Below are 72,089 nucleotides of genomic sequence, written 5' to 3' on the forward strand. Positions count from 1 at the left end.
ATGTTCGTGCTCAAGGGCACAACTCCCTGCCGCCGGAACCAGTGTGTCGTCGGCTCCAGTTCGTCGCAGAACCACTGGAGTTCGACGCGGCGACCTTGCGGTTACAGACTTCGTCTCCGCAGGTGACGGCGCCGCAACCACGTCGTCTTCGCCACTGAAAGGTGCCGACGGGGCATCAACGACGGCCCAGGCGACTACCCCGACGACCTGAACTGTAGGCCGGACGTTCTGTTTATTTCTCTAGTTTAGTCCGCGTGCTTTTTGTTAGCAATGTCTTAATGTATGTTTGTTGTCCATGCGTGGGTGTATTAGAAGTGGGACGTGTGTTTGTGCACTGGCGTACTGTTTGGTTCTTTCTGGAGCGGTCCTGCCCCAAATAACATCACAAGGAGGCCACATGAGGCTTATACAGTGCTGAAGAACGGACACGTCCTATGCTATCGTGGCTTAGCTGACAGAAGAGAACTAGGGTTGAGGTTCCTTATTCATAAAAATATAGCTGGCAATAAGAGGAATACTGTAGCAATAGTGAGAGGGTGATATGTATCGTAATTAAGTTTAATAAGAGGCACAACATGAAGGTGGTACAGCCCTATGCGCCTACATTCAGCCATGATGATGAACTGGTTGAACGCCTCTACGAAGACATAGAATCAGCAATCAGTAAGATAAAGACACAGTATACTGTACTGATGCGCGACTTTAATGCAAAGGTAGGCAAGAAGCAGGCTGGGGATCATGCAGTTGGGGAATATGGCATCGGCATCGGGAGTTACTTGTAGAGTCCGCAGAACGCAATGATTTACGGATCGTGAATACCTTCTACAGAAAACGGGCTACTCGTCAGTGGACGTGGAGAAGTCCTAATGGCGAAACTAAAAATGGAATAGACTTCATAATGTGTCCACCCGGGCATTGTACAGGATGTGGAAAAAGTTAACAAGATCCGATGCAGTGACCATAGAATGGTAAGATCTAGAATTCAGCTAGACTTGAGGAAGGGACGGCAGAGACTGATAAGCAAGAAGCCGATTAATGAACTAGCTTTGAGAGGGAAAGTACAGGAATTCAGAGTTTCACTTCAGAATAGGTACGCGGCTTTAACCGAGACAACCGACCTTAGCGTTGACGCAGTGCATGATAATCTGACTGGTATCATTACGTAGTGTGCCGTGGAAGACTGGGGTACAGTCGTTAGACAGGACACTGGTAAGCTATCCCAGGAGACGAAAAACGGCATTATGAAACGTCAAGTCATGAAAGCATCAAATGCAATAGACAACATAGAGCTGGCGGAGCTTTCGAAGTTAATCAATAGGCGTAATGTAGCCGACATAAGAAAGTATAATACGGAGAGAATTGAGCATACTCTAAAGAACAGAAGAAACTTCAAAGCTATGAAGACAAAACTGTGCATAGGCAGAAATCAGATGTATGCATTAAGGGACAAGGAAGCCAAGGTCACAACCAATAGGGATAGAATAGATGAGGTAGCGGAAGAGTTCTACAGAGATCTGTACAGCAGCTGAGGGAGGATGATAACGTAAGAAGCAGTAATGCCCAGAGGAATATGACATCCACCAGTATTGAGAGGAGAAGTAAAAAAAGCCCTAAAGGGAATGCAAAGAGGCAAAGCCACTGGTGAGGATCAGGCAACATCAGACCTGTTGAAAGACGGTGGAGATTATGTTAGAAAAACTGGCCACCCTGTATACGAAGTGTCTCTCGACGGGGAGGATACCAGAATCTTAGAAGAATGCCAACATCATCTTGATTCATAAGAAAGGGGACATCAAGGACCTGAAAAATTACAGGCCCATCAGCCAACTGTCCGTTGTCTACAAGCTATTTACAAAAGTATTTGCTAACAGAAATAATACGACATTACAGCTCAATCAACCAAAGGACCAGGCAGGATTTCGTACAGGCTTCTCAACAAGAGACAATATTCATACTATCAATCAGGTGATAGAGAAATGCGCGGAATACAACCAACATCTATACATTGCCTTCATAGATTACGAGAAGGCATTTCACTCGGTGGAGATATCAGCAGTCATGCAGGCACGACGCAGCGAGCGATGGAAAGGAAAATGATATGTGTAACCTTAAGATACATGAAGAGTTCAGAGTGGGTCAGGGAACAAAGGGGGGTTAACGATATCATAGTTGAAATGAAGCAGAAGAAATGGATATGGGCCGCGCACGTAGCACGTCGGCAGGATCACCGGTGGTCATTAAGGGTAACTGACAGGATTCAAAGAGATCGCAAACGCGTGAGGGGGGCCAGAAAATTAGGTGGGTACATTAGATAAGAAGTTTGTAGGTATAACGTGGAAGCAGAAAGCACAGGACCGGGTTGATTGGCGGGACATGGGAGAGGCCTTTGCCCTGCAACGGCCGTGAACAGGCTGCTGCTGATGATGATATATATTGCGCAGTGCTTATAGTAGCCAGTTAATATGTCATCTGTTGAAACACTGCGCGCATCTCGCTCAGCGCAGCACCGTACGATATCGCGCTCACCCCATGCTGTATATATATATATATATATATATATTGTGAGCATTGTTTATGCCCTTCATGTTCTCATATGTACATACTCATCATCACCAACTGTGTTTGTGTTGTGGGGCTCATACTCGGGACAATAAAGAAGAGTCTTGACAGTCCTAAACGTTGCCTCACAAGTGGTGGAGAGTGCTGTCCGGTCCCTGAATCCTCTCTCGTTAACAGATCCTCTCCCGCTTGACCGCGAATACATCCCTGGAGCTCCGTTCGGGACGCCGCTTACACCCCCTGCGTTCGGTGATGTCGCAAGACGAGCAGCCCAGCTTGGCAGCAACCCCAATGCTTGCCCCTGCGGCCACCCCTTCTTGGATGGTCACCAGCCCTCAGAAGGACCCACCGATGTTCGCTGGGCTTCGCGGCGAGGACGTTGAAGACTGGCTGGAGGAGTATGACCGCGTGAGTGCCATCAACCACTGGGATGAGCCCGCGAAACTCACCCATGTTGCGTTTTACCTCACAGGCGTCGCAAAGACATGGTTCTTCAACCATGCTACAGATTTCCCGAATTGGACCTCTTTTACTATTCAACTACGCCAGATTTTTGCCAACCCATCTGTGCGTTCAGATATCGCGAAGAAGAGGCTTGCTGGGCGTGTTCACACACGGGCGAGTCATACACATCTTACATCGAAGACGTGCTCGCCCTCTGCCGCCGCGTCGACACCTCCATGGCGGAGAATGACCGTGTGCGCCACCTGCTGAAAGGTATTGGGACCGTCGCTTTTAATGCGCTTGTAGTGCAGAACCCCACGACCGTAGCCGATATCGTCGCTACATGTCAGCGCCTCGACGAACTTCAGACCACACGCCTGCAACCTGACATGTCTGACCAGAGGCCAACCAACGGACATCGAGCTGCGTGCATTGATCCGCTCGATTATCCGAGAGGAACTCCACGCACAAGCTCCGCCCGTGCCATCTTGAGGTTCGTACGACGCTACCTGGTGCCAATCTACGCGACGTCGTGAGGGAGGAATTGGCTTCCATGACCGGCACGCAAGTTCCGAGCCCGCATCCCATGCCAACCCCGCATCCCTTGCCAACCCCAACTTATGCCCAGATTGCTGCCATAACACCACAGCCCCAGCAGACACCACTACAGGCGCCTGGAGTGCACGGCTCGCTCAACTCTCTCACACCCCGAGCGCCGGTCCAGCCTTACAACACCTGGCGCACCCCTCGGCCGATTTGTTTCTATTGCGGCATCCGTGGCCATATTTCGAGATTTTGCCGACGCCGTCAGCAAGACGAAAGACGAGGCTACGACGACTTTGAACGGGACGAATTTTACACCAATGGATCGCCATATCGTCGCCCATACCAGAACAGCCCACGTCGATCGCAGTCTCCGCAGAACTTCGGCGCAGTTGGCAGTTCCCGATTTCCGCGTCGTCGCTCGCCTTCACCGCTGCGGCGCTCTTCTTCCCCACTCCGCCCAGCTACCTTGACTCCTGATCACCGACTGAAAAACTAAATAGTGCAGCTTCGGGAGGGAAAGCTGCATATTTCGGACTGTATCAAACTCCTCCGGATCGCCCGTCAAATATATTGTTGGTGTATGTTGAAGGTATACGGACTGAGGCATTGGTGGACACAGGTGCATCGCTTTCCGTAATTAGTGCAGACTTCTGTTCCCGCTTGAAGAAAGTGAAGACTCCATACGATGGCCCTCCCCTTCGCTGTGCTGAGGAAGTTCTTATTCGGCCCTCCAGTGTTTGTACAGTGCGCGTTTCCATTGATGGCATCCTTCATCATATTCAGTTTCTTGTGCTGCCCTCGTGTACTCACGCACTCATCTTGGGATGGGACTTTCTTTCGTCAGCGTCAGCTTTCATATCTTGTCGTCAGCGAGTCATCCATATGACAGACACTGAGTTTCCATCCGATGTCGCTCCTCGCAGCTTCCGTTTAGTCACAGCCTCTGACTGTTGCATTTCGCCGGGAGATGAGAATATTATTACACTGGCTTCTGACACGGTCGTTAATGGTGACGTGTTCATTGCTCCATCTCGTCGCTGCATACCCACGGGGCTTACCATCGCGCCTGGCCTTGTGCGCTTTAACGATGGTAGAGCTTTGGTCGCCGCACTTAATCCAACTTCTTCGCCAGTGATGCTGCCCCAGGGCACTGCAGTGAGTTGTTTCGCCGACACCGAGCCTCTTTCTCTGGTTTCCCTTCGCGCAGAATCGCCACCTTTGTCTGCCTCAACTGATCATAAGGCTGCGACAGCTGCTTTAAATGCGACCATAAATCCCCATCTCACTGCTGAGCAAAAGAGAGACCTTTTAGACCTTCTTCAAAAGCATAGCGTTTCGTTTGACGTACACTCCAAGGTTCTGGGCCGCACTTCCGTCGCAGTGCATCGCATCGAGACCGATGGCAGCTCCATTGTGCGCCGCCGCCCATATCGCGTGTCTTCGGCGGAACGCAAAATCATCGAGGACAACGTCAACGACATGCTGAAACGCGACATCATCCGACCTTCATCCAGCTCTTGGTCATCTCCTGTGGTGTTGGTCCGGAAAAAGGACGGCTCTGTACGATTTTGTGTCGATTACAGAGCCCTTAACAATATCACCAGAAAAGACGTATATCCGTTACCAAGAATCGACGATGCCCTCGACTCCCTTCAAGGCGCAGAGTATTTCTCTAGTCTCGACCTCCGGTCCGGGTATTGGCAAATACCTATGCACGAAGCGGACAAGGACAAAACAGCTTTTGCAACTCCGGACGGCCTTTATGAGTTCAACGTAATGCCCTTCGGATTATGCAACGCTCCTGCAACATTCGAGCGCATGATAGACACTGTTTTACGTGGCCTCAAGTGGAAAACCTGTTTATGTTATCTAGACGATATCGTTATTTTTTCTTCCACTTTTTCGCAGCACCTTGAGCGTTTGGACGAAGTTTTAACATGCATTTCGAATGCTGGACTTCAGCTCAATACAAAGAAATGCCACTTCGCCAGCAAAAGTATCAAAGTGCTGGGCCACCTTGTCAGTAAAGATGGCGTTCGACCAGACCCGGACAAGATTGCTGCCGTGATTCGTTTCCCTCGCCCCGAAAATCAAAAACAGTTGCGAAGTTTTCTTGGCCTGGCTTCTTACTTCCGCCGCTTCATCAGTCACTTTGCTGCCATTGCGTCACCATTACACAAGCTTCTCACGTCGGGAACGGCCTTCGCTTGGACTGATGACTGCGAGTGTGCTTTCCAAGCTCTTAAACGCGCGTTGACATCAGATCCCGTCCTCCGTCACTTCGACGAGAGTGCCCCCACTTTTCTGCACACAGATGCAAGCGGCCATGGGATCGGTGCTGTCCTCCTACAACGCGACGACACTTCACGAGAGAGAGTTGTTGCATATGCCAGTCGCGCCCTAACACCTGCGGAGCAGAACTACTCCATAACAGAGCAGGAATGTCTTGCTGTAGTTTGGGCCATACAAAAATTTCGACCGTATCTTTATAGACGCCACTTCACTGTGATTACCGACCATCACGCTCTATGCTGGTTGTCCTCACTTAAAAATTTGTCTGGACGCCTCGGTCGTTGGATACTTCGTTTGCAAGAATACACTTTTGACGTTGTGTACAAGTCTGGCAAACAGCATCAAGATGCCGACGCTCTCTCTCGCTGCCCTCTGCCACTTTCTTCTCCGACCACGCACCCTCGTTGCTCATCAGGTGATCCTGAGCCTTCATCTTCACTGACGTTATCGCCCTTGGCAGTTCCTGAGTCGCTGTCTTCCATCCGCTGCACTCAGTTCGCCTCGTATCAACGTGATGACCCCTATTGTAACCGCATCATCGGATACCTCAGTGGAACGTCTTCACCTCCTAATGCCAGACTACGTCGTCAGCTAAGGCAATTCAAGCTGGAAAACAATGTGCTGCATCGCTATACTTACAATAGCGATGGGCATAGGTGGGTGCCAGTACTTCCCCGTTCGCTGCGAACACAAGTTCTCGAAGCACTGCACGACGACCCGTCCGCTGGCCACTTGGGGTTTCACAAGACGTACAACCGTGTTAGGAGCCGCTTCTTCTGGCCTGGCCTTTCTACCTTTGTGGCCAAGTATGTCGCTTCTTGCGCACTTTGTCAACGCCGGAAACGACCAACTTCACCTCCTGCTGGCCTGTTACAACCCATCCTATGTCCCGAAACACCCTTTGCCGTAGTCGGAATAGACCTGGTCGGGCCACTTCCCATAACGCCAGCAGGTCATCGGTGGATTGTGACAGCGGTCGATCACCTCACACGGTATGCGGAGACCGCGCCTCTACGCACTAGTTCTGCGTCCGACGTGGCCGCCTTCTTTTTGGAAGCCATAGTTTTGCGCCATGGTGCACCTCGCGTGCTGTTGAGTGACCGCGGCAAGACCTTTTTGTCGACAATTCTTGAAGAAGTGCTGAAGATGTGTGGCACAGTTCATAAGAGGACATCAGCCTACCACCCTCAAACAAATCGCCTAACGGAGCGATTCCATCGTACGCTAACCGACATGATATCAATGTACATCGGACCACACCACGATAACTGGGACACAATCTTACCGTTCGTGACGTTTGCACACAACACCGCTGTCCAACGAACTACCGGATATTCACCTTTCTACCTGCTCTATGGTCGTGCGCCGACATTCGCCATCGACGCCTCTTTCTTCAGTGCAACAACAAAAATCTCAACAACAACACCAGAACGCTTCGTCTCTAGGCTTGAGGAATGTCGGCAGCGTGCTCGCCTCAACACAGAGGCCAGTCAGCAAGACCGTAAGCAGCGTTATGACAGCTTTCATCGCGACGTCACCTTCCATCCTGGCGATGAAGTACTACTTTGGACGCCTGTTGTACTACTTTGGACCTTACGTTGTTCGTGAACAAACATCCCCAGTGAACTATCTTGTCACCCCCGTCGAGGTCTCTTCGGACCGTCGTTATCGTGCTTCTGAGATAGTGCACGTATCGCGTCTCAAGCCATTCGTTCGGCGTACCTTTCCCGCCTAAATCGCGGCCGGGCCGGCCGCTCGCGCGCGCGGGGAGATTAGTGTGAGCATTGTTTATGCCCTTCATGTTCTCATATGTACATACTCATCATCACCAACTGTGTTTGTGTTGTGGGGCTCATACTCGGGACAATAAAGAAGAGTCTTGACAGTCCTAATCGTTGCCTCACAATATGTATAATTTTTCAGAAATGCGCACACAGACAGGACGCAGTACATGTAAACTATCGCATAGTGCTATCAAGATTAAGCATTCACTCTTCTAAAGAAATGTCGAAGGAACACTGATGCATCCATCCTCTTCTCTATGTGATACGCGTCAAGCACTTCACATGCTAAGCTTTCCCTGCTTCTTCCTATCCCATGCATATCTCTAAACAGCGGTGCGCAGTGACACAAAGCACAATGGAAGACAGGTGTGAACCCACACCATTCTTAATCGATAATACATGGTCCCTTAGGTGATTAATAGTGGCACATAGGCCGGTATAGCCTATGTGCCACTTGCCACAGCTCAATGGCATCTCGTAAAAGACACCCACCATTGCAACGCAGAACAGGCCTTGTGGGCTTCATTTTGCACGAAATCTTGACTTTTTGTGAAAAGATAAGGCCACAAAGCTTCGGCAGCTTGCTGGGTGCTGAGAAAACAACTGGTGCATCATGCCTGTTTGCAATTTTTTTTCGGAATTGTGGGCAATATTGTGCATGTAAAGGAGAACCAGTGGTCCGTTTCTGCAAGGCCTCGGGCTGCCTGCTTCATCTTTTCAACTTGCGTAGCAATGATTCGAACACACTGGTCAAGACCACCAAAGGAAGCCGGCTGCAACCAGCCTTGAAATCTGTAACTTGAAACTGTCGTCCCTAGTGTGCTCGCACGACTTGAATAACGCTGACTGGCGACACAGTTTCGCATAGTTCTGTTCACAGTTTTTGAGGGAGCAGATTCATAAGGCAGAAGGTCCTTATGGGCACAGGAGCTGTGCATTAGCACGAATCTATAGCATTTAGTAAGAGGTTCATGCCTAAAAACTGCAAATGATTGCTGACCAGTTCTGTGTTGCAGGGTGGACGTTGTTTACGAAATTCCATTGAGCTGTGCTAAGTCATATATTGGCCGAATCGGCTGCTGCAATATTGATTGCCTAAGGGAGCATGTATTGTCGATTAAGAATGGTGTGCGTTCACACCTGCCGTCCCATTGTGCTTCGTGTAGTGTTCCTACTAAAAATAACGGAACAGCATTAAAGCTTCAGTATGGAACTGGCGTCCATCTTAATCCGCTTTATTTTTAACTTCATCCTCCTTTTCTTTCCTGCCCCGGCTCTCGTGCTTCTTCATCTTCTGTCCAAAGGCTCATACCGCTTCACCCTTCCCGCTTTCTTTTAATTACCCCTCCTGGGGTAATACTTGAAGACATTCCCAATTGAAGCACATTCAACTGATCCACGTTCACCAGTGTACCAGACAGTCTTCAAAATTCCGTTCTGGGTGGCTGTCTTGGTCACAGAGTAAGGCCCGTAAAATTTGGCACTGGAATCTCTTATTCCTTTTCTCACTAGTACGAGGTCGGTGACTTGAATGTCTGGCATGTCTGCTCGATGCCTCTTGTCGAAATTCTTTTTCATTCGTTTTTGGTACCTCTCCTCCTGTGATTTTTGTTGCCTCTCCTCGACAATCTTGAGGTTTTCCTAGAGTCCCAACGCACGGTCTGCCTGCAGAATAGGGGTTTCTCCTGTAGAAGCGTACTGTGGACTGCACCCCAAGCCACTTGTGTAGGATCGGTTATGATGTTTTATGGCTGCTTCTAAAGAACATTTCCATCCACCAGGAAAACTATCGTACATCTTGATGTACTGTTTCACGTCCCGTATGGCACGTTCTGCAAGCCCATTCGCCGCAGGATGGTATGGCGCACAGAACTTGATCGATACATTGTGATCTCGAGCCCATCTTGCTAGCTTTTCACTCTTGAACGCGGGGCCGTTATCGCATACGATTGTCCGCGTAGTTCTAAACATGTCTCTTTCGAGCAGGGTTATGACGCTATTTGCATCTTCTTTTCCTGCTCGTGCCGCGACCATCCTGGTGCATTCATCTATGGCCAGCAGAAAAGCTTGCGTTTTTCTGACTCCTTCCCGTTTCTTGTTAAGTTCGGCGAAATCCAGGTGAACTACTTCAAAAGGCACGTTCGAGTGGCAAGGTAGTATCATGGTGTCCGTAGGCTGTTTATACTTGACTTTGTGTACTTGACACACATGGCATGAACGAACGTACTGACTGACGTCTTTCTTCATGTGAGGCCACGTAAACCTCTTGACCAACTTGTTGTAGGTACGCCAAAATCCGTCGTGTCCTCCAGATTCTGGGCTATCGTGGTACAAGTAAAGCACTTTGGAAACAAGAGTTGGTGGGACTTGATACCGACCTTCAGTAAAAACCAGTTGTTCTGAGCCTTCCCACAGCTTCACCTCATTGATTTCTTCAGATTGTTCTGTGTTGTTTTGTACCATCAATCTTGATAGAGCATCTGCATCGGTTAAAAGCGGTCCTGGTCGGTGCGAGATGGTGAAGTCAAATTGCTGCAAGTAATTCACCCATCTGGCGATACGCCCTTTAGTTTGGGTCATATTCAAGAGATGAGTGAGTGCCTGGTGATCGGTGAACAAAGTGAACTTCGTCCCTTCCAGGTACGTGCGGAAGTAGTCAACGGCCTTTCCTTTTCCGTAGTAGTGTAGTTTGTTTCAGACGGCTTGAAAGTGTAACTGTAGTAACCTACTACGTGTCGCTTTTCTCGGCCAGATGCTTCAATACATTTTTGATACAACACTGCACCAGTCCCATAATATGAGGCGTCAGTGTTCAATTCAAAGGGTAAAGTGAAGTCTGGTATGCGCAGAACTGGGTCAGAAGAAATTCTGTGCACCAAGTCACGGTACACTCTCTCACATTCGTCACTCCATTCAAAGGGAACTTCTTTCTGCGTTAAGCGCGTGAGGCATCTAGTTTTGACAGCAAAGTCCTTTATGAAAGATCGGAAATGTCCTGCCAATCCCAAAAACACACGCAGTGAATGGACGTCATATGGTTTCTTCAACTGGGAGATCTTCTCGACGGACTCTTGTTTTGTGCTTTTGGTGTTCCCATCGAAGACTCTTCCAAGAAACACAACTTTTTGTTGAAAGAATGCACTCTTCTTAAAATTAACCTTGAGATGTGCCAAGCTCAAGGCGTTTAACACCTGAGACAGATGGTCCTGATGCTCAGCCTCTGTTTTGGAGAAGACTATAATGTCGTCTATGTACACATTACAAAAAACACCAAGGAAAGGCTTTAGGACGTAGTTCATGATCTTCTGGAACCACGCTGGCGAGTTTTTCCAACCGAAAGGAAGCCGGTTATATTCGTAGAGATCGAATGGCGTGATAAAAGCGGTGTACATTTTTGTTTCTTCGGTTAGTGGGATCTGCCAGAAACCTTTGCATAAATCGATGCGGGAAAAATGTCGGCAACCCCCGGTCTCATCTATAATTGTGTCGATCTTCGGCATAGGAAATGGTATGAGGTCTGTCTGACGATTGAGAACCCTGTAGTCGGTGCATAATCTGAAGGTTCCGTCTTCTTTCGGTGCGATCGTTATGGGAGAAGCGAAGGGTGATACCGAAGGTCGTATGATATCAGCATCTAGCATCTCCTGCAACTCTTTCTTGAGCCACATCTTTCGCTCCCTTGACATATTGTAAGGTGCTTTTCGGATGACGGTCTTGTCAGCGAGTTCGAAAGGAACCTTGTGCGACTTCATCGCCTGAGGATAGCTTCCTATGCATACAAGTTCAGGGTAGGTCGTTGCGATATCCTCCGCGCACTTGACAACTCGTAGATTATCTTGTCTACCCTGATATATCTCGTTCCTTGCTACTCCTTCGACTAGAACCACATCGTCCCAGTACACATTGATCTTTAGCTTCTTTATATCTGGTCTTGATAGCAAAAAGTCGTACGTCACCCCCTCTATCACCAACACTTCGCTCTCTATTTTCTGACCTTGGAACTCGATGTTTACAAAGGCCCACTGATCATGCAACGTTACTTTTCCATCATAGCCTTGTACTCGTAGGATTCTTCCACTATGCAAGCGACTTGTATCCACCAGCTTGGCATTTATAATGGACACAGAAGCACCGCTGTCTACCAGAGCCATCATATGTTTGTTTCCTACTTTGACGGGAATGTGAAGTAGGCTAGAGCAACTTAAATAAACAGTCTCATTTGGAGTCATCGGGTGGGACTGATCACCCTCGTTTGTTAGTTTTTTTCTGTCGAATACTCCTGAGCTTCAGTGTCGATATTATTCACTCGACCTCTTGGAACGCGCCAGGGCAAGTTATCTGTGCTACTTGCGAGGTGGCTCGGTTCTCGCTGAGCGCGGCTTGACCAGTCCGCTTTACTCCGACTGAAACAGCTGCTTGACTCGGCGGTTATGCTTGTTTCCGAAGCTGATGGTATGTTCTGAAGACACGCGAGGAGGTCATCTAGAGTTTTTGGCGACAGTATTTGCACTTGCTTCAACACGTTTGTGTGCAATCCATGCATTATTAAGGCAACTACGGCCGTAGACGGAAGCAAAGGCTCAGCCAGCTTTAAAAGACGGCGTTTCTCAAAGAAGTACTCGACAAGGCAGCTTTGCTCAGACTTGAAATTAAGCGCTGTGTTCCATTTTTCTACTGGATTGCTTCGGAATGCAGTCAAAACCTTTTTCCTCCATTGGCTCCAAGAGTCGTCACTATCTTCCAGAATCCATGTTTCATACCACTTTCGCGCAACACCTCTCAAGTAAACGCGCATGTTGGTGATTTTAGCCTCATCAGAGAGCCACTTGTTTTTTCCAGCGGCATATTCGTAGAAATCAAGCCAACTTTCTGGACTTGAAGACACACCGTCGAAGGCATCAGGTTCTACGAATTTAGGCATCGGTTTCTCAGCAGTCAGAGAGCTTATAAGAGATGTCATTATTTCGTTTTGTTGAACCATCTGTTCCTGTTGCAGCTGAAGAGCTTTCAAAACGAGGCTCACCTCTTCTGTCGAAGGTCGTGATCCCGAGTCTTTTCGACGCGCTGGTTCAAGAACTAGGTCGTTGAAGGTCGCCACACGTAAGTTCACTTTCACAGCACCTTTCCGTCGTAGTTCAGTAGTGTCCACGGCTGCCTTTTCCACAACCAGGTTCACGAGTTCTTCCGAGCTGAGCTCACGAGGTAGGTCTACCGCTGCTTCGTCTTGAACTTGGTACTTCGAAAAGATGATCTTCTCCTCGGAGGTCTCGTCAATGAAGAACGTCACCCACATGATGGCTTCGATGGCCGGCTGCGCCAAAATAATGTAGTGTTCCTACTTAAAATAACGGAACAGCATTAAAGCTTCAGTATGGAACTGGCGTCCATCTTAATCCGCTTTATTTTTAACTTCATCCTCCTTTTCTTTCCTGCCCCGGCTCTCGTGCTTCTTCATCTTCTGTCCAAAGGCTCATACCGCTTCACTTCGTGTGGATGCGCACTGCTGTTTGGAGAAAGGCATGGGTAGAAAGAAGCACGGAAACATTGACATGTGAAGAGCTTGAAGCTTATGACGTACAGAAGGGGATGGATGCATCAGTGGTTCTTCAGTCTTTCTGTACATGAGTGAATGCTTATTTTTTTATAGTGATGTGCTATAGCTTCTTTCGATAGTGCTGTGTGATAGTTTGCATGCGCTGCGCCCTGCCTGCGTGCACATTTCTGAAAATGTGTATATTTTGATGATGTGCGCAAAATGAAACAGTTGGAAGCGTTCCCTTGGACTTACTAAGGTTTCCTGGCATGGTTTGTATGTGCTGCGATTCTAACTAAAGCCTATTCAGGGTCATTCCACAACAGGTGGAACAGGCATGTCCGGTTGATATTTTCGTTTTGTCTGGGTTTTTATATGCTATGTGGGCACTTTCAAAGTGCAATGAACCAAAAAATTTATTTCCAAGAAACACTCCTAGAGCGACAAAAATTACAGCGTATCCACAGGTGAATGATGAGCTTGGGCGAAGCTCCTGACGCAATCATGGTCTCGGGATCCGCTTCTCGTTGAGCCCGTTTCGCAACGGCGTCCTTGGCGAGCACCGTCTTGGGATCCGCCTGGCTGCCGCCAAGCGAGCGCCCGCCGCTGCGCATCGTCCATGCTGCACCAACGATCCGACACGTACGGCGACGATCCAGGAGAATGAGAGAGGCGCTCGTTCACCGCGCATCCCCGCGCAGCAGCCAATCGGAGAGCAGCGGCACTTCCAGCGCCATCTAGTGTCGATTCACACAAGCGCCATATTGCACACAATTCTATTGGACCAACGCCATCTAGGAAATGAGACGAGAAATGGTGATGACGACACATATTGTGTACAGCGCCATCTCCCGCTAAAGGGGACCATCAGGCGATGCGAAGCCGGAGCACTTGCACGATCGCGTTCCGTTGGCGTTCGTTGGGCATGCTAGCGACCTCGCGTCGTGGAACGCGAAGAGGGACGCTACGCGCGTCGTATCTTCCATATAGCCAGGCCGTTAATTCTCACAGGGCGAGCGGGGAACGCGGTCGACAGGCGGGCGAGAGGGGGGCAGCGTAGGAGAGGAGCTCATCGCGGCGTTGCGCAGGAGAGAATTTCGGCATGTCTAGCCCGCGTTTCAGAGGAAGAGTGGAAAGGGGGAGGGAGAGGGGTATGGTAGAGGAGGAGGGGGAGGGTAAGGGGAGATAGGGAGTGGAGAGGGGAAGGGGAGAGGGGAAGGGGAGAGGGGAAGGGGAGAGGGTGAGTGGAGAGGGAAAGGGGACAGGAGTAGAGGACATGGGGAATGGTGTGGGGGAGTGGAGAGGAGGTGTGTGGAGAGGGTATGCGCATGCGCAGTAAGGGTGGTCACGCCGCAGTTTGCTGCCGGCTGCCGGGAGATACGCCGGACAATGGAGACGTGACAAGGTTAGACTAAGAGGAGCTACGCCCCTAAAATACTTGAAGATGGCGGCGCGGGCGTCCTGTTTTTGCTCACCACAGTATTTTCGGACTTCATGGCCGAATTTAACGCGAACTATAAACGTATTCAAATATTTTTCTGCAGGTTTTAATACGCATTGCTGTGAATTACATCCACGCTTTCTTTATGGTGTGCTCAAAAAGGAAGAAATGCGAAACACGGTCCAAACTAAAAAAGTTTCCTAAGTTTGATGCGCCTTGGCGCGTTTCCTGTTTCACGCAGAAACTTCAAAACAGTGCCAAATATAGAAAAGTTTTGCAACATTTCTGCGAAATATTCTTTTGCTACAGGCAGCACAAAAAATAAGAAATAACTAAAGAAGCGAGTTTTTTCAAAACAGCTCAAAACAGCTGAAACAGCTTTTTCGAAACAGCTCAAAAAGACTCCCGTCTCAATTTTGATGAAAATTGTGATCGAAGAGGGCTTATGTCAGTCAAAGCACGCTTTCAATACCGTATGTCGTCATTTGCTTTGTTCACGAGATAACACGGGCCAAAATGACCCTTGCATTTCAGTGCCATTGATGGTTGTTATCAGCTAGCTCTGTGTGCAGAAAAACTTCACTCTGACGGCCTGTCTTCAGGAGAAAAGTATTCTCAGATTTCATTTGTCGAGCCTTTGCGAAGGCGAGCTGCTTCTGCTCTGTAAAGGGCTAACGCATACGCAGTTTGCAGCCTACAACCTCAACTTATCGCGCCATTATTCGCTAATCAAGAGCACGCGAGACAGCGCGAGCACGTGGTTTAGGTGAGTTTGCCAAAGCTCTCCTTGCTCACCACATAAATCATCTGTATGCAGCGACAGGCCAGCGTGCTGTTATGGAGGTGCTTTCTCGCTGCCTGCTTGCTTCCCTTCCATTGCGTGCATTGAACGCTTTAACCATGTTCCCCATTCGACGCACCCTATGCTAAATACCATTTGTAAAAAGTTATCTCAGCTATTTCCGAACCGTTTATTTCACTTCCCCTATCGCATGCTTTTGGCGTCGCAAATAACGTCTTCCTGTATCATCTCAACCTTTACGTCAGTGTTTCAGCCTCCAGAAAACGTGCAGTGTGGCATGATTAAGCCATACGTCGCCGAATATGCCCATTTTATGATGTTTTGTCGGCACTTCTACTTTCGCACGTCAAAAACAGCAGAGGTCACTGGAGGCGCCAGGCAGACATAATCCTTAATATCAACAAGTGTGGCGCACACATTGATTATCACCGTACAGCCTTTAGAAATCTTTGGTCATACAACGTGAAAGCATGAGTAGTTCTGGAAACTCATTCATGACAGCAGCGCAGAAGTGGGAGAATGTGTGAGACGCTGTTCAGTATAAGTGTTTCGACTTGGTCTAGCTGTTCACTACGCTCGATGCGCCACCCCCCGGGTATTCTGTGCCGATTATTTACGCACTCACAGAAAGGAGATTGCTGAGAAAAACATTTTCGCTGCATAAGTTTCTTTGTTGCTATTTTTGTTGTTACCTACCTGCCACAGGCCGAGAATATTCGCGATACCTACTAGGTATGCTCGCATTGCTTTACGCGTCCGCAGGAAAACCTGTCTACGTCTATGAGAACCGCGATGAGGTAGACCAGGCATTTGTTCAGGAAGAAGAAGCCATTGATATCCTGAACAGCTGCGTCCACCTTTCTTCTGGTGCTTGTAGGCGAGGTTGTAGGCTGCAAGCTGTGTACGCGTTAGCACTTTAAAGGACGCTAGCAGCCCACCTTCACACACGCTAAAGACAAAGTCAGAGAATACATTTTCCTCAAAGACAAGCCACCAGAGCAAAGTTATGCTGCTGCAGAATAATTAAAACTGTAGATTCACGCACAATGCAAGCTGATAACAACCATCAATGGCACTGAAGTGAGCACACACAGCAAGGGTCATCTTGGCCCGTTATATCTCGGGAACAAAGCAAATGAGGACATATGATATTGAATCCGTGTTTTGACTGACATAAGTGGTCTTCAATAATTTTTTTTCTTCAAGATTGAGACCAGAGTTTTTTTTTGAAATTGAACAATTCACAGTAATGCATATTAAAACTAGCAGAAAAAAATTCTGAAAACTTTTATAGTTCGCGTTAAATTCGGCCATGGAATCCGAAAATATTGCAGTGAGCAAAAACAGTATGTCCGCGCCGCCACCTTCAAATATTATTTTCGTTTCCGTGCACTTTGAGTGATCCCGCGTAACATATAAAAAAACCCAGGCAAAACAACAATATCGACTGGATATGCATGTTTGATCTCTCGTGCAATCACCCTTAGTGAGATTAGCTTAAGTGTCAGTCACACAGGCATTGTTAAAGTTGATGCAGTGGCCATGTTTTCTATCAATGTTCTGCGAGAGCATTGCTCTCTGCATTGGCACTCATTTCTTTGTTTTCTTTGTTCGAGTGTAGAGTAGATGATGCTTACTCTATTTCAATGTACATCGAGTGGCATTTTCTGGTAAGCTCAGTGAAGAGACACCAGAGCAGTGCTTGTTGATTGATTTGGTGGCTTAATCTGATGGACATGATGGCTCACTGAAACTTCAGGAGATTTAACTATGTAAGCCCACATAACTTTCTTGGCAAATACTAGCAAAATAAAATACAGAAAATAGCATAATCTCACAACAGCAACTTCAAATGTCTATTCTTGTGCGACACACAGTGCTTACTGCATTTTGTGGTCGTAGATACCAGGCCACAATATGCCACTGTTACACCAGTGTTACCCACGTTTTGGACATGTATTTACTTTGCATAACGATCGCAGTACTGAATTCTTTTTGTAATTTTTGTCGATGTACTGATCACACCCAAATCTTCCCGTTGCACGACGGAAGTTGTAATGCCACAGGTCTGTTTTGTGAAAGAGCCATTGCACGAATCAGTGTAGTAGCACCTCGCTTTGTGGCGTTTTACTATGAATACTGTAGGTTAATTCCAAATTTGCAATTAGCGGTTATTGAGTATGGGCTCGAGCATCACGCTGTCTCCTGTTATTCCTCTAACATTCAGATTAAATGCATAGTATCTCAAAACGACAAGAAAACTGGCCGCACGGTGAAGTGCGCGAAGGAGCGCAGGTGCATCGCCGCTGCTCTCGCCTGCGCAACATTTCTGTTGCCGCGTATAGTGCATGAATCAACAACTCATTGTTTTGTGTTGCCCTCGCTTAATTTCTGATTGGGTGAGCGATTGCTTGACGCATTTAACATTTATGGTTCGGCACTCTGGTGAGCTCACCTGAGTCTTGAAACAAGTGCCTCCTCTTTATCACTGCACATTATCAAATAAAGGTTATGCTTGGCTCTTTCTATGCTCGTGTGGGTTCTAGTTTTGAACTTTTTAGAGTGAGTGTCAGTTCGCCGCTGTTTACGGTCTGAAATTTATCCGTCTATGAGACAGCGGATCAGCGATGTCATCAGAACCGTTTTACGGGTGACCTCGCAATCTGTGGCACCGGTTGCCACCAAAGCATCGGTTGCATATTGCTGTAGCATCCACTAATCAGAAGTCTGCGAACACTATGAAATTCGGGAGACCTGCTTTTTTTCTTGCATTTTAAAGCAACCATTGTATGTGAGGAGGGGGGGTGATATAAAGGCAAAACTGTGAGCTTTGGAACACAATAAATGGCAGCAGAAAAGAGTAAGCTCCTTCGTGGGTTTTGGTTTTTGCGCGTTTTGAGCTCCTTTCTCATCGTTTAAACGAAACTACGTTTGCAGACAAAGTGCGTTTTCAGCTAAGTTGTTTGATGAAGCATATACAAAATTTCGCGTATCTAGTGGCTTTGAACTTGTTGAAAAAGGCCGTTTCATTTTTTCCTTGCAATGTCTTTCCGACTAACTTTCCCGTTGGTAATACGTTTCAGTCTTTGTACTCAGTGTGAAAATTTCTGCTCACACAGGATTAACTTCTGGCCTATTACAGATGCTTTCCACCAGAGGAGCGGGTGGTAAAGGAGTTCTACCAAGGGAGCGTGTACCGATACATGGCGGGCAAGCTGAAAGTCTTCAGACGGCCGAATGAATAAATCTATGGTGGTTCATCTGCATGTACAACCATAAACTGTTGTGTGCACCTTTTTGCAGCTCCATATTTAGTACATATCAGTAACTGGCTGAGGCTTCTTTTATGATGTCTGAAAGTAAGGCTTTCTGCATCCAATTAATTATTTTATCAACATGGTTTCATCTGGTTCTAAAGACTATATTTCAAGAATACATGCAACAACACCAAACAAAATTCTAATTCAGTGATATGTCAAAATATGTATCACGAATTTTATTGTGGTAAATAATTAGCTGAGCAAGTCTACTATAGCCATGAATCAAGGCACATTGTCAGCGACTCTACCACCAATATCCACACTACACTGCTGCGTGTAAATACCTACATTTCAGTTATTAGGATATCCACCGATGTTTCTGCAGGACCAGATATTTCAGTACCGCATCTCCGCAGGACACGGCTATCCGCATATTATGGATTTCCGTATGATACGAATATCCGTATCTTACGGATTTCCGCATGATACGGATATCCGTATATTACAGCTTTCCGTATGATACGGTGATACGGCATCCCATATTCCAATAAGTCCGTATCTGCGGACTCCGTACATATGAACTTTTTCATAGGGTAGCCTTTCGATTCGATGTGTATGTTCGCACTCAGTGTTAGGAGCTGGCTCGCCAGGTTCTTAAGCTGGGGCAATGTCCCGCGCCGTAAGCGTAACCTTACAGTAAGGTAGAGAGGTGGGCGAGTTGGAAGGACACAGTACGAGCGCTCGGACGGTGTCCTTCCTTTATTGTGTTCCGTCTTGTTAGCGTTGACTTTTTTACAATATCCGTAACCTTAATTCTAGAGGCGGCCGCTACAGGCGCAGCTCGGGCGAAAGAGAAGTCTTCTTTTACTTGTTCTTCGAGCGCGATAATGATGATATTAACGCAGGCAAAACTACATTTCCTCGATTTCCTCGACCACACGTTCTGCCACAGCTGCAAGATCTGCGACCGCTTGTGGTTCGACAAAAACGTGACCACAATCGCTAATATAACAGCGCGTGACGTCTTACCATGACAGTAGAGGAATTGTACAGAGCATTCACGGTTTACCCGATTATCCACGAGCCAGCTCCACAATCATCATTCACTTCATGGATATGGCGTGATTTTTCTTCGTGTTTTTTTATCGAGACTGTGATTCACCTGTGGCACAAACCCGCATACAATGGTATGTGCCACACGCGTATGAGGGAAAGGGTTTCATGACGACACCGGCATTACGTCTGCATAGGATGCTTTTCCAACACAGTTCATAGACCTGGCGTGGCGCTGTCGTAGAATACCTGATAGCTGCGCAGAATGATTGGTTTCGATTCCTGCTGGGATCCTAATATCTATTCTTTCCTTTCCTAGGGTCAACGCTGCCACTGTTGGTTTTTCGTAACGCTCGGACATTTAAATTGCGAATGTCTGCTCTCGCCGTTTCTGTGCACATATAAACATATACCCGTATACCGCGGCCCGTGGCATACGGGTATGTGCCCCGCGTGTGCGGAGGAAAGGGTTTTACGACGTACGTGACAAAATTTTCACGTTATTGATGTCATGACCAGACAGTCATATTCTTCAAATCCTCTTACGTTCACATGCCGATTTTCGTCGACACAGAGTTAAGGAGGCACGAGAGGACCCACACTTAGGCGGATCTATCTATCTATCTATCTATCTATCTATCTATCTATCTATCTATCTATCTATCTATCTATCTATCTATCTATCTATCTATCTATCTACCTATCTATCTATCTATCTATCTATCTAGATATCTATCTATAGATAGATAGATATATCTATCTATCTATCTATCTATCTATCTATAGATAGATAGATAGACCTATCTATCTATCTATCTATCTATCTATCTATCTATCTATCATCTATCTATCTATAATCAAGATCGATCTATCTATCTATAAGCAAGATCTATCTATCTATCTATCTATAGATAGATAGATATATCTACCTATCTATCTATCTATAGATAGATAGATAGATCTATCTATCTATAGATAGATAGATAGATAGATAGATAGATAGGTAGATAGATAGATAGGTAGATAGATAGATAGATAGATAGATAGATAGATAGATAGATAGATAGATAGATAGATAGATAGATAGATAGATAGATAGATAGATAGATAGATAGATAGATAGATAGATACGCTTAAGGTGTCAAAGGTTCGCCAAGAAATGCTTCACATTTAATAATATAAATCAGGAGATCAGGACGCAAGATAAATCAGGAGATCATTTTATTGGTAGTGTGTTTGCGAATAGTTGCACTGGAGTTTCTCGACTGTCACGTTAAAGCGATTAACAGATGTAGTGGCGTGCGATTGATAGAGCTCATTATATTTAGTAGAACAGCCCGAACCTGTACTGTTAGAATCTGTGGTGCGTAGCTCAAAGCCTAGAAAAAATGTGGTGAGAGATTCATTGAGCTTCACATACAAGGATTTGAAAGTGTGTTTTTTTGCAAAGAGCAGCGACACCTAAAGAATTGTGTGCTGTATGTTCAGTCATATAAGAGAACACGAAACCGCATTTGCTTTTTTGCTCGAGGCACAATGTCCACATGTGTTGGCGTAATTTGTTTTCGCCATATCTTTTAAGGAATGTCCAAGGCAGAACAAGATATATTGCGGATTTCATGAATTAAAAGTTCTGCATACTTCATATGTCTTTAGTTATGACTAATATGACTTTACTTATGATTTATGACTTTACATATGTCTAAAGCTGATCAATTTGGTGATTGGGCTACGACGTTCAACGGTTCGTTCCACGTGTGCTTTCCAGACCAACATCAAGGGAGTTCTTTTTATTGTTCAATATAAATGCAACCTACAAAACGTTGCGCCTGATTTTAGAGCCTGTGATGTTATTTTTTACATAACAATACAATATTACTGACGACAGAAATAATAAGTATTGCAGTGTGGGCTACTTACAAATATTATTTCAACTCGCAAGCACAAGAGATTCTTTTTATTTCAAGGAATGTATTACCGAGTGTGTCAGAATAATGTGAGAATGAGACACACACACACAGAGTCCATCATAATATCAAGGGTCTATAGATTCATTCGACTGCCCCTCTCTTCACATCACCTAAATCTCTAGTATGCAGCGTCACGCGCGATATATGTGAAGAAAATTATTAAACCTGGGCGATCTAGGACTGCGAGAGAAGAGGAAGAAGTTATGAACGCTATGGGCAGGATTGGACGGACCAGCTATTGATCTTACCCCTACATGAGATTTTATATTACCTGCTAGATTTCGGAGGCAAATTATGATGCCAGAATTCAGTATACCATCTCTAAGAAATTCCCCAGATTTTATTCATGTATTTACACCCTCGAAAAGTTCATCATGGATATGAAAGTTGTCATTACGAAGTTGCGCTGTCGTATTCCATTATTACATTTTTATTTAAATGTAAGGTGGTTGTGACGTCGACGAAGACAGCAGCCAGCACGTCAGAGATGAAAACCTCTATTTCGCCGAACCTGTGGTCGGGGAACTGAAAGTCAATCTACAGCAGCACACTAATAGCAGCGAACAGAGCGTCGATCGTCGATCAACTGACAAGCGGTGAAGCGCGTCGGCATTTATACATGTGACGTCGAATATACCAGCGTTATCGCTGGTTGTCGCGCAAGCTCTAGAATAAGCTCGAGTGATCGCGTCTTGCGCGAAATCTTAACAAAACGATCTATAATAATCGCGAAGCTTCTTGAACAATGATATGCGGTTTTCGCTGAGCGTTGCTGACAGTCTTTGCTGGTCAAACCCGAATACATCAAAATAAAGAATGAAGCGGGCGTGGCAATATAGAGCCGGCTTGTCACCATATCTGCTCTGTTCTTATTGTAGGAAAGAGGGAACAATAAAAACTTTCTGACCTCTTGCAAATGCTTTCTGCATTAAGAAAGAAACCTCTAGAAAGGCCGTTCCGCAATATTGGATTAGAAGTGACAACCTGCCGCTCTTGAAGAGCTCATTCCCGATGACGAGCTTGAAGCAGAATATGGCGCTGCAGCTGAGTATAACGATCACGCCATAGGCATGCTGGCTGAATTACGCTGCCAAATCGCTACTTTAGAACGTGCTGGAGGCGAGCCACAAGCAGCAGTTTCTGCTCAGACTAACGCTCAACTACCGACTGTTCAGCCAGGAACTAACGCGGCAACCCATTCCGGATTACGACTGCCGATGCTCAGCATTCCCACTTTTAGCGGAGCCGTTCACAAGTGCACAGGATTTTGGGAACAGTTTGAAAAGACAGTTCATCGCAACGAGACTCTGTCCCCGGCAACAAGTTCTACTACTTGCAGAATTTCGTCGCGGGGTTACCAACCACAGAATAATGTTATACGCACACCACCGCCATTCTTAAGGAACGGTTCGGTGACCGAAAGAAGTCACTCTTAAGGAACCTTCCCCATATCGTGTCAGGAAACGATCTAAGAGGTCCCAGGAAGGTGTACGATGGCGCGCAGCTCCATATTCGCTGACTGAAAGCCTTGAACGTACCGACACTTCGTTTTTCCGTAATGCTGGTCGTCATCCTGCAAAACACATTGCCGGACGACATCGTCCTGGCGTTTGTTTGCGAAAAACGAAGAGAGACATTAAAAAGTCTTCCAATTGCAAACCCTGTAGGTAATCTGTCGGAACAGGCACTCGTGACTGCATCTTCGGAAGGCGAGCTGAATGACTTGCTCAACTTCAATACGGTGGAGTTAGAAAGCCGAGAGCAGTGTTTTTTAACGACGGCCAACAGAGCAAAAAGTGAGCGTTGAAAAGTCAATAGATCGCGGTACTGCTTCTGTGCTGCATAATACTACTGTGACAAAACACGAATGCTGCTTCTGCAGATCGGATAAGCGTGGCAGTTGGAACAAGCACTCGTGACTGCATCTTCGGAAGGCGAGCTGAATGACTTGCTCAACTTCGGTAGGGTGGAGTTAGAAAGCCGAGAGCAGTGTTTTTTAACGACGGCCAAGAGAGCAAAAAGTGAACGTTGAAAAGTCAATAGGTCGCAGTAGCGCTTCTGTGCTGCATAATACTACTGTGACAAAACACGAATGCTGCTTCTGCAGATCGGATAAGCATGGCAGCCTACCTGTGACTGCAAGATTTCTCTGGGCTCGAAGCAGCAGCAGGTACTGAAGGACAGAAGAGTGGTAAGTTGGGCTAGTTGGTAATGATCCATGATTATTGCAACTGCGCAAAAAACGGACGGAAACACGAAGGGCGAGAAAAGGACAAACAAGCGCAGTTCTTGTAATAAAACTTCAGTTGGTAGTCTGCGCTTGTTTGTCCTTTTCTCGCCCTTCGTGTTTCCGTCCGTTTTTTGCGCAGTTGCAATAATCATGGTACTGAAGGAGAATCGCTGCTTCAGATGTACGTCGCGAGGGCATCAGGCAAGGTTTCGTCAAATAAAGCTGACTTGTTCGCTTTGCCATGAAAGTCATGCCTCCAGCATGTGCGACCCGACTTACAAGAAGCCGGAGCTCCAAAGGCAAGATGGGAGCCCACAGATGGATACAGAGAAATACCAAGCACAGCTTACATAACCACACAAGTTGAGCAGTCCAAGGTTTTAGACATTTCAGGATCATTAGGTCCCGAGGAAACAATGGTCCATAGCAAGGTCCCAAACTTTTGTCCAACCAACAACACAGTAAATGGATTCGAACTACACAGAGACCTCACATAATTTTCATGAAGAATGCGCAATAGACATTTTTTGCAGATACCGATGGAACAGAAAGAGGTACTACAATGCTTAGCGCTCATTTACTTGGACTCCTGAACCAGAATAGGCTAATTAACTTGACCTATATCTTAAAGCTACCACTACAGAAATCATTATTCAATCTAAATCACCTAAGAAGTCTAAGAACATGACATATTCGGAGAGCCGCATCATTTCAAACCTCAAGGTCACGCAAAGACATTATCATCAGAGAAGCCGATAAGGGGGGAAGCATAGTCATTTGGCCAATTACAGACAATTCAATAACCCAGAACACTTCCGTAAACTAGACAACGATCAAACCGAACAATACACACTCACAATCACCAACACACTTAGATCTCTCATTGCTGATGAATTCATATCTCCATTAGAATTTAAGTTTCTGAAACCAAATAACAAAACAGCAGGGTGGTTTTAGCTCCCCCCAGAAATTCACAGAGTAGCATACAGCGAATTATACACTGTCAGTGTTCCAGGGCGCCCAATAGTATCGAACAACACCACCCCAACCGAGAGTCTCCGAATTCCTTAACCACTGTCTCGGTGACAATCCGAAGACGTTTTCGTCATTTGTACAAGATATCCCACGCCTACTGCTAATTATAGAAATAAATAGCAAATAAACACTAGCACAAAACGCTATTCTCGGAACACTGGTTGTTACCGCTTTATACATGAATCTGCGATCCCGGAGGGTCTAACTTCAATAAAGCAAACCTTATCCCAACAAAATGTACAACATTCAACTGAAGTATATTTATCATTGCTCGAACTAGTACTATGATACAACTATCATGCATTTGAAGAAAATTAATAGCTTCAAATACAGGTAACAAGCATGTGTACCCCATTCGCACCCACTTATGAAAACATATTCATGAGAATTCTGGAAACAGAGTTCCTGTCTCGGTGCGCAGACAAACGCCACACATATATTCGGTAAATTGATCACATACTTATAATATGGGGTCATGGCAAGGATAGTCTGGCTAAATTTACATCATTCCTAAAATCCTTTATCCAACAATAAAGTTCACGTCTGAGACCTCAGCTGAGCGCATCAACTTTCTTCACACAACGATATATTTTGAGAATGGCGTATTTTTACGACAACGCTGTATAAAAAACCATTTGAGAAGCAACAATACCGAGCTTTTACAAGCCACCCCGCGAAACATTGTAAACAGGCCATTTTCAAGAGCCAAGCAAGAAGGTTACGTCGCATATTCGTTGAAAATGAGGATTACGTAAACATACTTACTACCGTAAAAGAAGCACTAACAAAGAGAAGCCATCCCAACGCGTTCCTTCATAAGGCTTACACGGACCCAGTAGAACTAGACCGCACTGAGACACTCAAACCTCGCCATAAGACAAGAACAACAACAACGCCTCTTCTCACTAAAAATTTCCAAACGCACTTCCGAACATTAACAACATTCTCCCAAAATACTACCACTTCCAACAACCAACCATAAACTTAAAAAAATCTTCCCCGAACGGCCTAAGGTCGCCTACAGATGCAACGCCAATTTTAAAAACATGCTCGTTCATGCAAAACTCGTGACAAGAACTACACCAACATCTGGTCCCTGTGGGCGCTCCAGATGCTCTACACGCAAACATAGACAGCCAGCCACCAACGTAAAAGCACAGCATCTGATTACATTCACAAGCTAACATCGAACTTCACGTGTACCTCAAACAACCTGATCTACTGCATTGAATCTACCACCTGTAAAAAAACATTCAGAGGCGAAACTGCACAACCAATTCATGTAAGACTGAACGGCCACCGCGCAGCCACAGAGTCCAATTTACGAAAAGCCGTAGCCAGCCACTTCAATCGACAAAAGCACAATTCCCACCGAGCCATACTTTAGATTCTACAAGCAAATTTCCCGTCACCACGTGAGAAGAAGTACATGGAATTGTATTTGATGCACAAATTTCAATCCCTGCACCCATTAGGAATAAATCCAGCACATGGTAGTTTGGAATCACTAAGTGCCATAGCACTATTTCTATAATATTAGGAGATATAAAGTACGCTCAGCCTGCAAATAACATTGACCAATATTCTATTCGCAACATAAAATCCCCACTAACCTCCATAATACATTATCAATTTTCTTTTTTTTTAATATTTCCATCTTACATATACATTTGTGTATGTATATATATGTGTTTATATATTGTATATAATATAATACTCTTAAGTAGTTTTCATTTTCTAGAACCTTCGAACCACGGTTCCCTTTCCCTTTTCCGCGCTTCAAACACCGCTTCTGCCCCGCATTGTCACACTCCTTGCCTCCCCTTGAAGATCTCCGCGTCTTATTGCAATATTTCGGCCCAGTCCCCTTCTTTTCTTTTTTTGTTTAGTATATGGCCGCTCAACTTTAGAGGCCACCCCCCTGGGCGGGCCACCTACGATGACATTTGATGCATCTCTCTGCCAATGACTTAACCCATTAAACACGTGTTTTTCAGACAACCGTCTCAATATCACTTAAAGTCGAGATCTGGACTTTTAAAAGTACGCCGCCGCTTTCCCCGTCTGTAGTTACCTTACCCTGGTTATTCCCATTCAGAGGCGGTTGTTTGGAAATAGAGAGACGCCACTTTTTTATGCAGCCCTTTGAGATAGCTAGACTCGCCGCCCATCTGCCGCCTTTCCAAGTCGCTTTCATGCTCCGCTCTTGTCTTCGTTGTGCCTTCGCCGGCTCTCGCTTTGTTGTACCACCCCCTCCCTTTTTTTCCCATTTTTCGCAGCTCTCCTTACCTCCGATATGCGAGGCCTGAGCGCCGTTGCAAACTTCCTTGAAATGTGGCAAGGGTAACACTCTTCTAATTTCTAATTTCCTCTTTCCAGGCAGCAATTACTAACAGAGACACGCGCCACCGCTGGATATGGCGTCAACACTAACCCCTTAAAACTAACACGCCAAGGATGACAAGGCGCCTTTGACAAAGATAGGTTCTCTTATCCAAACCTCGGACAGCCTGCCTGAGGCACTTTCTCCTCTTCGTTCAACCTATCCCAAGAAGCCGGAGAGGAACCGCATCTGACAGTACGACTGCATTTGTATCTGTAACGTAATAATGCGAAGTAACCAGTCACCATGTCTTATATCTAAGATGGACACTGGTGTTTTCCTTCAGGCTTTCTATGCTTAGGTCGCTCACGACACTAACCGTACGAGGTATCTTGGACGGGGGCAGCCAGCGATCATTCACCAATGAAGGCATCGCAAGGAAACTACGACTGAAGATCGTCAGCAACATAAGCATTGCACTGAAGTGGAAGTTCTGAAGTGGAAGTGTGGAAGTTCTGTTGCGCAGCCAGCACAATTATCAGGTCTGCGTCGTACAAGCCATCATGGTACCACTTATCTACCACGATGTTTCTACACTATCCGACGACAACAAATTTGTGAGACGGCTCTGACTTGAAGGAAAATTCATCGCTGATAAACGACGCTTCCTTGGAGCGGATGCAGAACCCGGACTGTCCTTACTAATCGGGTCAGATCACCTCTGGCAGATACTGGCGGGCGAATTAGTGTGAAGCACAGACACAGAAGGACTGGTCGCTATGAATTCATTCTTCGGATGGACCCTTCAAGGAACAACCCGGTATACAGCATTCATGGAGCGTGATACAAACGATGTTCTGAGCGCTACGAGTAGACACGTCTTACGACGAAGAGGCAACCTTTGAGATTTTACAGTCATTTTGGCAACACGAACTGATCTTCGCGAGTCACGATGCGTCCTTCAATCCATCTAACGTCATAACGGTCAGCATGAGGCCATCACCCAGCCTCATAAGATATGAAGAGAACACTGCGTCATTCTGGCGGACCATACCTGTATACAACGGTCCGAGGCATACGGGTTTGGCGACGTACGCGACAGGATTTTCACGTTAATGATGTTATGACCCGACAGTCAGATTCGTCAAATCATCTTACCCTCCCATGTCAAGTTTCGTCTACATCGAGTTAAGGGAGGCGATCACGAGAGCATCCACACATAGGCGGCTAGATAGATAGATAGATAGATAGATAGATAGATAGATAGATAGATAGATAGATAGATAGATAGATAGATAGACAGATAGATAGAGAGATAGATAGATAGATAGATAGATAGATAGATAGATAGATAGATAGATAGATAGATAGATAGATAGATAGATAGATAGATAGATAGATAGAAAAAAAGCCAGGCCTGCGCTGAAACCGCAGCACAGTCACAGCGAAAGCTAGAAGAGCGGCGTTTCTAGAACCCGTTTTAAGGTCTCTTGGGGCTACTAATACAAGTATACTAGCAAGGTACCCACTACGCCAGAAATCACAACTTTTGTTAAGTTGGGAAGCACCTACTAAGCCATTATTCGCCATTCTGCGGAGAAGCGATGCACCAGCTACACGTCTGTAAGGCATTATGCGCACTTTGTTCACGCGACGACTGATGACGATGAAGAATTAAGGCTCAGCCCTTTGTAATGGGTTGGAAGCTTTAAACGGCCCACCAGTTATACAATCTGCATTGGGTGACGCCCGGTCGCAATTTCCCTCTCCCACCATGCTGTATAACATACGTTGACGTGGGAGAGAGAGAGAGAGGGGGCGAACAACTTTACTGAGACCCCGAGGAAATGGATCATGCGCTTATGGGCTTCCTTGGCAACCAATACAAGTGCACTTGCGAGAAACCCACTACGCTATAAATCATTGTAATTTTTTAGAAGTAGGGAAGGAGGCACTATGCCATTTTTCGTCATTCAAAGGAGAGCCGTGGTACCTGCTAAACGCATGTAAGGCATTATACGCTCTTTGTTGACGCTGTGCCTGATGGCGATGAAGAATTATGGCGGAGTCCTTTGTAATGGGTTGGAAGCATTCAACAACCTCCTCGTTGCGCAATTCGCATTGTGTGACGCCTGATTACAGAATTTCCGTTGTGTGACGCTTGGTGCTTATTTTACTCTTCAACCACGCTGTATTGCATCTGTTAATGTGGTTCCTTCCAGGCATGAAGCCTGTGTAGGACCTTTTTTTCAAAGCAATTTCAAGCACCGGCATAGCTCAGAGGTTGAATACTGGGCTCCCACGCAGAGGGCCCAGGTTCGAAACTTCGTCGCGTCCTGGAATTGTTTTCTTATTTCGTTTTTTTTTCTTATTTCGAGTGATAGTGGTTACGGACACCGGCGGCGGCGGCGGTGGGCAACTGCGGCGCCAAAAACGGCCGCTGAAATGATCTCATAACAGGTTTCCCTGTAATCGAAAAGCTGAAAGTGCCAAAAGTTCGCTAAATGCTTCCCAATTCAAAAAAGGCGCTCTAGAAATCGCAATGATTGGCGTTGTTTTCTTTGAGCTGCAAGCATATTTTTCTGCACATTCAAGACGAAAACAGAAATGACAGTGATTTCACATGTCACGTGCTCTTCCATCATGCCACCATCATTCAGCATACTTCCATCATGCCAGCGTCATCTAGCTTGTTCACCAAGCCATCCACCAAAACATGTCTTGCGTCGCCACCATCATCCAGAATTTCCACTTAGCACCAAAAGAAGCTTACCACCAGGACCACCATCTGCCACAAGTTTTAAAGACGACAGTCTTTCTTGGGATATTTAAACGGGAAAATTTTGGTATGTCTGTCTGTCTTTCTGTTTGTCGGCACGTCACTCGATTCAGCCACTCGGCCAAAGTTGAACCACTTGCCCAAAGGCAGCCATCTTGAACGGCTGACTAGGTTTACTTGTGTACATTGCCGATCAAAAAGCAAACATTACGCATATCTGAGGCGCAACACCACTAGGTAAGTATTAGGTGGTGTGTTCTTTTATTAGAAAATGCATAGATACGTAATTCTAAAGACCCTAGTTTCCTAAGCTGCGCTGAAAATGCTACTGCGCTGAAACTTGCCTTCCTCCGTGCCCTCTGCACGACCTCATTCTTGTGTTTCGGTTCTGTATTGCACTGTACGAATGCCATGGGGCTCCGCTCTGGCATTCCTGTTTTATCCATGCGACGTGTAAATAAGAGAGTGTGTGGAGAGTACTCCTTGAGTGCGGACGTTTCTTCTGCATCGGCGCTTTTCGCCAAACCATGTGTTCGGGCTGGCTGGCGTCCCCGCCGGTCGCGTTGGTCACCGCCGGTCTTCGCCTGCTGCTGCGCCGGGACTAGTAGCCCGCAACACAGCACTCATGTTTCCCGACGTATTGCCAGATGGCGTCCATATCTCACGCAGCGCCTCTTCTATCGTCTTTATAAGTTTTTTCCATTCTTGAGTCATCAGCGATTATGACCACCACAGCTGCCACCACACGCACTATTTTTTTCACCTGCTCCACTATTTTTTTCACCATATCCTCCAGCAAATTCAAGCTCCCACCTACCCATGATTTTCAAAAGGGACGGCGACAATGATCCACCGGTTGCCTTGAAAAGTGTTTAGAAGAGGACCGTAAAGAACAATTCCGACACGGTAGAACGTTCTTGCCGGGCAGGGTATGGGTTGCAGAGGATCTGCGGTACTGTGCGGTAGGCGCCTTGCGGCGCTAACACGCGGCACATGACCGAACTTACTAGCGAACGTGCTGATGCATACCGCGCCAGTAGTACCTTGTACGAAGGCGGGAGTAAGTCTACCGTACTCCAGCGTGGCAACAGTGGGGTTCATCATGGAAGGCAGCGCCTGTGTCCGAGCGTAAATGAGGGGGAATGACAAGCAGCCACCTACGGCCATCCGTGAGGTAATTTGGGCGATACAGCAAGCCGTTACACAGAACAAAGTGTTTTGCTTAAAGGAGTCCTGGCACAAAAATTTTCGCCCCGCATTTTTTAGCTGCAATGTGTTACTGGGGGCCTGTTAGTCATAACACGGCACATCGTTTGCTGCAGCGCGCGACAGATAATTAATTACAAGCTCCTCATTACCGACACAGCCTCAGTTTCGGTTTGACAGAGCTCAAACGACAAGCCGCCGGGTGCAACTATCACCACCTAGCGAGTGAAACGCTCGGTCACGTGAGCACACAGAACAGTGACGCATTTCCGCGCGGTCTGTCGTCGTCGGGCTCATTGTGATCTTATGGCGACGATTTTCTTGCGGCGGGGATGGAAGGAATTTTCGACGTGGCGAATCACTTCAGGTTTGACCCGCTGGCGAGGAGCGATTCGTCGGGAAGCGCGTCAAAACAGAAATGGCGGCTACGACGTCATCATAACTTGTACCGGCAGCAACGGTTACGTAGGGGAAGTAGGGGGGTCACCTCGGGTCACCTCCGAGGGTGTCAATGCACTAGGTGCGGCCTATAATGCTGGATCGCGCTGGCGAACTTCAAAATTCATATAAAATACCTTCCAAGCTTTATTCGCTGTCGATATTTTGCAGATGGTACACGCATGTACACGGGAATCGATCCAGCAGGCTATCTCGGCCGCGAAATTTTGTGTCAGTACCCCTTTCACGACAGATGGAGCGTGAGGTAGATTCTTTCGAATGGCGAGAGATGACATCGAGGAGGAAAGCGATCCATGAATCCTTGCGCTTCTCGGCCGGCATGTCATTGATACTCAACGATGACGAATCGTAGGTGGCGGTGGGTAAGCAGAGAGGCTCAGGAGGTAGCGGAGAACGGGATAGGGCATCCGGGTCTGAATGTCTGGTTCCCCAGCAATAAAGGACACGTATGTCATATCCAAGAAGGTGTAAAGCCCAACGCGCAAGGCGGCCAGTCGGATCTTTCATTGACGATAGCCAGCGTAAGGCGTGGTTTTCGGGGACAACATCAAACTTGCGTCCGCAATGATGAGTGCGAAATTTTCCTATAGGCCAAATAATGGTCCAGCATTCCTTTTCTGTTACAGAATATTTTCTCTGCCTTCGTTAGGATACGGCTGGTATATGCAATACCGCACTCCTCGCAGCCATCCTTGCGTTGAGCGAGAATGGCACCGAGGCCAGCACCGCTAGCATCCGTGTGAATTGCAGTAGGCGCATTGGGATCAAAGTGGCGAAGTACAGGTGGAGATGTGAGGAGCCGGCGCAACGACGTGAGTCGTCGCAAGGGAATTTTAGGTCGATAGATCAGCGCTGCCGGTTCGACGCTGCGTCAAGGAAGCGATAATAGAGGCGAAATTACGGATGAAACGCCGAAATTAGGAACACAAGCCAACGAATATACGGAGCTCGTTTAGAGTAGTAGGCTTGGCGCGCACGGCAACGGCACGCTGTTTGGCAGGGTCTGGTAGAATTCCTTCTTATGAGATGATGTGGCCTAGAATCGTAAATTCGAAGGCGCGGCGAAATGGCATTTCTTCAAGTTTAATTGCAATCCGGCTGTCGTAAGGTACTGAAGAACTTGTTCTAGGCGGGCGAGATGAATTTCGAGATTGACAGAAAAGACAACTATGTCGCCTAAGTAGCAAGGCAGCTGCGCCACATAAGTCCCCGGAGCATACACTCCATCATCTTTTCAAAAGTCCCAGGCGCATTACAAAGGCCGAAGGGGAGAACAATAAATCCATATAAGCCTTCACGGGCCACGAAGGCTGTTTTTGGACGGACTGGCTCAGCCATCGGCACTTACCAATGTGCACAGCGCAGATCTAGACAGGCAAGGAATTCCGCACCTTGAAGGCAATCCAGGACGCCGTGAATGCGTGGCAGAAGATAAAGCTCCCTGCGTGTGATCTTGTTTTGTCGCCGATAATTCTCGTAATATCTGATTGAGCCGTCCGTTTCCCTCGCCAGGGCGACTGGAAATGCCCAAGGATTGTGTGATTGCTGAATGACGCCACGTTGCAGCATGTCGTCGACGTGTTGAGTGATGAGGTCGCGCTCAGTGAGGGAGACAAGGTTGGCACTCTGGCGCCGCGGAGCATGATGACCAGTGTTAATATGGTGGGCAACTGACGTGCGTCCCAAGGAAGGTTAGTCATGGTCGGGGGAGGCGCGGAAATGGTCAAGGAGTTGAACGCCTGATTTTCTGATCTTGCGTAAGCGCGGTGTCCAAGCTGCGCAACGGAACGTTTTCATCAAGTAGTGAGGGTGTGGCGGCAGACGTGATGGCATTCACAGGCATTAGCGTCGTGTCGGAAGGGCTGTCGAAACGGAAGATGGCATCATAAGCGTCAAGACGCCTGATATATTCGCTTTGCAATAATGTAGAAGGGCACAAGAACGGATTGCACACGTAAACGGCACTGGAACGACCGGCAAGCTTGAGGACGGCAAACGGGGTGACAAGGTTCTGGTGACGAGCTCATTGCGTAGACGGCATAAAGATGCCAGTCGCATCAGGAACAGAGTTACAAGATGTGAACACCATAGTTATATTAAGCCATATAGCTTAGCCAACCATATTAAGCCCACTTCTTTCAACTTATACTTCAATGATCTCGCCGCGGCTATGTCTACTCGCATATTTCAATACGCTGACGACACTGTCATACTGACTCGACATTCCCGCTTTCCAGAAGCAGTTTCCCTTCTGCAAGATCCTATAATCAATTTCATAAACTGGTTCGCCAAAAATGTGAATAATGTTAACATTTCTAAAACCCACCTCATACGTTTTCATAATTCACTAAAAAAAGTTAGTTTAAGCGTTCCTTCGCTGGCTCACTGTTCATCTGTTCTCCGTGTTCTTGTGCACCTGTTGCATATGTTTCATCTGTTAAATACCTTGATGCACTTCTTGACAGTTACTTGGCTTGGAATTCTCACCTGGCGCACGTTTGTACAAGGCCCCGGGCAGTCTCTCGTACATTATATACTATCAGATACCATACGCGACTATCACTTCGCAAAATGGTACTGCAAGCCCTAGGTTATAGTGTTCTTCGGTGTGGTGTTACGGCGTTCGGTCACTGCACGATTCGTTGGAAAAATTGAATAAACTCTATCCTTCGTTGTATTTTGAAAATAATTAGTTGTGATTTAAGACTGCCGTCAGATACAGACCTTTCTAAATCATTACGACGCTCTAACTTTGATTCCCTTCTGACTGAGACGGCTGTCCCGAGGCTTTTTTCTTCTAACAAATATAATGTTCCTTACGTCTCTACACGCTGCCTCCGACCTAAAAACCGTTTTAGTTTGATTGATGCTCCACCAGATATGGTCATCGCACTCGTAGCTACATTATACCGTCTTGATTTAATCAACTACCTCCCAGTGTCTGTCGTGCAAAAACAAAATTCAAGCTGAAGCAACTTCTTCGTCGCATTAATCTTTAACTCCTTTGTGATATTTGTACTTTTCATTCGGTAAATGCCGCTGCGGTATCAAAACCTTAACTTAACCTTGTGTTTCAGGCTGCGCAGCTGTTGGTGTATTAAATCCATTAGAATTTTTTTTTTCTTTTCTTTCTCTCTACAGGTTAGGATGCTGTTACATTTCTTTATCATGTGCTCTTTTTGTTATAATTTTTGTAATAATTTGTATATTGTGTTTTTTTTTTACCTCAGCGGAACTCTGGTGGTGTTCTATTACTGTATTTTTGCTATTGCATGTACGAATGGTCAACTCATGTAGCAAGGCTAGGTGACGTTATATGTAGTACCATCAGTTTTTATTTCTTCATGCACTGCTGTACACACGCTGTCTACTGTTTGCATGTATGCGTGAAAAGATAAAAAAAGGTGTCTGCATTTCAGGGATCCTAGATAAATAAATTCCTGTTCTCTGCAGCCTTTCGGCTCTGCCCATCAAACCCAATGAAGCTTTTGCACGCCAATTTTGTATTACATTGTTACTGTGCCAAATGTTATTGAAGTAATATTATTGTTACCTGTGCCCATATTTGACGCTGCAAAGGCAACTTCAAGATTTAAAGTGTTTGATCTCTTAGATATACATTGTGTCGACGCAGATGTCAGTGCAAAACAGCGCTAAAAAGGCCGGACAAGAAAGGACACGAGACCACAGCGCCGTGGTTTCGTGTCCTTTCTTGTCCCATCTTTTCAGCGCTCTTTCTCACTCGTAATCATAAAACAATCAGTCAAAATGCGTACCCTACTACAGACGCAGATATATATGTGACGCCTCTTCACATTTCTGGAAATCAAGCTCAGGTTTCAAGAACTAAAACGTTTTTCGCATATCATAGCAAGTCAGCACGGAAATACACAGATATTATGCGGTAATACGTTGAACAAAGGACACGGTATATAAACTAAGACAGTTTTGGGTGCATATATAATCTGACACAAGCTGCGCGCACACTACAGTGACGCTAGCTCGATAGGGCGCTGTGTGTCCACAGGAAATCATGAAAGAATAGCTTGGATGCTCTTATGGAATATGCCTAGCACGCAGACAGCGCTTCAGCTTTGGCATTATGGTTTGCCGCCAGATTTCTTCAATGGTCTCCGCATTACCGTAACAGCCACCTTACGCTGTGTCCTGTCAAACTTCATTGAGGCAATATATTTTTAAGCAAACCAATTACTCATTCAGACTCCTCTTCAGAGCCTAATATTCTTGCCTGCACTTCACCTTTCGCCCATAATAGTTACTTTTCAGTATACGGCTACGCGTTTTAACACAATTTTCACTCTTAAGCGTGAACTAATAAGGAGTAGGCGACGTAAACGTTTATTGTACGAAACGGTCTCGCGGTCCTACTCCCGCTGCAGCCTTTTACTAATTTTTTTTATCATTGGTTAAGCACAGTTCACACAATCCACGGCTGACAAATTTACTGCTGAAGATTGAGAGGAGCTAGAGCAGTCACAACCTGAAGCCCCAATGGCCGACTCCTTTTTATATGTTCCAACCGAATAAACAAGGATACACTAATATCCCTATATTCTGAACACATTGTGCACATTGGCTAATGCCAATAAAGTAAATAAATGCATTACAGAACAGGGTGTCGGAACAAAATAATTTGGATGCGAAGTATCTTATGGCGGAGTTCAATCCGGTGGTGGTGGTGGTAGTGGTGGTGTGCGGCGTGACCACCCTTACTGCGCATGCGCATACCCTCTACACTCACCCTCAGGGCCCGCTCACGCTAGCGCCACGGCAGCTCGCCGTTTGCCGTTTGACGTTCTCAGGCTGCCGTGCGCAAGCGATTTCGTTCGCGCACGTCTGCCGTTCTTTGCCGTTGGCAGAATAGGTCCGAGACCCATTTTCTCGCCGTCCTCCGTCTGCCGCAGAGCGACGCGGCCAATCAGCGACGGAGGAGCGGGTTGCCATGACTACGGCGTGCGGCGTCGTCTGCGTCTGCCGCGCGACGCTTCGAGCGGCTTACTTTTTTTTCTGCTGTTTGAACGCTAGAAGTGCGTATGTCGTCCGTGTCGTTGCCAGGCATGGTTTCAGCAGTCAATAAAGCGTTTTAGTCTGTCCGGCATTAAAGAAAGCGTCGCGTAAAACCAAATAAAGTGTCCTAAAGCTGGCGCCAGGTCAAGTGGCGCCAGCTATGGAGGATTAGAAACAACTAACAAACGCGAAATCTATGTCATCCGAGCATTCGGAAGCGCCTATCTCAACTCGCTAAGCCTACAGCGTCGATTATTTGAGTATGGCTCTCCAAAACGGGGCCGAATCGGTACGAATACTTTGCTGTCGAAGCTTAAGGACATGAATCTAAAGCAAATGGAAGCATCAGTTCGGAGCTTACACGCTACAGAGCGCACGGCGGCCACGTGATAGATTCGAGGTGGACGACAACCGCTTTTGGCAGTGCGGCCATGTTTTTCGGAGGCTCGCCGGCGAAGCTTGCCGTGCAAGTTGGACAGGTCGCGCGCGTGCGGCGACGGCGAACGTTCTGCGGCACTGCGCCGTTGCGGCGGGCTTGCCGCTAGCGTGAGCGGGCCCTCACCCCTCCCCCTCTCCACTTCCGCTCTCCCCTCCACCTTTCCATTCTTCCTTGAAACGCGGGCTAGACATGCCGAAATTCTCTCCTGCGCAGCGCCGCGATGAGCACCAGCGCATGCGCGTCCCCTCCCCCCCTCTCTCTCTTCTCCTACCCTGCCCCCCTCTCGCACGCCTGCCGACTGCGTTCCCCGCTCGCCCTGTGAGAATTAACGGCCAGGCTAGAGGGAAGACAAGACGCGCGTAGCGTTCCTCTTCACGTTCCAGGACGCGAGGTCGGTAGCATGGCCAAAGAACGCTAAGGGAACGCGATCGCGCAAGTGCTCCGGCTTCGCATCGCCTCATGGTCCCCTTTAGCGGGAAATGGTGTAATTTTTAGATGCGAAGTATCTTAAGGTCGAGCTCAATCCGGCGGTGGTGGTGGTGGTGGTGTGCGGCGTGACCACCCTTACTGCGCATGCGCATACCTTCTCCACACACCCCCTCTCCACTCACCCCCCCTTCCCCTCCCCACATTCCCTCTCCACTTTCCCTCTCCCCTCCCCCTTTCCACTCTTCCTCTGAAACGCGGGCTAGACATGCCGAAATTCTCTCCTGCGCAACGCCGCGATGAGCTCGAGCGCATGCGCGTCCCCTCCCCTTCTCTTTCCTCTCCTACGCTGCCCCCCTCTCGCCCGCCTGTCGACCGCGTTCCCCGCTCGCCCTGTGAGAATTAACGGCCAGGCTATCTGGAAGATACGACGCGCGTAGCGTCCCTCTTGGCGTTCCACGACGCGAGGTCGAGCATGCCCAACGAACGCCAACGGAACGCGATCGCGCAAGTGCTCCGGCTTCGCATCGCCTCATGGTCCCCTTTAGCGGGAGATGCTGTAATTTTTTGTTTCGGTGTTAGTTTCGTTCTACCACTAAAAGTTCGGTTTTCTTTCTGTTCCCGAACGAAAAAAAAAATGCTCCGTAACGGTCGTAATGGTTCTTATTTTCATGCAAAAATTTGAAGTGAGAGTACTCATGAAAACATTTCATTTGTGGTATATTTACTTGCGCTCCTTTTAAGAAACTGGGACAGGGGTAAAACATGTTCTTCTCAAGTTCTTCAGAGGAGCGGGAGTAACCATACCACGAATTCCAGCCAACTAGCACAAACAAGTACATTTTATTTAGACTTATGTGCACGTTAAAGAACTCCAGCTGGTGGGAATTTCCGGAGTCCTCCACTACGCCGTTTCTTATAATCGTATTGTGGTTCTGGGACGTTAAACTTCGCATATTATTATTATTATTATTATATTATTATTATTATTATTATTATTGTTATTGTTATTAAACGAGTACATTTCAAAGTCATAATATTTATTGACGCCATAGAGTTAAAGAGCTCACTTCGCAGAAATTCCGGTGTCGGCGTCGGTGTCGTTGGTTGTGCGCGAAAAATCATAACGTTGCATAAAATAAATAATAAAAAATTAGGTTCGACTGAGAATGGAACCCAGGCCGGCCGTCTGCGTGGCAAGGAGCTGTTCTACCACAGAGCCACTGCATTGCTTGGAATGGCACTGAAATGAACTTTAATGCTTCACAAACTTACGCGTGTTTTCTACAGGTGTCACAGCACGAGATGTAATATCGCAGTAAAACGGGGCACAATTGTATAATGCCTTCCAGTGTCACGCCATGTGAACTCCATAACGAGTTAGTGGTTTAAAGCCAGCGACCCTTTACAAAAGGCATACACATTACAGTGCGTATTCCCTTAAGAACACGTAGTGGGTGCATCGCAACTTCGAAATATCACGCGCCTAATTGGTGCTGGTTTGCAGCATGCCACCCATAACAAAGGGCATCCATATTAGTACATGCCTTTACGCGCACGTAGTGGGTACACTGTTGTTAAAAAAGGGCTGTTGAAGAGGGCGGAAACCTTAACCTTTACTATGGGTATGTCGGGTGTGTGTGTGTGTGTGTGTGTGTGTGTGTGTGTGTGTGTGTGTGTGTGTGTATGTGTGTGTGTGAGAGAGTCCGGGCGACTGACCAAAATGACAAGCGAAACAGAGCACGATGAAGATGGGGCCGGATATGTCTATCGCGTTCAACTCTTAAAGACGACGCTTAAGCGTCCCCAAATTTTTTTCACAAAAGTCAATTATGAACTTTTTAGCGGTCTCATTTCCTTGTGTCACGAGATTGAGCATGATCACAGCAGCAGCATGTCATTCACTGCACGCTTTTTTTTGTGCGAGAGTACCCTTTGATGTGCGAGTTCTGATAATGAAATCGCCATGCCATCGCGGAGCACGCAGCACAGTCATAACGAAAACTGGAATAGCGGCCTATCTGTAGCCCGTTGTAGACTCTCTTGGGCAACTATACAAGTATACATCCAAGGTACCTACTACGCCATAAATTATCCTAATTTTTCTGATGTAGCGCAGCACCCAATATGCCATTCTTCGTCATTCTTCGGAGAGTCATGGTACCCTCTGCACAATGTGAGGCATTATGTGCACTTTGTGCTGTGGCTGATGACGATAAAGAACTATGGCTGAAACCTTTGTAACGGGTTGGAAGCATTCAACGACCGACTTGTTGCGCAATTGTGAATGTGTGACGCCAGGATGTTAATTTACTCATCTGCGACGCAATATTACATAAGTTATCACAATTCCTTACTCGACATGACACCTGTATAGACTATTTTTGCGAGGAGTATAAAGCACCACTCTGGCTCTGTGGCAGAATACTCGACTGCTACTCAAAGGGCGCAGGTTGATCTCCCATCCGATCTGACAAAGTTGTTTCTCATTTCAATTTTTCTTATTTCACGCGAAAGCGGTTACAGACACCGAAGGCGACGGACAACTATGGCACCAAAATTGGCTGTTGTGATCTCATAATAGCGTTCGCTGTAAGAAACTTCAGCGCCGAGAATGCCGTCTTCACGCTGGCCTGCGAGAATGGCAAGCAAATGTCCACCGGATCTAAAATAAACATTTCTGCTTCACATTGTTTACGTTTTTGGCACACTTTGAGCATATCCTTGCTTTGGAATTCATGCCTGAGGTCCGCGCTCATACTCTACCCTGAGATATGCATAATTGCTCACGTTGAGTAGCCTCCGTTTTTCCGGATTACATAGTTTTCTCGTGAACCGAAAAATGATTAAACATATTTCGGTTTCACTCCGGAAAGAAATAAGAAATAACGTTTCGGTTACGTGTTGGTTTTCGTTTCGGCACACTGATGCACAAGTACATTCACTCCTGGATGCGCATCAGTGAACAGCTGTTTGTCACAATAATGTTCATGCCATATGACCTTTTTAAAAAACATTTTTCTTATTTACATGCGAAGGTTAATCAGTTCTCCACACTACCGACAAATAATTTGACGCTCTTATTCAATGTCTAATGAAAATTGCGTATGAATAGAGACGTCGTGTTCGAAAGCTGTACATGAACTCTCTCGGCATGCATTTCTGCGCGTTATATAGTTTTCCTAGCGTTTTTGTCGTTTCTTCACACCCAGGTGCAGAAAATGCGGAAATTGGTGTTCAATATTTTGTGGACGAGGTTATATTCTCTTCTGTTTATCCAAATGATATTTGGTGCAGATCTCTTGATGATGGGCATAATTTTTAGATTTACCACCATACTTCTTTAACTTCAGCTATTTGTCTTTATCCAGCTGTATAGTTTAGACACCAATTGTTATATTTACTAATACACCACAGTGTAATGGGGTGTTAGGAGTATTTTCATGCCTATTCTGCAGAAAAACAGCCTAGTGGTGTGTAACGGTGAGCAACTGCAACTAGTATATCTTATGAAAACAGTATTAGGAAGATATCAGTGAAGGGATGTCCTTGGAATCAGCAGCTCAATTATATACGTCGATATTATTTAGAAGAAACCATTTAGGATTTAATGAAAACTTTACAGAATCCACGTATTCACATACCTATTTTGACCATGTGTGGTGCACCAGACGAAACGTCCTTGCCCGGGTATGCCTGCTTCCCTCGGCACGACTGTCTATATATATATATATATATATATATATATATATATATATATATATATATATATATATATATATATATATTATATATATATATATATATATATATATATATATATATATATATATATATATATACACATAGCTGAGGGTTAACTGGCGTATTCATTGGGAGGTAGTGGCCAATCCTGCCCTGGTGAGGGAGTGTATTGCCGACTGTGGTGGCCACTGAGGCTGCACCCTAGACCTTTTTTACCCAATTCCATCATCACGCGGATTTTTTTTATCCGGTTCGGGAATTGTCCGGCACCGTAATTCAAACCACGGACCTCTTGCATGCGAGGCTGACGCTCTACCACTACGCCATCAGTGCGACCCCTCAGTCCCCAGCGGCTGCGAAGCAACTGACCAAGGCGGCGGTCAGACCTGCGGCGCCGCAGAGGGTGCTAAGAATCTTCGGGTCCGGACAAGCCGCCATTGGAATCTGAACTTGGCTACGTATAACGCTAAAACTTTATCTAGTGAGGCGAGTATAGCTGTACGATTCGAGGAATTAGAGGGTGTTAAATGGGATGTAATAGGGCTCAGCGAGGTTAGGAGGCCACATGAGGCTTATACAGTGCTGAAGAACGGACACGTCCTATGCTATCGTGGCTTAGCTGACAGAAGAGAACTAGGAGTGTGGCTTCTTATTCATAAAATATAGCTGGCAATATAGAGGAATACTATAGTATTAATGAGAGGGTGATATATATCGTAATTAAGTTTAATAAGAGGTAAAATATGAAGGTGGTACAACCCTATGCGCCTACATCCAGCTATGATGATCAACTGGTTGAACGCCTCTACGAAGACGTAGAAGCAGCGATCAGTAAGGTAAATACACAGTATACAGCATTGATGGGCGACTTTAATGCAAAGGTAGGCAAGAAGAAGGCTGGAGATCATGCAGTTGGGGAATATGGAATCGGCATCGGGAGTGACTAGTAGAGTTCGCAGAACGCAATAACTTAGGGATCGTGAATACCTTCTACAGAAAACGGGTACCCGTCAGTGGATGTGGAGAAGTCCTAATGGCGAAAGTAAAAATGAAATAGACTTCATAATGTCTGTCCACCCGGGCATTGTACAGGATGTGGAAAAAGTTAACAAGATCCGATGCAGTGACCATAGAATGGTAAGATCTAGAATTCAACTAGCCTTGAGGAAAGGACGGCAGAAACTGATACGCAAGAGCCGATTAATGAACTAGCTCTGAGAGGGAAAGTACAGGAATTCAGTTTCACTTCAGAATAGGCACGCGGCTTTAACCGAGAAAACCGACCTTAGCGTTGACGCACTGAATGATAATCTGACTAGTATCATTAAGGAGTGTGTGGTGGAATTCGGGGGTACAGTCGTTAGACAGGACACTGGTAAGCTATCGCAAGAGACGAAAAACCTCATTAAGAAACGTCAAGCCATGAAAGCATCAAATGCAATAGACAAAATAGAGCTGGCGGAGCTTTCGAAGTTAATCAATAGGCGTAAAGTAGCCGACATAAGAAAGTATAATATGGAGAGAATTGAGCATGCTCTAAAGAACAGAAGAAGCCTCAAAGCTATGAAGACAAAACTGTGCATAGGCAAAAATCAGATGTATGCATTAAGGGACAAGGAAGGCAAGGTCACAACCAATAGGGATAGAATAGTTGAGGTAGCGGAAGAGTTCTACAGAGATCTGTACAGCAGATGAGACAGGATGATAACGTAAGAAGCAGTAATGCCCAGAAGAATCTGACATCCACCAGTATTGAGAGGAGAAGTAAAGAAATCCCTAAAGGAAATGCAAAGAGACAAAGCCGCTGGTGAGGATCAGGCAACATCAGACCTGTTGAAAGACGGTGGAGATTATGCTAGAAAAACTGGCCACCCTGTATACGAAGTGTCTCTCGACGGGGAGGATACCAGAATCTTGGAAGAATGCCAACATCATCTTGATGCATAAGAAAGGGGACGTCAAGGACCTAAAAAATTACAGGCCGATCAGCTAACTCTCCGTTGTCTACAAGCTATTTACAAAAGTATTTGCTAACAGAAATAATACGACATTAGAGTTCAATCAACCAAAGTACCAGGGAGGATTTCATACAGGCTTCTCAACAATAGACCATATTCATACTATCAATCAGGTGATAGAGAAATGCGCGTAATACAACCAACACCCATACATTGCATTCATATATTACGAGAAGGCATCTCATTCGGTGGAGATATCAGCAGTCATGCAGGCACTACGGATTCAGGGCATTGACGAAGCTTATATAAACATAATGGAAGAAATCTACAGCGGATACACAGCCACTATGGTCATTCATAAATAAAGCGACAGAATTCCAAAAAAGAAGGGCGTACGGCAGGGAGACACGATCTCTCCAATGCTATTCAACGCGTGTTTAAAGGAGGTTTTCAGGGCCCTAAATTGGTAAGATTTAGGGATAAGTGTTAGTGGAGGGTATCTCAGTAACCTGCGATTCGCTGATGACGTTGCCTTGATGAGTAACGCGGAAGACGAATTACAGCTCATTACTGAAGTGGATACGGAAAGCAGAAGAGTAGGTCTGAAAATTAATACGCATAAAACTAAAATAATTTGGAAAAATCTTGGCAGAGACCAGCGCTTTGCGATAGGTGGCGAGACACTGGAAGTTGTAAAGGAGTACGTCTGCTTAGGACAGGTAGTAACTGCGGTGCCGAACTATGCGAGTGAAATAACTAGAAGAATAATGATGGGATGGGGCTCATTCGGCAAGCATTATCAAATCATGAATTGTAGTCTACCACTATCCCTCAAGAGGAAGGTATATAACAGCTGCATCTTACCTGTACTTACTTACGGAGCAGAACCTGGAGACTTACAAAGAGGGTTCAACTTAAATTGAGGACGACGCAGCGAGCGATGGAAACGAAAATGATAGGTGTAACCTTAAGAGACAGGAAGAGAGCAGAGTGGGTCAGGGAACAAACGGGGGTTAAGTATATCATAGTTGAAATGAAGCAGAAGAAATTAATAAGGGCCGCGCACGTAGCACGTCTGCAGGATCACCGGTGGTCATTAAGGGTAACTGACAGGATTCCAAGAGATGGCAAACGCGTGAGGGGGAGACAGAAAATTAGGTGGGTAGATGAGAGTAAGAAGTTTGTAGGTATAACGTGGCAGGAGAAGGCACAGCCCCGGGTTAATTGGCGGAAAATGGGAGAGGCCTTTGCCCTGCAGTGGGCGTAGGCAGGCTGCTGCTGATGATAATATATATTGCGCAGTACTTATAGTAGCCAGGCATTACGTCATCTGGTGAAACACTGCGCTCATCTCGCTCAGCGCAGCACCGTACGATATCGCGCTCACCCCATGCTATATATATATATATATATATATATATATATATATATATATATATATGTGTGTGTGTGTGTGTGTGTGTTTGTGTGTGTGTGTGTGTGTGTGTGTGTGTGTGTGTGTGTAATATTCTATTGTGTTTTTGAGATTTCATGTGCTTGCTTTCTCACTGGGACCTTAACAACATTGCCTCCATTCATAGCTCCTAAAGGCAGAGACTGAGGGAAGCAGTGGAGAAAAACTTACACAGACCGCAGCATATCGTAATACGAAGACATGCAGCTGCGTCTCGTAACAGACAAAATAAGGAAAAAATACTGTACTATTATAACGAGATATATCTTGACTGCTGAAACACAATGCAAACGTGGCGCTTCCACAAGCGTTCTTAATCTTCCTTCTAGAAAAGAATTTCAGCTTAGTCACGCAAACGCACTTACAAAATATTATTTCATGGAATTATACAAAGTACACCAGAAGCACTGCAATATAAAGTAATATAATCATACCTCTCACAACTTTATCTTCGTCATCCGTTGAAAAGAGTACATAGAAGATGCCGCACTTGCCGCTGTCAGCAGTATATAATAGGGCCTCGTACGCGCGTTCGCTACCTGCAGGTCAAAAATGAAATGTCACAATATTTTCGATGAAAGCTACAAATATATAAACTAATTTATATATAGTGGTTATACTGGAAGAGAAATGCAACCGTCACGACCCGGATCGTGCCCGTGAGTGTTGGGTCAGCCCCTGGGCACCCTAACTACTGTGCGGGCTAGGTGCACATAGACGTGCAATTCTGGGCGTTACTAGACGCAAATGTGCTTTCGCAAGAGCGAAACGGCGCAGTAAGGTCACAAGAAATATACATTATTGGCAACCTTCTCCTGAGCGGACGGACAGTGCAGTGTTACGTTCGGTAATGACGGGATCAGATAAAAGGTGATTGAGGACATGTGTTCAGTGTTTTGAAGTGCAATATTTGCTGATACTTATCTGCTATCACCTCCTGTGGCATATTTACAACATTTCTCGACAGTATAAAAAATGTTTGTGAATTATTCGAGTGGCGTCTTCACGACCACTAGCACGATAGACAGAAGTGCAATGAGTAAACATTTATTATGCGAAGTCATAAAAAAATTACGTTTATTATTTCTACATGACGCTTTCCATGTGTCGTGAATAAAAAATAGAAAATTGAGAGCAAGAACACCTTATAGAGTGACAGTTCGCCAAGAGTACAGCAGGTGCTGTAGCGAACTGGATGCATGAGAGATATACAAAAAAAATCTAGCCCACACAGCCTAGATACCCTGCTTGGGTTGCTTTTCGAGCTGCTCACTCAGAGGGAAATCTCCAGCTCTGTAGGGAGATGCGCCCAACATGGCTGGGATTCTATGTTGTGGAGGCTTAGCGAAATACTTCTGCCACTCTATCAGGGTACTATTTGTTGCCTAATAGAGTTTTCATACGATTTAATCGTTCTTTTTTAACGTGAAATGGCGACTTCGCGATTATCAACAAAGTTGAACTCTGCTGATTGCCCTGGTAGCGCAACTTCATAGCGACCATTTCGGAAATTGATGGTCTCTTAGAAAATTCTTACATCGATTTCTTTTTGCTTCAGAAATGTCTTTCTAACAATAGCAACGGTATACAGCTCCCGCACCCGCTATGACAGAACAGGCAAATTCTCATTCTTTTTTTTATTTGCGACATATACTTGCCCTTAAGGCATAATATTTCTTTTTTATATTTGGGTTAAATGTGCGCCGTGAGGCCGGTGTTCTGTATGAAGTGAAGAAGTGTCTTGTGGAATTTCGTGCACATCTGTTCGTAAAAAGCACGTATGATTGCTTGAATGATGACTCACTTGTCCCTCGACAGACAATGGTCCTTGAAGTGTCCATCCTATTTTCTTGTTTGTAGCGATTAAAGCTTTCGTATAAGCGTTCCGGCTGACTTCACTGTTATTGGGCGTAACTTTCCAAAACTGGTAGGATTCTATGAAGAGGCAAACTGTGTTCGCAGGTGACGCTCGAACAACTGCATCTGCCAGTGGCTTGCCTTCGGCGTCGATGACTTCGGGAAATTTGTTCATTTTGCAACCATGAATTATTTCATCACTCGTGAAAGGAATGGCGACAGGTTCTGTCTGTGCTGAAGTTTTGTATTGACTTCGAAGCGTTATGTTGCAAATCTTTGCGCGTCGTGTTAGTTGTATTTAAAGAGTGTGAGTGGCAAGTCCAGGAGTCGTGCCGCTCGTAGCTACATGTCTGGAAGCCTCCAAATATTTTCCCTTGCTGTACCGGTACATGAGGTTCTTCTTGAGGTGCATTTTGCCGGCGTGTGCTAATGATTACATATCTTGCATTGTAGTCTGCGAAGAGAATCTTGCAGGAAGTGTCCTTCCGTTGTGTGCGTGAGCCAACGACCATTTGCGGCGTGCGAAGTCCGTTTGTCTGCTTTATTTAGGCGGCTAATGCATTCCTCGGTATTGTGGTTCGTTGAAGAACAGACGAATGAGGGGGAGTAATGAATGCTTGTCTTGTTATAAAGCACCCTGGCCCATAGAGGTCACTAGATCTTCGGAGGCTCTGGTTAATATGGATACCAGTCTCCATTAACTCTGGAGCCATAATCTCTGTGCTTCTCTCTCAGCACTCTACTTCGTTCCGAGGAAACCAATGGGCACAGGGTAAGGTGAAATTTAAAAAAAAATAAAAATTTTTTGCTTTGCAATTTGGGAAGTGTGAACTTTTGCGCATATTTTCAGCACTTGTGCATTTCTTATAAAGTATTCTTTTGTGGCTGAAAACCAGTTTTTCCGGAAACAAGTGGCAAGTAAACACGTATTCCAGGACAAGCCCATCGTATGTAATCCGTGGTTGTACGGTCCTCTTTTCTAAAAATATACTTCGTGTAGGAAAACCAAAATGCTTGTATGGAGCCAGCTATGTATAAGCAATTGTCAGGTAACTTCTAAGGCAGTCCGAAGACGCTGCGCGCCTTTTTATTCGCACTTAATCTTCGGAGCACGTATATTCGAATACTTTCAGCTGCTAGCTTCATTACACTTTGTATCTGTCATTCCCTTCGATAAGTTGAGATGCTGAGTGCGAATAAGTGCGAATAAATGCCGGTGGCATATTGAGGTGCGCAACGCTGAACCAGCAAGCTCTTCATCGTTGAACCTCTTAATCATTTCAGAGTCCGTCGAGGCGAATCGTGTTCATGGTGAACAGGGATATGATTTAAGGATATGAATATTTTTTTCATGAAATTAGACCGAATTAGGTGTGCGAACTGGGTGCTGCAAATGTTGAGCTATTGGAAATTGCATAGCAGAATCCATGCAATCTTTGTTTAGGCTTCAGAGTCTTAAGGATTGAGACAGTGGATGTTGTTCTTGTTTAATGATGGCTGTAGTACACAAGCTTCAATCCATACTTAGGATTGAAGCTTCTCCAAAATACAGTCAATTTGCTGGAAAAAGTTGACCACAATCGACGACGCATTGCGGATACAGCTGCAGGAGAGCTCCCAAAAGAAGCAAGGCAAGGAAGACGACAGGCTCGAAAGTGAAAATTCCACATTGGTAATCATTACCATGCTTGTAGTTATTAAACGGAATAGTTGAACGGTGTTCGCGGCAAAGTATCCTCGCTTTTCAGCTGTTTTTTATCTTTGAACTTGATTATCGGAAAACCACGTTTTTTTGTCACTTCGGTACCATATTTCCTGTGTATTGCAATATAAACAATTGATTATTGTTTCTTGTAATCTACATAAATGCATACAACTACTGAAGCACAAGTGAAGTTAAACATTTTATATATTTTAAATGCGAAGCATTTCTTAACGAGCCTTTGGCACTTTGAGCGTTTCTATCTACGTATCTATCTATCTATCTATCTATCTATCTATCTATCTATCTATCTATCTATCTATCTATCTATCTATCTATCTATCTATCTATCTATCTATCTATCTATCTAGCCTCCTACGTTTCGGTGGTCTCATGATCGCCTCCTTAACTTGGTGCAGACCAAAATTGGCATGGGAGGGTGAGAGGATTTGACGAATATGTCTGTCGGATCATGACATCAATAACGTGAAAATCCTGTCGCGTACGTCGTCAAACCCTTTCCTCCAGACACGTGTGACACACGTGTATGCCACAGGTGATTGACAGTTTATGTCTGCCCAGGAACGGCGAGAACAGACATTCGTAACTTAAATGTGAGAGCGTTAAGAAAAACCGACATCGGCTGCGTTGACCGGACGAATGGAAAGAATGAAAATCAGTATCCCAGTAGGAATCGAAACCACGCATTCTGCGTGGCAATCAGGTATTCTACCACTGAGCCACGCCACGTCTATAAACTGTTTTGTAAAAGCAGCCTATGCAGGCGTAATGGCGCTGCAACGTCAATTGTGGTTGTGGTGCTGGCTATCTAATTTTGCAGGAAAGCAATAAACTGAAGTAACGTAGCTGACACAGGCCAGAACCACAAGTAAAACAATGTTTATTCCAAAGAGCTGCGATCGTCGTCTTCCTCAGTCTACTCAGACCTATGTGCACGCGCCGTGCACATAGGTCTGAGATGCGCCCAGCCGCAGTTCCGCAACTAGCGCGATACAGCATGATACTCCTACGATGTGTACTCCTACGATACAAGCACCATATCAGATTACCGTCTGTGTTTCCAGCGTTGGCTCCGCTTTTATAGCAGTGTAATAAAGATTACTTTTGTATTTCTTTGATCAGCAAGCTACATTGAAGCAATGCTCGACCCCGGAGGAATATATAACGAAAGTCACGTATGATATTCACATCATCGCACCGTAAAGTGCACTTAGTCCGCCAGAACGACGCAGTGTCCTCTTCATTTCTTACAAGGCTGGGCGGTGGCCTCATGCTGACCGAGGATGATGCCGGATTGATTGACAGCCGCTTTGTAGACTAGGCTACGTAGGCCACATACGCCCACATAGTTGACGAATACGACAAGCGCCATCCAGTGACGTTGGTCTACGTAGTACTATCCAGGCCTACGAGCCTCGACGGCCTATACCTCAGCAACGCGAAGGGTGAATTCAGGTTCTGACATGTCGCCGGCTCTATCCACAGACAATTTGTGGACGAAATGGCCGAGGCATCCACGATTTCCGACAGCTGTACTGTACCTCATACTGCCCTACACTTGGACCCTCGTCACCGAGATCACGACCGGATGCGATAACAAGTGATGACCACCTTCTGGTGCTCACTGATCACGGTGATGAAGACCTCGTTCAAGAATTGTCAAGGACTTCTTCCACATATGCACACGGGTTCGTGAAACGTGCGTGCGTTCTCCATCATAAGGGACAAGTATAAGCGCTACATAGCTTACCGCTTCTGGTGTTGGTAATACCCACGTTGCCGTTGGCAGCGTTACCCAACTCTAAACAACTGGTTATATAACACATATGCGGCTCTTCAAAATATATGTGCGCGTATAAAATGTATAACGTTTATAAAATTTATGTAACGTTTCACACAATAAAAAAAAATTACGCCTAAGTCACCTTCCCACCGCATTATTCGCATAATATCGACTCCCACGGTACGTGGGATCTGCGGAATTTTCTGTGTTACAAATTTTTAGAGATGCAAATTAACTCGAAATTTAGGTCCTAGTGCTAAACAATTCGCGAAAATTCTAAGATTAGTCATATTTAGATGAATCTGCTCAGTTAAAAGAAGGAAAAATTTGGAAAAAAATGATATATGAATTGTCTGGGTACCCCTTTTAGTCACTGAGAAAAAGGTCCTCAAAATAAAGGCCGGAAATGCATGGGACGTATAGGGCTTACCCTGTGCCCTTGTGCAAACGCCTCACCTGTAGTTCCGCACACTTTGGGCTACTGGCAGCAGTCGAAATTGCACCTTACTCCAGGCTCGCGTGCTTATAGTAGTCAACCAGTATGTCATCTGGTAAAACATTGCGCGCATCTCACTCAGCGCAGCAGCGTACGATATCGCGCTCACCCCAAGGCTCACGAGCCCTCTCTCGTTCACTTGTACTTCATCGTAAGTATTCTACAATGCTGAAACGTCACTGGACGACCTAATGAGTTTTAAGGTCCGTATTCAGAAACCAACCAAACTTCGCGTTATAAGGCGCCCTTTCGTAAGGAAGGGAAACATTTAAGGATAAGAATAGATCACAGTGCGTTTCACAAACTCGCCTTATTCGGTTGTATGGACACCTTACGGAAGGCACCCTTGTCATAAGCAACGAGTATAGGCACCGTACAGTAGAGTTTTCCAGTGCGGTTGCAGCACCAGAATGCAACGCCTAGCGGATAAAACAAGCAATAACAAGACGTTGTCGGTCAGAATGGAACGCGACGCGCGGGTCGGCCTCCCTCCATGAGTGGGCGGACCGTCACCGGACCACAGATTTTCCTAAAATTAACTAGAGGGCACTCTGGCGCTGCGATCGTTCAGCAACCATGGAAATCATGGGTAGCACACGGATTTGCCTAATCTTTGTGCTTACGGCTTGGAACGTACTTGTGGCTTTGTTTATTGCTGTGTTTTGGCGTTCAATTCGGAGAAAAGAATACATCGTTGTGAACTTCGTGACTAGATTTGAATTGGCGAGTCTAAAAAGGTTAAAGTGGTGTAGTGAAACTGCTGGCTTTTGCTGAACTTCGTTTTGCGGCAAAGCGGATGCAGGCGACGTGGAGCGAAATGGAGCCGAAAGAACGAAGTGTAGACAAATCCGTGTACTACCTATGGCGAGCCGTCAACGCGAGAGAAGACGACGAAGTTGCGCTTCAGCTGCTCCGCACGTTCGAACCTAGCGCGTGAGAAGAAGACGCCCGCAAGAACGACAGCGGCTGTGGTTGTACAGCGGAGAGCACGCAGCAATAAAATATGTGGGAAAGTGAACGCCTCACGTCATCCCACAAGTAGTGACCCGGGCGTGATTCGAACACGCAACCTTCTGGACGGGTGCCGAAGTGTGTGTTGTTCCTCCTACGCTGGAGGACCGTCGACGACGCCAGACAACGCCGCCTGTCACAGCTGTTAATGGTTCCACCATACGGACCTACGGACAGAGGTCTGTTACGCTTGACATCGGCTTCAGACGCACATTTCGTTGGATTTTCTTAATCGCGTGCGTGTACCAATTATCGGTGCGGATTTTCTTTGGCATTTTAAGCTTGTGGTGGACCTACGACATAGCCGCCTCGTGGATTCTGAGACCCACCTAACAGTTCAAGGCGTGACATCGAGTTTACCACCCTTACGTCTCGTGCAAGCTCATGCCAAAGTCTCTCCGCCGTGGTCTACGCTTTTGGAAGAATTTTCCGACCTCTTCCGTGCTCCATCTCTTGAAGACCCAGTGCGCCACAATGTCACTCATCACATTGTGACAGTAGGAGCACCGGTGTTTGCACGTGCTCGTCGTCTCGCACCTGACCGTTACAAGATTGCACGGCAAGAATTCGAGCACATGCTTGACCTCGGATACGTCCGCCCTTCTTCCGGTGCCTGGTCATCACCGCTACACATGGTCCCCAAACCCTCAGGTGACTGGAGACCGTGCGGTGACTATCGCGCCCTCAACAAAGTGACGGTACCGGACCGCTATCCGATACCGCACATCCAGGACTTCACGGCATTGCTGCACGGTTCCACCGTATTCAGCAAAATCGACCTAGTGAAGGCATACCACCAAATACCTGTCGAGCCTTCCGACGTACCGAAGACTGCCATAACAACACCTTTTGGCATGTTTGAATACATACGGATGCCCTTCGGTCTACGAAACGCACCACAAACCTTTCAACGGTTCGTGGACCAGGTTCTTCGTGGTTTGACCTGCTGCTTCGCGTACATCGACGACATCCTCGTCTTCAGCACTTCAGCAGAAGATCACGAACTTCACCTGCGTCAGGTTTTCACGCGGCTCCGGAAATGTGGACTTGTCGTCAACGGATCGAAGAGCGAGTTTGGAGTTTCCTCACTGGACTTCCTTGGCCATCGCGTGGATTCCCGTGGGATCTCTCCACCGACGGCGCGCGTGGAAGCTATATTGCAGTTTCCACGGCCAACAACTACGAAGATACTGCGTGAATTCCTCGGGCTTCCAAACTATTGCCGTCGGTTTATTCCACACTGCGCGGCCATCTTGCAACCGCTACACGCACTTCTCTCCGGTCAAACGAAGCCGAACGCTTCCATCTCCTGGACAGACGACGCTGAGACAGCTTTCAGTTCCATCAAGGAAGCTCTGGCTAACGCAACGCTCCTCGCGCATCCAAAGAGCGACGCCATCACGTCACTCACCGTGGATGCCTCCGACGTCGCCATCGGAGCAGTCCTGCAGCAGTTGGTCGACGGAGTTTGGCAGCCGGTCGCTTTCTTCTCTAGGAAACTCTCACAGACCGAGTCCCGTTACAGCACGTTCGGTCGCGAACTACTCGCGGCCTATTTGGCTGTCAAGCATTTTCGTCACGTCCTCGAAGGTCGGCAATTCCATATCCTCACCGACCACAAGCCGCTTACGTCTACCTCGACCGCTACTAACTCTGCCCACACCCCACGTGAGATCCGCCAGCTTGCCTACCTATCGGAGTTCACGAGCAATATCCGGCACATCAGTGGCAAAGACAACCCCGTGGCTGACGCACTATCCCGCGTAGAAATCAACGCAACGATGGATGGGCGCCCGCCAGTCGACTTTGCAGCCATGGCTACTGCACAACAGGAGGACAGCGAACTTCAGGTTTTCCGACGCCAAGAGAACTCCCTCAAGTTCGAAGATGTCCAACTTCCAGGCTGCGTGATTCCCCTCGTTTGTGACACGTCTACCGGTTGTCCTCGCCCGTACGTTCCAGCGCCATTTCGCCGCAGTATCTTTGACGCCTTGCATTCCTTGTCGCACCCCGGCATACGTGCGACTCAACGCCTCATCACAGCGCGATATCTATGGCCACGTATGAACATCGACGTCCGCCGCTGACACGTGCTTGTTTCAAGTGCCAGCAAACCAATGTCCAGCGTCACACAGTCAGCCCACTGGGTACCTTCACACCTCCGGACTCACGGTTCAGTCACGTGCACCTGGACCTCGTAGGCCCTTTGCCCCCATCGGAAAACAGCCGGTATATATTAACGCGCGTAGACCGGTTCACGCGGTGGCCTGAGGCACTACCGCTCAGCAACATCACCGCAGAGTCAGTTGCCCACGGACTCATCACCGTGTGGATAAGCCGCTACGGAACTCCCAAGACCATCACAACGGATCGAGGTCGTCAATTTGACTCCGCGCTCTTCCGGACTTTGTCCCGCATGCTCGGTGTCAACCACATCAAGACGACAGCCTACCACCCTATGTCGAATGGCATGGTTGAGCGGTTTCACCGCCAACACAAAGCCTCGCTCATGGACTCACGATCGTTGATACCCTGGACGGAGCGACTGCCACTCGTCCTTCTCGCCCTTCGCAGCACGATACGCACGGACGCTTCTTGCTCCTCAGCTGAGCTCGTTTTTGGCACGACCTTAAGGCTTCCTGGCCAGTTTTTCGACGTGTCTCCGGTACCACCAATGGACGTCGCTGATTATGCCAGTCGCCTGAGGAACGCCATGAAAGACGTGTCTCCTATCCCACCACATCAACACTCACGCCCAAGTTTCGTCAGTCGTGCTCTGCGGGATTGCACACACGTCTTCGTACGGCACGACGCTATCAGACCACCACTACAACCGCCTTACGACGGACCCTTTAGAGTCATCAAGCGTTGCCCCAAGCATTTTGTCCTGCTGCTTAATGGACGCGAGGACAGTGTCTCCATTGACTGCATTAAGCCGGCCTTCCTCGACACCGACGCCGTCCTCGCAGACGACAAGCCATCCTCCAACACCAGACGAACGCGCTTCGCAACAGTAGCAACTACCAGCTACTCATAAGGATCGCTCCTTCGCGCACTGGCTACCTCGCTAGAGGGGGGGGGGGCTATGGCGAGCTGTCAACGCGAGAGAAGACGACGAAGTTGCGCTTCAGCTGCTCCGCACGTTCGAACCTAGCGCGTGAGAAGAAGACGCCCGCAAGAACGCATGCCCGTGCATGTTTCCGAAACAACGCGTCTCGTCTGGGCACGCCGTGTGCTCATTTTTTTAGGGGCGAAGCTCCTTAAGGCGGCACCCGTTCGTCCCTCGTCGTGCTCGTAGTAGTGAGTAACGAGTCTTACCCTTTGACCTCCAAGGTGGTGCCGGTGGGAGATTTCTCCTGTGCGTTGTTGAACAATAAAAAATTCGCAGCGTGCGCGTTAACTAAAAGCCGAATTCTTCTGTCTCTGTAGAAGTGTAAGTGTTAGCTAAAAGCCGACTTCTTCTGTCTCTCATTCCCATTAGCAGCCATTGTTTACATCCAAGGTAGTGCCTGGTGAGATTTCTCCTGTGCGTGATTAAACAATAAAAATTTTGTTCAAAACGCCGTTGATTGATGAAATAAACCAACGAAAGACGCCAGATGTTTTGTAAAAACAAAACGAAAGAACGCCAGATGTTTCTAAAGCAAAACGAAAAAGACGCCAGCTGCTTAACGAAAGACGCAAGGTGTTTTCTAAAGCAATGGTTTTCTAAACAATGAAAATTCACAGCGTACATGTAAAATTAAAGTGAGCTGCAAGTCGTCATAACTCATCGAACCTTTAGTATAAACGCGCCCGATCTCACGTCGGTGATGATGTACTGGGCAGAATTCACGGAAGATTCACGGTTTACCGATGAACCTCCGCAGCTTCGCCCACTCATCATCATTCACTCCGTGGATATGCTGTGATTTTTTGTCACAGCTTTACCATTATCATAGCAACTGGCGGCTCGCCTATACTCCGTTTCACAAGCTGTTGGCAGCGTTGTGGAAGGTACGGGTGCTCTCAGCCAATCATAACAAAGCGCACTTCACAAGTGTGTTCCTACGCGGATGTCGCGTCCGTTAATTCGATGTGGCCCCGTCTGTATGGAAGTAGGTGTATAATAATAACTATCTTTTAATTTTTGTAGCAGATGGCGCTTCGTACCTTTTTGATCTGTTTTGCTTATTTACGGGCGGGACGACCAGCATTCTAATGAAACTGGCCCGACCTTCTCTTTTTATTGTCACCCGGTTCGTATGAGTTCTTGGGGCAATATAGTTTTTAATTGCTTATCCACCGTGTATAAGAATATTTACTTCAGACACTGAATCACTTAACGAACGAATCATTGAGTCTATCAATCTGAAGCTTTATTTTCATTTCCCAGTGTGACTTGCTTGATTCCTTGTCATAATAGCAGACAGTTCTGTGTTTTGACTACTCTCACTACGTAAGTACTCAATGATCCTTACCTCTACGCGCACATCTAATGAGCTTGTTACAAGAGCTCACATGTCATGGTCCTCATCACAAATCTGAACTGCTCATTGTTTCGTCCTCCAGGGTGATTACGACAGCTGCATTAGTGTCAACATCATCCATGAAGTGGTCCAGTTTTCTCATTACATCTTCCTGAGCGATAACATGCTCCACATATCTCTTCCACTTCTCAGCGGTTACTTGCTTAATTCCTTGCCATGGTAGAGTGTGAACGTCTTCAAGCTTAATTGTCTTGTTTGCCGCTGCTATGAAGCCTCCCACGTCACTCCAAACAAGCTCTGTGTGGTTAAGCTGGCAGTGGTAGGGAGGTAGGTGCACAACGAGGTGACCAGCAGCCTCAGCGATGCAGTCCACACGGTATCGGACCTCGCTTGCGTGTACGTTGTCGACAAGCGTCATGCGGTCCGCCTTCACCATGTCGCTGCTCCACGGAACACCTTTTTTTCGGAAAGCCAGGACTGCATGTCCTCTTTTAGTCTACTTATACGCGGCACTTTTTCCTTCTTCACAGAATGATGAGGTTCGTTATTCATGAATATAACACTGCCAGGTGGCAGTAGTGGAAGCAGCTTCTGGGCGAACCACTTTTCGTAGTGGTCCCCGTTCATTTCCTCGTGGTAGTCGCCTGAGCTTCTTTTTTAGCTTGGAAGACTTCCGCTGCGCTTTCAACGAAACGATGTTCGCTACCGCAGTGCGTGACAATCAGTCTACCTCCTTTGCCACTGGGGTTTCGAAGACCAGTCGACAAACCGGATCGACGGGCTGTAGACTGGACTGTGCCGTCTATCCACACCCGACTACCCGTATGACCAGCGTTGACCCACGTTTCGTCGATGAAAAAAAATGGCCCTACCCTGGCGTCGCAGCTCCGCTATTTGGCGCAGGTACCGGCGGCGACTCTCGACAATGTACGTCGCTTCTATGAGAAGGCCGTTCCGAGAGCGTTTCTTGTACCTGAAGGCAAGCTTTTTCAGCCTGCTCTGCATCGTCGTCGTGGACACGGTCGGTAGCGTCTCGTCTTCTTTGAAACGCTGCACCACTTTGGCGATAGTTGGAATTTCGCCTTTCTCAAAAACGCCGTGCACCACACTTCGCAAGACACTGAGGTCCAAATCGTCCAGCTGTTTTTTTCGATCACGGCCTTTCTCAGAAGAACGCTTCTTCGGTGGTAGGCACGGAGGAAGGAAAGAACAGAGGAGGGGCCCTGACGTCACTTTCGGTTTCGGTGAAGCCTCGGTGAAACCGGAAGTCGGCCATATTGACCGGGCAGATCCTCCTCTCTTGTTTACGTGCGAACAGCGCAGTGGAAGGCGCGTCGCTCTCTCCCGCTCGAAAAGCACGTGGGCCGCACGGCGCGCGTGCCGTGGCGATCCGAAACCAACTGAACGGAATTCAACACGCTGGGCCAACGCGATACCACTGGCGAAATCATTTCGTGCGCTGCAGTTGCGCACGAGCCTACGCGTTCGCCGGCTCGTCTGTCTACCCTCCGAATGCCCTTCCTCAGCGTCCGAGATGAGAATGCAAGGAGCGCGCGCATCTGCTAGCAGAGGAGCGCGCGAGCGTCTGTTGGTGCTTTAGGGGCCTGGCGTTTCTCGCGTCGACTGCGGCGACTGCTTCCGTAAGTGACGAAACGAATGTAGTGAGTGCATACAGTACGGAACGTTCGACTAGCCATATCGTTCGGTTGTCAAACTGTGCTTCGGCTACGAAGATAAACAAGCAGAACCAAGTAAACAAGCGTTGGCTTGCATAACCAAACCTAGCCTAGCTAAGCCGCAACCATTATTTTAAACGCTTTAGTGTTATGCTGCTGCTTTGTTTTTCTTTTTTCGGGCTATCAGCCGCAATGCGAGCTTGACGCGGCGATAGAGTACGAATAAAATCCGCGTTATCTCACGGCACTTAAGAATCGGTGATGACCAACAGAGCTCGTACTTTACGTACGTACGTACGTACGTACGTACGCACGTACTACACACATTCCGGCATACAGACCCATGGCTAAACCAATGGAAGTTTACGAGCACAAACACGTATTTTCATCATGGCTTGAGGAATTGCTTCAACTTACTGAACAAGGCCTCCACGCACCGGGGAAATTTGCTCCAAATACGTACGTCATCTGCTTTATCCGCTGCACGGTACGAGAATACCCGCTCGTTCCACGTACTGTTGAGGCCCCGTGGCTACCAACAGGATTTGTCAACGTTGCTCTGTACAATAACCACTGGTTTAACACGGCGTAGCGAACAACGCGGCACAAAAAAGGGACATCCGCCACGGTTCGGTACGAGATACATGAAAGCGCTCAAGCCGCCGCCGTTAAGCAAGCTACACTGCACCACACGTCGCGCCACGTAATCATAGCAACACCGCCATTGTGCCCTGTAGATATCGCCGCCATGACGTCATTTCCTCCACACTTTTCTGTCAGCGCGCCGGCTGGGCAGAAAAGTGTTCTGCCCAGCCGGCGCCCTCTCCTCTGTTCTTTCCTTCCTCCGTGTTGGTAGGACTTCACCAACGTCTTCCATCTCATTTTAACTGGTGTAGTAGCGCAAATTCGACGGGGACAAAGAGGACAGGAAGAAACACGACACTCGCTACACTCGCCTCGTGTTTCTTCTTGTCCTCTTTGTCCCCGTCGAATTTGCGCTACTACACCAGTTAAAATGATATGTCACCAACTAGCCCAGCTCTCAACCCTACTGGTCTTCCATCTCCCTTTTCCACCGATACAGCGTTCGCTCCCTCACCTGGGTCAGTTTCGCGGTCCTCTCGATAAGTGCATCCACACTTGTACTGTCCCCGCACTCGACGCGAAGCCCTTCAAAAACATTTAAAGCTATCTGCTTCGCCAGCTTGGGAAAACCGCGCACATTCGAAAGATGGCTCACTGGTCGCACAGCTTGAGAGGCATCTTGCACAGACACAACCAAATCGGGCGATGCCATGACTCCGAAAGGCGGCGCATCACCACCTCACGACAAGTATGCGCAGAGATGCGTCCATGCGGGCTTTCTCTTTTAATTCCACTAATGATAAAAACAATCTGCACGCTTTGAAAAAGTGAATCCTAACAATATTTTCAATTTGTGTGGGTGTAGTTTGCGAAATAGAACTGGGTAGCAAAAGTATTTCAGGGACTATTTCCTGTGCCCCTACAGCCCTGATTGGTCCAGAGAGCTCTACCTTTTGCTGCACTGCCAACAGCTTGTGAAACAGAGTATAGACGCGCCGGTCCACGAAGCGCTCGTTTCAACGAGGGCACCGACAGACGCATGAAGCTGCGTGCGGCTTTTCTCCTTCTGCCAGCGTGTGTGCGTGTGTCATACATATGCCTTGTTATTGACTGTGCCAGAAAGGCAAGAAGTGCATTTTACTGAAGATCCAGCGCTGCTCATCGACTTGAATACGTCGCATTGTTATATAAAAAATTGTGATAGCACGCGGTGTTAGCGAAGGACAACAAATAAAAGTGGCAGCAGCTCAGAGGAGAAAAAGCGACTTGCGGCCGCGCACAGAGCAGCGGATACGTGAGTGCAAAAAAGCGAGAAAAAAACATGGCTTATCCATCCGTCATAGGAATCGGTATAACACGAAAGTGAAACGTGTATACACAGAAGTAGTGCTTATCGTGTCGAGATATATGAGAGCTTGTAGAATGTCTATTCATGTTTGGCAGCTTTAGCACCGGTTGGAGTGGATGCACCGTGTTGACGCCTACTTCCTAGAGGGTTTTAGCTTCAGCTGCAAACGCGTGCGTCCCGGTGGCCTCTTTCTCGCTCCGCCAAGGCACGACATTCGCCCGTCGAAGTCGTGTCTTTTCTTCAACGCGTATTGCAGTAGTTTTGTTAGTCGCCGCTCTCGCAATCGAAGTAGTCGGCGGCGGAGAAATCCCGTTGGTGCATGTGGAAGCTGCCCTACTCCGATGAGCCGGCGCACGCTGACACGAAGCGAAAGGCATGTGCCTCGAGTGCCTTTCGGGAGCTAGGGTGCCTCGGCGACGCCAGCGCGGCCAGTGTCCCTCCCTCGTATCCCGACGCTTTACCCATGACTTCTGATATCGCGCGCAGTCTCGGAGTAATCGCTAGTAAGTGTCGATCGTGATGCATTAAATCTTTTCACCTCTCACAGACGGCGGCACCACCCCGTTCCTCCCCGCCTACCTACAGCGCCATCAGAGAGCACCGTGCAAGAGACAATGTGTGAAAGATATAAGGCGCGTTCGCAGTGTACAGCATCCGCCAGGTAGCTTAGTTGGTTCAGCGTCGGGCGCTTGCCGTCGCGGGCGCAATGTCGTGTGCTCCATTCCCATCGGCGGATCCTTTTCTTGGTTTCTTTTTTTCTCACCCGTTGGCGTCCACTTACTGAACGTCATATCCTGTAACGGAAGTACTTGGTGGACCCCGGCATAAAACACTTTCGTGTTAAAAAACGCCAGGCCTGCGCTGAAACCGCAGCACAGTCACAGCGAAAGCTGGAAGAGCGGCGTTTCTAGAGCCCGTTGTAAGCTCTCTTGGGGCTACAATACAAGTACACTAGAAAGGTACCCACTACGCCATAAATCACAATTTTTGTGAAGTCGGGAAGCACCTACTAAGCCATTATTCGTCATTCTGCGGAGAAGTGAGGCACCAGCTACACGTCTGTAAGACATTATGTGCACTTTGTTGACGCGACGACTGATGACGATGAAGAATTATGGCTCGGCCCTTTGTAATGGGTTGGAAGTTTTAAACGGTCCACCAGTTATGTAATTTGCATTGGGTGACGCCCGGTCGCTATTTCCCTCTCCCGTCATGCTGTATAACATACGTTGACGTGGGAGAGGGACGGGGGAGGGGGGCGGGCGAAGAACTTTACTGAGACCCCGAGGAAATGGATCATGCGCTTATGGGCTTCCTAGGCAACCAATACAAGCCCACTTGCGAGGAACCCACTACGCTCTAAATTATTGTAATTTTACTGAGACCCCGTGTAAATGGATGATGCGCTTATGGGCTTCCTTGGCAACCAATACAAGTGCACTTGCGAGGAACCCACTACGCTATAAATCATTGTACTTTTTGAGAAGTACGGCAGCAGGCACTGTGCCATTTTTCGTCATTCTACGGAGAGCCGTGGTACCTGCTTAACGCATGTAAGGCATTATGCGCACTTTGTTGATGCTGTGCCTGATGACGACGAAGAATTATGGCAGACCCCTTTGTAATGGGTTGGAAGCATTCAACAACCTACTCGTTGCGCAATTCGCATTGTGTGACGCCTGGTTACAGAATTCGCGTTGTGCGACGCTTGGTGCTTATTTTGCTGTTCTACCACGCTATATTGCATATGCTAATGTGGTTCCTTCCCGACATGAAGCCTGTATAGGACCTTTTTGCAAAGCAGTTTCAAGCACCGGCATGGCTCAAAATACCATGAAAAAAAAAACCGGCATGGCTCAGAGTTTGAATACTGGGCTCCCACGCAGAGGGCCCAGGTTCGAACCTCGTTCCATCCTGGAATTTTTTTCTTATTTCGTTTTTTTTCTTATTTCGAGCGATACTGGTTACGGACACCGGCAGCGGCGGCGGCGGACAACTACGGCGCCAAAAACGGCCGGTGAAATGATCTCATAACAGCTTTCGCTGTAAGATATCCAACCCTGCAACGAAACATGTTCGCTTCCGCACCGTACCTGCACAGATTTTTTGAGGTGTTTAATAATGCGGGCCAGTGTGGCTAGGGTACGTTCCCCAAGTCACCAAACTACCTTATCAAGGGCTACCTTTAACGGCGATAAGGTTAAGGAAAGGTTGAACTCCGACATAAGGTTTGTTTATGGAACGCGTTAACGTGCCGAAAATGTAGGAAAGTCAAAATAAAAGGATAATGATGGCCTGTGAATACGGGCCTTAGTGTATGCAGCCTTTTCAAATGTTTCTGCTCAAATTACTTCGTGTTTCCAAATCGTTGTTTTAAGATGTCACGTGTGTCGTGGTACGATAAATTATTGGCCAGAATTCCGGCGAATGCTAGAGCAGCGGCTCCATCAAGAAGGGAAATGGGATATTGGAACCGATCAGTGTTAGATAAGATTGGCTACTCGCGTACAGAAAGACGCATTTTCCAGTACGGTTGTCACCAAGTAAAACAACAAAGCAAAAGGTCTGGCTCGGGAAATCGTGCGCAAAACTAACGCTTACATAGCGTCGGTTCAATTTTCGATGTTGCTTATGTGTCTCTATCAGTGGCTGCACGCGGTTGCGCCGTCGCATTCGTCGAGGAATCCTTGAACCGGTTGATGTCGTTTAAGAGCAGAGCCAAAGCGCTGGTGACAGCGCGTTCCTAATCCACAACGAATTGTTAGCTTTCTACTGCCTGCTCGTCATTCGTAATGATTTCCAACTTGGCGTTCAGCGCAGATAAATCTGACTTGACCGCCTTTCAAGGGGCCCTGCAACACTTTTAGAGCAGGGTCAAAAAGCGCAGCCAGTCGGTAGTCGAGGCTCCCGAGAACACGCGAGTCAGATATTAAGCGAAGCGCGCGGCCTGGAATTTACAATAAATTCTCAAAGTCAGCTGAAAATCGCTCCCTCTTCTCTTGACAAATGATGTATTATCCCGCAATATATGACAGGATTGTGGGCAGTTCCACCATTGGCAGATGTTATAATCACGATAACACCCTCATTATTACCTTCGTTGTTAATTTTGGGTTCAATGAGTAGATAATATATATGTTTATATTGTGTTATGTCGTTAAAACACCGAACAAACATTAATATTAGCACTTCCGGTCTCTCCGACAGCTCGTCTGCTCGTAGTTGCATGGTTGCGTTTTCTTCACCATGCGCAGTGGCGAAATCGTGAATATTTCTGTACGTTTGACCATCGCCGTTTGCCGTTGAGAGAGGCAGCCGTTCGAGTTTTGCCTCCTCAGCTGGAAACTACATCGTCGGCACGTTCTCACGACCAACCGAAGCAGCGGTGCAGCATTTTTCAGATAACAATGCTGGCGCCGGCTAGTTTAGGATACCTGTGTTCGCTGTACGGCGAGAGTCCCGTTCGCTGTCTGTTCTGTTTGTCATCGAGCCGTACCTGGGATATCCTCCCCGTAGTCTCACTTTCCTGCGAAACCGCGACACAGCAACCGAGCAGACTCGCATTCACGGTAGCTGCAGACAGCCGGGGGATGGGTCCGCGCCAGCCCGATGCCCCACAATCCTTTCTTCTAGTCTTTAGTTCTTCGTTGTCAGCCCGCACTCGCTGTGCGCCCGCATTAGAAGAGCAAACAGCATCGAAGTGCCCACCCACCGGCTTAAATGCTGTCAATCCAGTACCGCCACTGGGAGAAGGGTGCACGCCGCTTTGCCGTGTTGAATACGATTCAAGCGCGTGCAGTGCGACGAGGAGGTGTATCGGAGTGTGGGTCGAAACCCATCTCAGCTGTCATTCGTTCCAAACGCGCACGCCGGTTTGCGTTCATGGTTGGCAGAGCGATGAAAACACTACGGCAGTTCGAGGTGCACACTCAACATTACCGAACCGACTCGCAGTTTTCAAGCACGCGCGACACACGGTGCGATGGGCTCCGCTCGACGAGGACCGCGCAAGCCGACCGGAAGTGGCGCCACAGACCACGTTGCGCCCAGACGCCAGAGAGATAAAAATGAAGAAAAAAAAATTCCGCCGGCGCTGACGTAACTCATGGGCACCTCCTCACACCTCCGCTCTCCTTCCCTCAGAAGAGCATGGGTGGGGGCTAGTTGGAACATAATGTAGAAAAATTTTTTTAGCGCTGCAAAGCTGAGGACGAAAAAACATGGACAATACAGTCTGTGTTGTCCATGTTTTTTCGTCCTCAACTTTGCAGCGCTAAAAAAATTTTTCTCCTTCCCTCCACGCCCCGCGCAGCTTTCCGCGTGCTCGCGGCGTTGAGTAGAGAAAGCTGCGGAACGTGATTTCTGTAATTTGATAACACCACTTAGACTTGACGGATTCGAAAAATTTTTGCGGCATATGACTCGTGAAGAGTCATACGTTAATAATGAGACTATTCCAATATAACTCAGAAAGGTGTTGCAGGGCCCCTTTAAAGGGGGTATGAGAAGACATACATGTTGTCCTGGTTTTAGTTTTATATCCCAGGAACTCCTTTGTTCGCTGTGAAATTGTACGTGCTCGATAAGCAAGCATGTTGCGTTCACTTTCTGTAATTTGGTTCTGTACCTTTCATAACGTTTTTTTCTTCTTGAGTACCAAATTTTATACTGGGGTAGAAAATTCAATATTCTTTTCTCAGGAACTATAAATAGTATGGCCCTGAAATACGGCAGCCTTATACGTACCCTGAAATACGGCGGCATAACACTGGTATTAATCCCGGTATATAAGAACTGCATCCTACATTTATCTCACTAGAATCTTCCATTTTGTCTCACTAGCTTTTATTATTGCTCAGCGCGGTACCATCCTAACATGACGTAAACAGTGTAAACGTGTTCACCTTGCCTTCCACTATTCTTCCTGTCCGGGCCGCACACAAATTCAAATGCAGTTATACAATGTTGTTTCAAAAGTACCTCCTGTTTGAGTTCAAATTTATAACATAAGAAAACTGTTTCCATGCTTGAAGGAAGGGCAGCGCTCAGTGGTCTTTATTGTTTCTCTTTATCTTCAAATGCGAAGCATTTCTTAACGAATTTCAGCCACATTGGTGATTTAGATCTATCTATCTATCTATCTATCTATCTATCTATCTATCTATCTATCTATCTATCTATCTATCTATCTATCTATCTATCTATCTATCTATCTATCTATCTATCTATCTATCTATCTATCTATCTATATAGCCGCCTATGTCTGGGCGCTCTCCTCGTCGCCTCCATAACTGGTTATGTACCAAAATTGGCATACGAGGCGATCAGTGTATGACGAACACGATTCATTGTTCAGGACCTGAACAACGCAAAATGCATCTCGCGTACGTCATGAAATCTTTTCCCATAGTCACGTGTGGCACAAACCCGCATACCACAGTTCTTGTTATGCGGGTATGTGCCACACGTGAATCAAACTATCAAACAACACATTAACGGCAAACATAAGCATTGAAACGTAAAGCAAAGGAAACTCCACTGCCATCCGCTCGTCCACGTTGTCCGCCAGATGGACGCAGTGTCCTCTTCATTTCATATGAGGCTGGGCAATAGACGCTTGCTGACCGAGGGTGGCGTCAGATTGACTGAGAGCCACTTTGTGACACGCGAAGAAGCCGGCGCTAAGTCGCCTTACGGCATACTGCTATACTGCTGCAATGCGAACGTCTACCGCTAAATACATGTTGCCTCGATGCTGCGGACAATGTGTTAGGTCATCCCGCATACGATAGCGTGGCTGGCTATGAGAACGAGCAGATACACAAGGATGCCCTGACCAATGTAGCCAACATGAACGCAAGTGACATGGGCAGCCTGTCGGCCTCAATTCTCCGGAGTATCGGGAAGCCGTACCTGGTCGCTACCTACATCGACGGAAGCGACGGCCTCGTTAATGGAAACATGGGCACCTTGTGGTGCATCGATTGTCGTGAACACGGCAACCTCTTGCGACTGTGGCTTGAATATGCAACGTCGACGGCAGGCATTTTAACACGAGAGTGTTTTATGCCGGGGTCCACCAAGAATTCAGTGACGTATTTCCGTCACGGAAATGACGTCGAAAAAATGTACACGATGAGATGGCAAAGAAAAAAAAGTTCCGTCAACGGGCCTCGAACCCACGACCGCTCGGTCCGCGACAACAGATGCCGGACACGCTTTCCACTGCGCCACGGTCACAGACTCTATAGGCTTTATAAACGCGCCTTCTATATCTACTACTCCCCCGGTAGGCGGGGTGGCGTTGCCCTTTGGGAGCGGTAAAGCAATTCGTCATTACTGTGGCCTTCGCGATTAGCACCTCCAACGCGTTACACGTCCGTCCCATTCGCCGCGTTTTCAATAGAAGTTCAATTTTATCAATGCCTTAAAGGGGAACTCCGTGGATTTTTCGATATACACCGATTTCAATTAAACTTTCAGCATATGTTCTCTTCGGTACCCTGATGATATGTGCCAAATTATACAACCGTAAGTCATTTAGTTTTTTAGAAAACTAATTTTAAAATTGGTTGCCAATTATGGAATCACGCCTTTAAGTGCGGGCCACCCTGTGTACGTGACGTATCTTGTCTACGTACCCCTGGTACCCCGGCCCGCCTCGCCCAGCAGACGGACGCTGCGCGCGCTTTCTTCTTCGAGGCGACGAAGGCAAAAGGCGATGCTTCCGCGCTCAGGTAGAAGCATTCGTGGCTGCAGTCATCGCTGGTTAGTTCGGACGAGCTGGCATAGCTAGACTCCGCGTCGGAAGACATCGCTGCTTGGTTTCCGCGCGGTAGAAGAATCACGTGTGCTACGGCCACTACGGCGGCGGGAGTGCTCCTCGTGACGTCACCGCCTACGAGCTGAAGCAGCTCCCTATTTCGGTTTCGGTTTCGACTCATCGTTCATTGCTTATTTAAAATTATTGACGGGTCTCGCAGCAAAATGAACCACCCTAGCCGTTACAAGACTGTTAATACTATTTGAAAACAGCATAATCTCAATATGGTCGAAAATGCACCGGAGTTCCCCTTTAACACACCGCGAGGGGCCGACATCAGCGCAAGCGTCGTAAAAGCGTCGGCCTCCCTCATCGCATCACGCTAATCCAAACCAAAAATAGCTGTGCGACGCGCGCCTGCCTCACCTGGTTGTAAAGGCTCATTCACACCGGCGACTAGCAATGGTCGCGCGACCGTTTGCGACTGGAAGTCAAAAAGCGACTCAAAACGACCGATGTTCACACCTGCGTGCGACTTATAACTGTCGCCATATAGAATTCACGTCTGCTCGTATACAGCTTGCATTGCCGTTGCCCCGTAAAATAGGCTGACGTCCTGTTTCTGCGCATCTGATTGGTTCAGAGGATTGCGACTGCAGTCGCGCGACTGAAAAATTGAGCAGCTAGCGACTGAGGCAAAGCAGTCGCTTTGCGACCAAAACGGCCATTTGCGACTGTTTGCGACCAGTCGCTTTGCGACTAACTCGACCAGTCGCGTCGCGCGACCGTTGCTAGTCGCCGGTGTGAACGAGCCTTAACACCGCGTTCCCCGCGCGAGCGGGGAACGCGGCGAGCGCGTGATCACGCGCTCGCCGCGAGAAAAATCGCGGCCGGGCTACCGGGCGGCACGACGCGCTTTGCGTTCTGCGTCCAATATGCGACGCTCCTCTGGCTATCACACCTCGTTCTCTGATTACGCTTTCACCGTTAAGTACTACAGCTACCACAAGCGTTTGTTTAATCATTTAGCATGGACGTTAGTCGTCGAGATGGAGGCGTGCCACCAGTCATCAAAGTGGGTACATCCACGTTAAACGGTGCTATAGCTGCCAGACATCAATGTACATTTTGCAAAATCTCTTACATCAATGTACCGTAAACATTCAGTTACTTCTGTAAGGGCACGCTTTACTTTCGTGTTATTCCAATTTCTATGACGGAGGGATCAACCATGTTTTTTTTCCAACCATTATGAGACACATGAATACCGCCCACACTCAATACAACTGAAATGAGTGCCCCTGCGCGCTGCATACCACCACAACCACGACCTACGCCAGAAAAATATCTCGTGTAAGTGGGCACAGTTTCCCATTGCACAAACAAATGCCATAAATATACAGGGTGTTTCAAGAAATGTGTCCAGTATTTTTTGAAAATCACAGAAATGAGGTATCTGCGTGCTACCTGCGGCGTTATCTTTACTGTGGGAGAGGGCATGCAAACAACATTGCGTACAAACATTAATTACGGCAGTAATTATAGAAATTAGGAAAATGAACTTTTTAACCAGTGGAACAAAGACGTCGAGTCAAATGGGCGAATGGAAGCCCTTCCTGAGAATAGCCCATAGTCGCTTTGAAATTTCTGAAAGGCGGCCATTGGTAATCACCGCGGAGCGATAAAATCTGGCTTATTTTGCTGGAGATACCGAAACCTACGCACAAAAAAGCATATCTTCCATTCACTGCGGAAACGCCCTCCGTGACGGCACTGTTTCCCTCGCACGGGGAGGGAGGAGGATAAGCGTTTCCACGAAACGAAGTATTTAGATCAACGGATGATAACGGCGCTCGCTTATCCCCCTGCCCGTGGGAGGGAAACAGTGTCGTCACGGAGGGCGTTTCCGCAGTGAATGGCAGACGCGCTTTTTGGTGCGTGGGTTTCGGTATCGCCAGCAAAATAAGCCAGATTTCATCGCTCCGCGGTGATTACCAGTGGCCGCCTTTCAGAAATTTCAAAATGGCTATGGGCTATTCTCAGGAAGGGCTTCCATTCGCCCATTTGACTCGACCTCTTAATTCCACTGGTTAAAAAGTTCATTTTCTTAATTTCCATAATCTCTGCCGTAATTAATGTTTGTACGCATCTCGAAATGCCCTCTCGCACAGTAAAGGTAACGCCGTAGGTAGCACGCAGAAACCTCCTTTCTGTGATTTTTAAAAAAATACTGGACACATTTCTTGAAATACCCTGTATATCTCACAAAGTACCACATGCGCTCAGCTAGTCTTCGGGTACGATAAGCGCCATCCACTGAAGTTTGTCTGCGTAGCACTTTCGAGGGCTACCAGCCTCGGCGCAAAAGGTGACTTCACGTTCCGACACGTCGGTGGCTCTATCAACGCAGTCTGTCGACGACATGACACGGCTAGCAAACAGGTCTCTAACATTGTTTTGGACCAAGCTACCGCCTTCATTCGGCACCACAACTGCAAAATTCACCTCACGCTCACTGCTCTCACCGTTTAGTCCGTGGACCCGCATGTGCATGACCTCGAAAATGAAGCTCCGTTCAAAGACATTGGCGTTTTAGCACCTTCTCAAACCTGGAGCGGTGAACACACCGCAATCACGGGATTCGAATGTGTCGTCCGCAGCAAGCGGCTTCATTGCTGGTGCGGCGGCGGAGCCACATATAAGAACACGGCGATGCGCCGTGTTCCAGACACCGAACACACGCAGACAAGCAGCGGGATCGCCGAGGTTTGCGTTACGCACATCAATCGCAATGAGAAACACATTGTGCTCGCCATCATCTGCGCGAGAAGTCCTATGAACCCCTTTCAGACATGTGCATGGGTCCGTGAAACATACGTGCGTTCTCCATGATGACGGACAAGTAAAAGCATTAAATATAGGCTTATCACGTCTTGTGTTGGCAATAACAATGGTATTGTTGGCATCGTTGCGCAACTCTAAACAACTGTTTATATAACACACGTGCGAATACAGGATTAAGAACCAACTAGGCCGAAAAGAACATTTACAGAAATTCCTTTCTAGTGCAGTGGCTCCCTCTTTCTGCGTGTCTTCTCCGTGTGTTTCATCATCTGCTGTCGTCAATGCTCTCCTCAGCCACATAGTACTACATGCCGTGCTAGGCTGTATGGATTCTGCCTGCGTAAGGGGCTTGTGCCATCAGATGTGAAAGCGTTTTCCGGCTCTGTGACCCCGTCCTGGACCCATGTCAAGAGCCTGTGCAAATGAGTACGTTCGGAATTATGCCGGCAAGTGCGACTGTTCCAAGACTGGATTTCGGCCCTTTGCGATTCAGCTGATTTGGAGCGACTGGCTGTGAAGTACCGCTCCTCTATTCGACTAGCGGCTCAAATACGGAAGAAAATTGGAACAGTATGGTGAGATTTGTGTGCTGCTCTGGTGAAAAATCTGCTCCTGTTGTAAAGTGGGAAGGTGCTTGGAAATGTTAACCTCCCTGAAGACGTAGAACACTTGCTGGCGAAAGGCCCTAAATTTTGTATACCTTCGTATCTTCCTGCGCATGATCTGATCGCATTGAATTGAAATATCGCTTCTAAGGCAAAGAAAGAGTCCCACGATCAATGCTTTCTTGGAGGCGTAGTAAGTTTGGACAGTCGGTGCCAAAAGGTCCACCCCATCATTCAGTTGTTAGTGTTCGGCGCACGTTGTCCTTTCTTAGAGCTAACGACCTCTGCCTCATGCAGGCTGATAAAGAGGGTGGTTTTGTTGTAGTGGGAAGAGGCATTTTTAACGAGAAAGCGCTGCAGGATGCGTAAAAAACTTTGTTCCTGTTGGCAGGCAGGAGGTTCGAGTGAAAACAAAGTTTGCAGAGTTTTGTAAAAAATTCGAATTAGAGCCGCTTGCGAAAAGCATAGAGAATAGCGGAGGCAAGTCATTGACAGTGTTTTTCACGGTCAAGACCCACAAGATAAAAGTACCTTTTAGAACCATCGCCACTGAGAGGGCGGACACCATGCAGGACAAAGTGAGGCCTATGGTGGTCCCGTATATGCATCGGATCACCCATCACCTTAAAAAAGTGGCAGGCAGACATGGTGTCACTATGGCGCTGTTTGCCCCGAACAAGCCTTCCAAGCTATGCTCCTGCACTTGCGGTATGAGCAGAACAGCGTGCCAAGTCAGACACGGTGTGACCTACGTCCACGGAGCAAGAAATACTTCCTTCTCCGTGCCTACGTCCCGTGTGCCATCGGCGTGGTTTATGCCATCCGGCTCTCATGTAGTTAGACCTATGTCGGTCAAACTGGAAGATGCGTCAACGAGCGGCTCAGGGAACATGCACAAAGATTAACAAGAATTCCGATAAAGGAGCCCACCTTGTGGCTCATATTAACGCTTGCTTATATTGTGAGGTACGATTCGAAGGGACGTCGATCCTTGGCAGGAGCCACAATCCGCATGCGCGGCTGGCCTATCACATCAGAGAAAGGGCTCATCTTAAGCGACACGTCTCTGTCCCTGCACTCATCTGAGTTTGATTTCATTTCATTGCGTATGTAATACACTGTTTCATTTTTTCACTCTGTTTCACTTTTGTTTTTATGTCGGTTGCGTGGCGCTTGTGCGGCAAGGCTCCCTTGGAGGTATATGCCTTGCATGTTTCTTTCTTTGTGGTCCGTCTTTGCGGTTGCGCTGAAAAAGTACTTCCAGGTTCAATATACGTGTGTACGTATACCGCTTGCGCATTTCTTTAGCGTCATTTCGCAACATCTCGCGCAATGTAGAAAAATACAACACAGTCACCTTCCCGCAACATGCTTCGCGTTCGATCGATTTCCATGTTACGTAGAATCTGCCGGATTTTTCTGTTTCTTTTTCTCTCCTCTCTAACATATTCTATGTATGCTTCGACTCTGTATATTCCTTTTTCGTTCTTTCTCTCTCTATATATATTTATTTCTTTTTCTCGCAATTTCTGTCTTTCTTTCTCTTTCTTCCTTCTTTTGTTACTCTCTCTCACTATTTGTCGTTTCCTCTTCCTTTCTCTTTCTATTTTTCTTCCCTTTCTTTCTCTCCATTTCTCATTTTTTCCTTTCAATGTTATGCTTTAGTCACTCCCATCCTCTATGTGATCTTCCGCACCCTCCCTTTTCTTTTCTACCACCTTGATATACTATACTGTATGAGACTACATTGCACTCCGTTAACGTGGCTGTATAGCCGAGTGGTTACGATGCTGGCCTTAGGACCGTGGCTACGCGGACTCGAGTCCCGCTTTGTCATGAAATTATTTCTTTGCGAAGAATTTGCCTTCCTCTGTCTTTCTCTTTATTTATTTCTCTTTTTTCTCTATCTCATCCCTTAGAGTTATTCCATGCCACGCCGGAGAAATCGGCGGACCTGTTCCGGGAGGAAAGCAGAAGTCGAAGGAGAGGAAGGGCGAAGGCAGCGCGTGCCACTTAATGATGATTACAATTTTTCTTGGCAATTACCACTGACGCCTGGCATAAATTGCTGTGCTCTTAAACCTCACAGCTTCGGCAGAAGCGAGATCCAATGATTGGGATATAGACAAGTTGTAATGTTATACGGCGTAAGGCTAGCCTTACTT

Source organism: Rhipicephalus sanguineus, chromosome 11 (genome assembly GCF_013339695.2).
Source record: "Rhipicephalus sanguineus isolate Rsan-2018 chromosome 11, BIME_Rsan_1.4, whole genome shotgun sequence".
Lineage (NCBI taxonomy): Eukaryota > Metazoa > Arthropoda > Arachnida > Ixodida > Ixodidae > Rhipicephalus > Rhipicephalus sanguineus.